Source organism: Merops nubicus, unplaced genomic scaffold (genome assembly GCF_000691845.1).
Source record: "Merops nubicus isolate BGI_N331 unplaced genomic scaffold, ASM69184v1 scaffold4990, whole genome shotgun sequence".
NCBI classification, from domain to species: Eukaryota; Metazoa; Chordata; class Aves; order Coraciiformes; family Meropidae; genus Merops; species Merops nubicus.
In genome coordinates, this window is record NW_008582027.1 from 42,038 (window position 1) to 114,126 (window position 72,089).

At 39.1% G+C, this 72,089-nt stretch overlaps 1 long non-coding RNA gene across 1 annotated transcript; it reads left to right on the top strand.

Moving 5' to 3' along the window:
- Window positions 1-1,712: 1,712 nt before the first annotated feature.
- Window positions 1,713-35,883, top strand: LOC103769164. The gene is made up of 4 exons (XR_608137.1): window positions 1,713-1,837; window positions 33,233-33,375; window positions 33,493-33,597; window positions 35,871-35,883. It is a non-coding gene; the product is annotated as an uncharacterized LOC103769164 (long non-coding RNA).
- The last annotated feature ends 36,206 nt before the right edge of the window (window positions 35,884-72,089 follow it).

Here is a 72,089-nt window from a genome sequence, read left to right on the forward strand (position 1 = left end):
TGCAACTACAGTTATTTCTCTCTTTTTATAATTGCCTAGGAAAAATTTTATAGGAAGCTTTCGCTTCACAGTGACAGATTTAGATTCATCTATTGCTATTGCATGCAGTGCATAAAAGCAAGAAAAATAAAGTCATTAAAGCTTCCGTTCACCCAATTTAGTTGTCAAAATGCATCTGTGAGTTAGAATAAAAGAAGAGGACCTTCAGAAGAACAATAAGATACTAATTATGCTAAAGGGCAGACTGAAAATTTTCACCTTTTTTGTGGACAAGCAAGATTCATTAAAATGATGAATTTTAAGGTATTAGTCTGAAGCCTTAGCATAATGGGGTGAATACGACAAGATTTCCTTTGTAACTTTGAGCAATTTATTTTGGGTGTTTCTATATCAAGTCTGTGCTGTGACCAGGAAGTTAGAATCAACCTGACTATGAATGGAAAATTGCTATTGACTAGTTTTTTTTCTCAGACCAGAACTCACCGTGATTAGCTTTTCAAGTCTGATTTGAAATTGCCCTAGGACTGAACCAAAAAATCAGGATTTTCATCTGGTGGATGAGAACATAAGCAAGGAGAAAAACGGATGTTGCTTAGCTGTGTCCCAGTTCAGCACAGTTGGAGCTTTTTCATATGGCAACCTTTCTTCTCTCTGATTGACCCAACTGACTCATAGCACAAGTAACATGAGTCCTCACTTCTGCTCTGTAATACTGTGCTGTGGTACTTCCTAGACCCTAACAGGGACCTGCTCAGGATGGAGGTGGCTGGTTTGCTAAGGCTGCCTCTTAAGTAAACTACTTCTTGGGAAGTAGAGTGACCAGTGTTTGCTTTTGGCAAGGGTCTATATATTGCAGTTCCTAACTGGGTGCTGTAAATACTGAGGGGAAATGAACTGCCTGAGCTTCTCCTTACCAGTGTTTGTGACACTCTTCATGCTTCCGTATGTGTGCCACAGGCACAGATTTAGCAGGACAAGGAGCTACAAAGTTCTCCTCCTCCTTGTAGCTTCTATGTCCCTTAGTGCTGGACCTACCTGAATTCCCAGTAGCAGTTCAGTTCAGTTCAGTGTTTTTCACCCATTCTACCTAATCAGTACTGGACTGACCTAAAAGTGAATCAGATCTGTTTCAGTCACAGCAATACTGAGATACTGATTGCACTAAACATGTACTGATTTGAGTTCCTGCCTCTGACTGTGACTATCCATCTACGTTGGAAACCTGGCCTGACCAAGGTACAAGATCACATACCAAGGTGGCTCACAAGTCATCCACAACGATCTTTCTAAAAGCTGTCAAAGCTAGCTTGGGTAACATCTGTAGAAGTCAAAGTCACATTATTGGCTGGAGTTGAACACACTCAGGATTTTCAAAGGAGCCTGAAGCAGTAAGTGTCCAAATTGTGTCCAAGAGTAGTTGGAGCAGCTGAGTGTTAGCTCCTTTGTGTCTTGGAGAGTCTCCATTTTTGATGGTGTCCCTAGGCATGAAACTTCTGCTGTTAATATCGGTACTATGGTTATATAAGGCTGAAGTCTTCGGAGACTGTGAGCTTGCCCTTTACAATAAGTGCTTAATTAATGAAAATAACGTACCAAAGAACGTCATATAGCAAAAATAATAGCTGATGTACTTTTCACTTTAGTCCTCTTGCTTTCAGGTATTAAGTTTTGCTATGGGCTGAGTTTATGTAACACCTTAATTTTGTATTTTTCACAGAAATGTAACCTGGAATAATTTAGCTATCCCAGACACCCACTGTTCCAGAGAGCTAGAAGAAGGTTACCAGTGCCCACCTGGATTTAAATGCATGAACCTTGAAGATCTGGGACTAAGCAGGCAAGAGCTGGGCTACAGTGGCTTTAATGAGATAGGTCTGTCCTACTGGTAAAATCCATTTCAGTATCCATTTAAAAATGTTTATGAAATTCATAGAACAGATAGCTCATGTCTGTGCTGAAAAGATATCAAATGCAATCAGCATTCTGCTCAAGTAGAACACATGTCAGAAAGAGAAGCTGTGCTATTTGCTTTGGAGTAATGAAGTTATAATCTATTTTAATATTGCCTGGGATCCCAGGATTTAAATAGCTTTGAAACAATGTCTTTATTTAAGAAAAGTCAACTGTTGATTATCACCAGTATGCAAGTGCGATGAATAATTTGTGGTTTATTTATGATTCATTTTAGAGTATATAATTCATACCATATGTCTAATTTTAGTCGTAATTCCCATGCAAAAATCCCACCCAGGTTCCTTTGATAATCACCTTGATACTAAAGAAAAAGGGGAAAGAAAGGGAGACCGTGTGTAAATCTGTCAGTCTTGATCCAAACTGTGTAAGTCAGAACAGCATCCAGAGAAATGATCTGGAGTCAAGCAGATTTTGCAGTCCAGGTGCAGTCTGTATTCTGTGAAGAGCACTGCAGAGTGCCCAGGAGAATACATTCTCTGCTAGCTGCAGTGTGTCCTGCCATCCCCACGGGGAAACACGCCTAGAGCAATAATTCGGGAAGGTGACAAGAGCATGGGCAGCAGTGGCAAGAGCCATATCCAAATGGAAAATATACAGTCACCCTGTCAGAACATTGTGGCTACCTCACATTTATTTAACAGACAAAGGTCCAGCTGGAGCCTGCAGTTATAAATTTTTGTTTCAGCACAGGTAGGGAAGTCCCTTCAAATGATAAAGCACATCTGCAGGCCATATTCTTTCTGCTGCATCTCTCTGACTCTGATAAGCTTTATTTTTCATTTTTCCTGTCTTGAACTCCAGACTTTTATCCCGGCCCCAGCTGAACTTGAAGGTAATAAAAAGGTTTAATGATTGAATAACTGCAATCCAAAAAGGGTTTTTTTTTGACTGTTGAAAGCCTTTGCAGCTGAAATCACTTCAGTTGGTTCCCAGGCTGCTGAATATACACAATGAGCCAGAGAGTTACAAGAAATAGTCCCAAAGTCCTGTTAAAACAAGTATTCTATGATACCAAATATGTCCAGACAAAAGCTGTCACTTGTTTCCTTTCTTTTTTCTCATGAGAAAGGGAGGAAAATCCTGATTTCAACCAAGCTCCATTCTGTTTCCTCTGGGAGTCAGAGTGTACCAGTTATACCAGTACTGCCAGCTGAATAGCACTGCTGATCCTTTTTTTTTAGAAAAAAAATTCAGTAGATCTCAAAGGATAACCCTGTCTGATCTCAAGAGAGCCTTTAGATCCTAAGTTAGTGGCATCCTGCCATGCCTGGGTGAAGATGAGCTGAGTTCCCACCAGAAGGTGCAGACATCCATGCACAAGTTCTCTACTTTGAGATGGTTTGGCAGGGCAGCATGCCATAGGTGTATCAGTGGAAGAGTTATGCCTCAGATTGAAATCACCCTTCTCACTTTGATATGCAGAATTATTTGTGGCATTGAAGGCAGCTGTGTATTCTAACTGCTTACCTGGTCACCAGGGAAAAGTCTTTGCAACGCCTTAGACAAGCTTAGGTGGGTAGGAGATTTGAACAGGGCTCAGAGTTCTTAACAAAGACAGCTAGTATGTTTTTAATGATGGAGGCAGGTTGGCAAAGACAGGTGAAATACTTTGTCCAAGGGTGCCTGCAAAGCTGGTTGATAAAACAGGGCTCAAACTCTGCTCTCCTGAATTGCTGTCCTGTGCTTTATGAACAGGTCATTCTGAGTGCTGCATTTTAAAGATCGAAGATGGCTAATGGACCTAGGAGTCTTGGCATTGATAGATTGATTTTGTCTGGAAATTGATAACCAGGATAATAACATCTCTTGGTAGAGCAGCCAGAAGCTAAGTTGAATATCAGTTGAAAAGTGATTACTAAACTTTAAAATACTGGGTAGGACACAGTAGCTCTGCCACAAAATGTTAAATAAGCTTCCTCAAATTAGGAGTGTTATAAGCAGGGTTATAACTGGCAAGTTTATCAGTATTTTATAAAGCTTCATTTTGTGATGTACCTTTGTATGTAGTTACAGGTAAGTAAAGCAGTAGATCTTTTCTGTGTGATTACACTGTTTTATTGTATATATTCACTGATATTTTACTTGCAGATATTATTATGCAGCCTGTCCACTTGGTTCCTGAAATCTATCATTACAAAAATCACAAGAGCATAGCAGTTTGGCAGCTACTGTATAATTAGTAGCACTTAATTTGTGGTACACAAGTACTAGCTATGCATATTTGAATTTGGTCATTTTTGTTATTTTTATGTCTCTTGAAAAAAAAAGGGAGGGTTTTTTTACAATTTTATTACTGGGTGAAGACCAAGCTGTCCTAATCAGCTAAAAGTTACTGGAGTTTTTTATACCATGACAGCTATGCCAAGTATGTAGTTTCCTATTTGGAAAGTCCCTTAATTTTGGCCGTACTCTGCTCCTGCTTTTATAAATGGCTTTGGCTGCAAAGGAATGAAAATTGGAAAGATGATAGTATAAGTTTAGGTACTTGGCAATATATTTATTTCTGAAGTTGTCTATTTTTAGTTTTGAAGTGTTCTGTTTATCTGTTTTATGGATGGTTCTATGAAATTATGTACATATATTTTAAGGAAGAACCTAGTTATAGACTACTGATAAACATGACTTGAAGTAGTCAAGATAATCTAGGCCATCCCCTTCCAATGTGAAGCAGACTTCACAGTTTCCCAGGCAATCTATTGCACTGCTGCATTGTCTGTGCTTTTTGGAAGATTTTCCTAAAGTATAACCTGAATATTTCTTTTCTGCAATTTAAGATTATAATTTCACACCTTACTCACTAATGACATAGAGAAAATTTTTGAAAAGCTTTTCTACATCTTTATGACTGTCATTATGCCTCTTCTACCCTCTGTGGCCTGGTGGCCATATAGCTCCAAATATTTCAGTCTTTTTCTATAGGACTTATGTTTTATACCTTAAATCATTCTTATTGTCCATCTCTAGACTTTCTCCAGCTGATTCACCTCTTTGTTGAAGTACAGTACTGGCAGAATAGCCCAGAAGTGCCATTACTTTATGTGGCTTTAGGCTCTATTAACATTTTCTACATCCCAGTGAAATCTTTTTCATTTTCAGAACAGCATGTTATGGGTGATTCATGTGTTTTTCTGATTTGTTACAGCCCTTTTGTCCTCCTGAAAGAGCTGCCATCACTGTTTCCCATCCTATATTTGTTTACTTGATTATTTCTTTTTAAATGTAGATCCTTAAATTTGTCTCTGTTGAATACCATACTTTCTTTTTGCTTCTTCCAACTATTTCGTCATTTTACAAAGATCTGGAATTTTAATTCTTTCCTCCTGAATACTTTCAATGCCTCCAAGCTTACTTTTATCTGAAATTTCATGAATATAATTTATTTTCTATCAACCTGGTCAAGAGTGAAAAAGAAATGAAAAAAGAACCAGTCCAAGATGAGAGTCTCCTGGAACCTCATCTGACAGTCCTCCTTTCTGACAAGGTTGCCAACTGCTCATGAGGACACTTATAAAATGGTTTTGCACCCAGCACAGAGTAGTCTCACCTAGCCATATTTTGGTATGTTGTCATGCTGAGACAATGTTAAAAGCCTTTTAAATTCAAGACATAGACCATAGACAAAAACTGCTTCCATTCAGCATTTGTACAGCAATAATCCAATGAGATTTGTGCCATAGGTTCTTCAGTGCCTGCACCCTCTCAGTATGTACTAGTGATATAATGCTTACACCTGATATCAGTGAAGGCAGTTTTTCAAACATGGGTGACATCACCACATATCTACAGCTAATGCCTCTGCTCTTCATTGTACATATTTCTAAACTGGATATAGAATGAAATTAACACCAACTGGTTTTGCCTGGTTTTGCCAACTTTATCAGTGTAACCTCTAAAGTAGTCAGCTGAAGGCCTGGGCAGTTCTGTCTGTACCTCTAGGAAAGCTGGGAGCAATAGTAACGGAGGTCTGCCTTGGAACTGTTTGTGAAACTGGAGAATAAATGAAACACTGAGTGGAGAACCAATTAGCTAAGACCTCAGTACATCAAATCTCTTTCTCTTTGAAGTTCTGAAATGGGAGGAAGGAATAATCTGCCCTCCTTGCTGAGGTGTCTTCAGATGTTTCAGGTTCCAGCTGATGGGAGGCTACAGGAAGTTACTGCTTTCTTCTAGTAAGTTGCTCATGAACTTGGTGGAAACTCAAGTACAATTCCCAACAGTCTGACACAGAACTTGACTTTTAAAGTAGGTGTTGTTCTTATACAGGGGGGGGGTCTTCATCTTAAATGGAGGCTTTTATACTTCAGGATGCCTGAGATTTTTTTTTTGAATACTACCTGTGAGGCTGAGTGGGAGTAAGAGAAAGGATATGAATGAAAGGCTTGGTTGGCTGTGTGGATGTGGGTGGCAAAACTCCTTACTATTGACTATACCAGTATCGTACTGTCAAGCTCTTCTCTTTCTCAGACTTTTTAGCTGATTTTCATTCAGGTGTCTATAAAAAGCTTGATGTTTCCTTCATAGTAGAACAGCCTTCAGCCTTGTCTCCCACTGAGAGCATCAGGTACATTCACAGCTGGCTTGTTTTTTCTTTCTGATTTTATTCTCTTCTCTGTGATTTTCCTAGCTGTGTTTAATTCCCTAGGGTGTAGCTGATAGCATGACAGTATCATAAAGTGTGCGAAAAAAGTTGAGCTAAATATGGAGAAAAATGACCTTTGTTTTGTGAATAAACCCCAGTAACTGTACAACTCATTAGGCATGTGATTGTATTTGCATAAGTATTTGCATCTGAAGCATAAATATAATTGTTGAATTAAATAAGAGTGTGCAAGACTTGGCAATTGGAGAACTATGACAAGTACTTGTGCCTTCCATGTCATTGTTTATCTGGATATGTGTCTACCTTTAGTCAATATTTAACATGGCAGTAGTTACTATCAGGGCCACACTAAGGATGTTGGTAAAGCTGCCTATGTGGGTGCTGCTGGAAAGGGTGCCACATAGACACAAGTGTGCCAGAACCTTCTCTGTTGCTGGATCCTGGGCAGTTTTCCTCTTTACCTGTGCTTTCCACACAGTACATATCCTTTTGCATTTGGATTTTTGTACCATCTGGTTAGTAATCATTCCATGTGCCTCATGGGTGCAATCATTTGTAATCATCTACAGATGCACACTTGCAGCTACGTTCTGATTTTACTCTTCATGTAATCCTAGAGAAAGTTTTTTTGTGATTTAAAGTGCTACACATTGCTTCAGATATTCTCAAAAGGAAAAGTAAGTCCTGAATGAAAGATACCTGAAAGTTAAAATATATCCTACAAAGTAAGTGAGAGAAGTTTTACTTGAAAGGTCATTCTGAAGGAAGATCTTACGCTATGCTGTATCAACCTGTCAATCACTAGGGCCAGTACCCTATTATAACATCTCATACCTGCAAAGTGCATTTGACAAAGACTGTCAGATTGATGTCCCTTTTACATGTAGGAGGTAAGCACACACATGTTGTAGCTTGGAGATACATAATGAAATTTCCATGAGGAGTGTCCCAAAGCACATACACCTTACTTGCCTTACAGTGGAAGTGGAGATCCTCCAATGACACAATGAACCAGCAAGATCATCTCGTTTAATGGGCTGTAAAACAGCAACAGAGCTTTATATCTCAGATAGCTCTCACTTTTATTATAAGTAGTTTTCCCTTATAATAGGTGACCCGTAATTTAAATATTCTTGGCCATGCCTACAGCTGAAACCCTTTTTTAAAGTTGGTAGTTAGAGGAAAAGGTTTTTGTCACTCTGAAAAATGTCTGCCATGATTAGATTAAAAGTGGACATAATTGAATGTTTGTGAAAGGAATAATCACAGTGGGGCCAAGGAGAACTTCCACAATTCACTTATAGGTATTGTTTTAAGGAATGACTTGTAGAGGGCTCAAAATAGCCCCTTTGTTTACCCATAAATTACAATTTTATTTATCAAGCATAGCAGTTACACTGGTTCTCTTAGGAGTTCCTTTATGATGGAGAAAATACTTTTGAGTGTGCAACTAGTTTTAATTGCAAAGGTGCTGCTCTGAAACTGAAAGAAGATTGGGGTGGCATTAGGTCTCTTTTTCAGAAGGAAGGAGTTAAGGTTAAGATATTATGCCATGAGTCTCCATTTTGTGCTTCACTGCCACAATCTGTTATGTACATTTTCCTTGAGAGATTTAATGTTGTCTAGAGGTTGAGTTCCTGTCTCTAAGATTCGAATTCACAATGACTGAGTAGTGTGTTGAGTCGTGAGGTGTGATGGACAAATGAAATCCAAACAACTGGAAAGGGAAGAAGGATGTTCACGCCAGTCTTGAATAAAAGCTGAAAAATAAGCCTAAATCAGATCCCAAATTAAATACTCCTAGAAACAGGAAGCATTCAGAGCTGCAAGTCCATTTGTTAGTTTGGACACCTGTATCATGAATTTGGCTTCAGGAATCATGGAATGGTTTGGTTTGGAAGGGACCTTAGAGTTCATCTAGTTCCAAGCTGGACACCTTCCACCAGATCAGTTTCCTGAAAGTCTCATCCAGTCTGGCCTTGAACATTTCCAGGGATGGGACATCCACAGCTTCTCTGTGCAATCTGTTCCAGTGTCTCAGCACCCTCATAGTGAAGAACTTTTTCCTTACATCTAATCTAAATCTACCCTCTTTCAGTTTGAAGCCATTACCCCTTGTCCTATTACTACATGCTCTTATAAAAAGTTCCTCCCCAGCTTTCTTGTAGGACCCCTTGAGGTACTGGAAGGCTGCTATAAGGTCACTTCAAAGCCTTCTCTTCTCCAGGATGAACAACCCCAACTCTCTCAGCCTGTCTTCGTAGCAGAGGTGCTACAGCCCTCTGGTCATCTTCATGGCCCTCCTCTGGACCTGCTCCAACAGGTCCATGTCATTCTTAACATTGGGTACCCCATAGCTAACACAGTACTCCAGGTGGGGTCTCAATGTGAGCAGAGTAGAGAGAGAGAATCATCTCCCTTGACCTAGTGGCCATGCTTCTTTTGATGCAGCCCAGGATACGGTTGGCCTTCTGGGCTGCAAGCACACATTGCCAGGTCATGTTGAGCTTCTCCTCAACCACCACTCCCAGATCTTTCTCCATAGTGCTGCCCTCATTCCATTCTCTGCAAAGCCTGTATTTGTGCTTGGGATTGCCCTAACCCAGGTGCAGGACCTTGCACTTGGCCTTGTTGAACTTCATGAGGTTTTTGTGGGCCTATTTGTCAAGCCTGCAGATGGCATCCACTTCCACCAGCGTGTGAACCAGACCTCACTGCATGGTGTCATCAGCAAACTTCCTGAGGGTGCACTCAATCCCACTGTCCACGTTGCCAGCAAAGACGTTAAACGGCACTAGTCCCAACACTGATCTGTGAGGACCACCACTCACCTCACTGGTTTGCACTTGGGCATCAAGCTGCTGACTGCAGCCTTTTGAGTGCCACCATCCAGACAATTCCTTATCCACCAAGTACTCCATCAGATCTAGGTTTCTCCAATTTAAAGACAAGGATGTCATGCAGGACTAGTGTCAAATGCTTTGCACAAGCTAGGTAGATGATGTCAGTTGCCCTTCACTTATCCACAAATGCTATAACCTTGTTGTAAAAGGCCACCAAATTTGCCAGGCACAAGACACTGATACCAGTAGCTTTTAATTTCTCTGGCACTCCACCTGATATAACCTGTTTGTCTCTTGGTGGCAATATTAGTAGCCAGTTGGTCTTTCCAGGGCCCTGGCATTGGCAAGAGAGGTGGGTGGATTATGACTGATTAGTTGTCCTAGGCAACTGCCTACTTTGCCAGCTCTGAGACTTCAGGGTCCATGAGGAACAGTGACTTATGAGTTGATGAACAGAATAAAAATTCTATTTGCAGGTTATTTGTTCAAAGGAGGAGGTACAGTTGATAGTGAAAAGGATTGCAAGGGTATTTTCAGCCTCCTAATATGCCTCCTTCCTCCCCACCACTGCCCTTTCACACTATCATCTCCACCTGAATGAAGCTGGTGTCATTTTGCACAGACATAGATGGCCAGAAATGCAGATCAGCGTCACCACCACAGACTGAATCCCTTGGCTCTGAGTCATTCGGTATCTGGGATAATAGGGAGTGATGCAATTGTAGCTGTTAAAGGCTGAGAGATCGACCTCTTATGAAAGTGTTGGTTCAGTAATGACTGCATCAAAATTTGCGGTCAGACCCTTTTAAATTCCAGAGATGATATGTGTGCTTGATATATGTATTGAATCTTAATGCTCTGTTGATCCTTGCAAGTGCATCACAATATTAAATACTTTGATGAACAGGTCTAACCTTATTCCACTTTTGTAGCTCTTTGATTCAGGCACTTGTATGGAAAGTGCCTAGTAAGGAGGCCTTCTTCCATGATCACAGCCTGTGGAGGTATCATGTGGTAACATGATGTCCTAGTTCCATGTAAAAAGGGGTTCAGGGCAGGACCCACATGGAACAGAACTATGTACTTGCCTCTCCTCCCCCCCCCGAGAGAGAGAGAGAGACACTTTGGGAAAAAAAATGAAGTATATTGTTCAACAAGGAACAGAAAACGAAAAAGGGAGGTAAGGAAAATAATATATACAAAGATTAGGGGAAAAAATAAAAAAAAAAAATATATATACAAAACCCTCAGAAATTGTTGCAGGGTCCCACGGAGTGAAAGGAGAACTTTCCTCTCCGAGCTCCAAGGCAGGAGTGAATCCGTGCCTCTTCCCAGAGTGTGTGTGGGAAGTGGAGGGAATACAATGGTTCACCCCCACCCGGGGTCCTCCCAGTTGCGGGAAGGTCACGCCCTCATTCCAAGCCTCAAACCACAACACATGACAAGTAATAACAAAGTTAATGTGTGAAGGTGTCAGAATGTAATTAGGGAAGCCATTCAGACTGTCTAACGATGAAACTAATTTTCTAAATGTGAGCCAGAATGACTTAAAGCATGCCCCATTAGTCCACTGATTGAGAAACCAGGGAAAATCCTTCTTTCAAAAATGGTGACAGATTTTTGGTTTTCTCACTGGAATTCCTTCCTAGGCCTTGCAGACAGAGAGCAATTATAGGGCCCTGATCCCAGCAGAGGCAGTCGTGGCCAAAAGGGTATCCACTCAGGGAATTTAATTTCCGTGGGTTGCTGCCAATTAACATAGACATACAATCACTCATTCAGTTATTAAGAAGCAAAGGAGGCAAACAGTTACAGAGACACTTAAGGAAAACACCTTTCCTCCTTTGTCTGTCTCAACTTCAGTCCACACACCTCTCCTACCCATCTCCTATTCCCCACTCCTCTGCTTTTGCAGCACTGGAGGTGGGGGTGGCACAGGAAGGTTGCTGCCAATTAACATAGACGTACAATCACTCATTCAGTTATTAAGAAGCAAAGGAGGCAAACAGTTACAGAGACACTTAAGGAAAACACCTTTCCTCCTTTGTCTGTCTCAACTTCAGTCCACACACCTCTCCTACCCATCTCCTATTCCCCACTCCTCTGCTTTTGCAGCACTGGAGGTGGGGGTGGCACAGGAAGCTGGAGTTGGTGCATCTTGATTTTGGTTTTTGCTACTCCTTGTTTCTTACCCTTCTGCTGCTGCTTCTTCCTTCTTAATCATCTCCTTTGCTCCAGAATGGACTTAGCCATGGGCTGTGGTCCCTCCACAGGTATCCCTGCTCTGGTGTGCCCCCTGCCACCAAAAATCTGCCAGTTGTCTTCTTCAGGCACCTAAATAAACCTAGGCATGATGAGAGCTTAGCCCACCTTTACTTAGGCACCTTCAGAAGGTTACACACATTTTTAGTGAGTGCAGGGAAGTAAATAAAATCATTCATATGACCTATGCTGGTGAGAAAGGTTTGCAATCCTCATTGTGTTGTTCCTCCTGGGAAATAATTGTAGTTACAAAGGATGTTGTGTGCTGCAAGGAGTGAAGCATGGCTATGTGAATAAGGTGAACAAGTTCACTTTGTTCCTTAGATACAACAAACAGGTTGAAAGGGAATCAACTAATAAATCCCTGTTTAGGCTTGAGGCACAATACTTTTTTCGCTGGTTACAGTTTCTTAAGGACCTGCTTACAAGGCCATCTTTAGTTTTTCATCAGAATGTTTAATAACAACACGCTGGGAATTTCGTTTTTTTCTTTAGGGTTTCTTTTTTATTTGTCAAGAGAAGTACTAATGAAATTTGGTTGTTGAAAGTTGAATGTAGACAAATGTATTTAGGAAAGCATGAACATATTGTGTCAGTAATTGTCACTACCTATAAAAATAACTACCAGGAAGTGAAAACACATTACATCACTCCTAAAACCATGCTACAGTCCATGCAGAAGTTAATGGATTTGGCACAGGAAACACTTGATGAAAATCTCATCTTTTTTCTCTATACAATAAATTCATCTTCTTTAATGCTGGATTCAGTAATCCTAGAGGTTCCTGTGGGCCTTAGGACTGATCTGTATATTATTTGTTCTTTAGCTTGACAGTTTTTGTCTCAGTCTTGTATGTGGCTGAGAAGTGAATGACCTGCAGTCATAGCAGAGGAGAAGCAGTCTTCATCTTTTGCTTTCTGTTTTTCTATGATTCTGATACTTTGATATTTACACAAAAGATAAGAGAAATTAAGTAATGCCAGCTTACCATAGACAGTGAGTTAGTATTTTCTTTCATTTTCTTTCAAATATATGTCCTGTATTTTAGCATTTGTATTAAGTGTTGTTTGACTTGACTCCTGGTTTTACATTTTCTTGTTCTTCAGACATTTCTTAATGCGTCTAAAAGCTTCTGTTCTTCTACACTCTAGTGGAAAAAATGCAGCTTTACAGTAAGTTGAGTTTTCACTCAATACAAAAAAAGCATTTTTGATACGATACCCCTCTCACTTGTTTAGCCACTAAAAAACTCTTTCCTTTGAGGTTCCACATGTCAGTTTGTGCAAAGCCTAGCTTCAGAAAGCACAATACTGACCATCTTTCTACAGGAGTTTTACCTACCAACACCCTTTTCTGTTAGGCTCTTCAGCAGATATTTGCCATCATGTGAATCTGAAAATAGTGGAAGCTCTGTTCATCTTACATTATGCTTCCTTGTGTTCTTATTAGTATTATATCTCATACAGAATACAGGATAATATCTTTTAGATTCAATATTCTTGATATATCAAGTAGAAACAACATTTTAGGGAGTCTTGTCATGATCCAAAACAGTAAAGGTAGCTTTGCCTTGATGATTATTTTCCTCCAAAATTCCGGATTTTTATTTTTTTGGCCAGGCCATGTCTTTTTTGATGTCTTGTTCACATGCTGCCTCTCATGCTTTTATGTCACCTAGGTGGCTGAGTTACCACCTTTTTCAAAAGCAAGATTGTAAGACAGTGCTTCTGATTTTAATCAACTGAGTAAGTGTCCTGAGTTTGAAAAACAAAACCACAAACACACAACCCCCCCCCCAAACAAAACCAAACAAAAAAAAAACACAAAAATGCCAGTTCAGTCCCTTAGCTATTTGATGTTTCTGTGTGCTTGCCACTTTCCTCATTGAGGCCATTTTTGTTGCCTAGGTAATTAAGAATCTTTTTAAGCAATGGCTTAGAGATACTAAAAAAAATCTCAAAAATAATGACCGTTGAATTAGCTCTGTTACATTAACAAATGGTATGTGGGAAGTTGTAGAGGTTTGGAAACTTAGAGTAATTTGAACACCCCTCCAGAATTTTAATTTATTGCTGTGCTAATCCCAAAGTAATTGAGCCTTGCATTAAACCAGGCAGTCAGGTGAAACTAATGTGAATAGATTAGTACAGTTGTCTTGTACTGACAGTCAAAGAAAACTTTACTGCTGCTGAGAGAATTGAGTGGAACATACTTTCCCAGCCATTTCAGTCTGTTTTGTGTTTGTTTTCAGCAGGTAAATAGTTGGATCTGTGATGGCATAGAAGAACCTTCCAGAGAACTTTACTTTTTCTTTTATTCTCAGATTTGTTTGTAATTATGTATGTTTCCTGGTGGCCATCTTTTTCTGCTATGTATCGTTTGATATATCATTCATGTCATTGCAGTATGCTGCACAGAATTTAATGCCTTGTCTGACTCCTGTGCTGGGTGCTTCCTCCTATCTCTCTTTCATTCACATTTGCTCCTGGGAACACAGAAAGAAGGGTTTGAACAGTGAACCAAGATGTTTTGGTTAGATTTCGTTTTGAAAGTAAGCATTTTGAGGTTTTCCTTCTAGTACACCTTCTGACTTGTGTGATAAGGGTGGCAATGTTAAAAAAAAAAAAATTAAAAAAATTATTACTTGCTGATGTTAAGTGAAAGGCCTATAAACTGTCACTGATCATAAGCTGATGAGAAGTGATGGAAGAGCAAAGTGTGACAGAAAGGCAGTCTTTTCAGAAGGGTGTAAGAAAATTAAAGTTGAGGCAGGTCAAATGCAAGTTTTAATTGCATCTCATTGTGCTTTTTTGTACTGCAAGCTATATCACCTCAGACATATTGATCCCTTATTGACATAAAACTTCATGTACTGTTTCTTAATTTATCTTAAGTAGCATAGTGTTAAATTTTATGTAACTTTTCCCCTGTGATTAGCAGGAGATCACAAGCATAATAACAAAAAAAGATGAGAATCCAGTAGAGTTCATTGGCACCAGCACAGCTGTTAGGTTCTTACTGAACTACTTAAATATCCCCACCCCTTGCTTCCTACTCCTTTGTGTCTCCAGGGCTTATTTGCCCCAGCATAAGTGTTTAAGGGATCCTGGAATGGACCTTGCTGGGAAATGTAGTGCTGGAGACCTTGCAACTGGCTCTGCAGGACCCAGGCACCTCCTTGGAAGCCTTTGCACTGCATCCCCCGGGAGTCTGCAGGGTGTCAGTGCCACTGCTGCGGGCTGGGAGTTCAGTGGAGTGTAAGTGCTATTTCCACGGATGACCTTCTCATGCCCAGCGTCTGCTGCCCCTGCCCCAGCATGGCAAGGCCTCCTGGCATGATTTTGAGACAATATGTGCTCTGTGGAGGCAGAGGGGGAAAGTTGCTTTTGTACTGCTGCTACTGTTTACTTATAATTCCTCTGGGAAGTGTGAGTAAAAACATTCAGGTCTATCATCTACCCTGATAGTTCTTTTTCCTCAAATGCAGAATGCTAACCAAAGGGTCTGAAAACTTTGGGAGGCTAGCTAAAGGAATTGGAATGCATGCGTGCTTGGGAATGCCATGGTCAAAGGGAAATAAATGCACATTAAGACCATCTCCTTAATGAGGATTTACTAAGAAAATAAACAGAGAGAGCTGCTTTGAGCAACAACAACATCCCAGCCCACCAGTTTGTGCTTTGCATGAGAATTGAAGAAAGGCTTATGTCAAAGACAGTACCTATTTGTGTGGATAGCTATTCAACAACTCACAGTCTGACAAGGAAAATGTGAAAAAATAGAAAGAGGAATTAAAGGTGTGACAGTAGTGTGGGAACAGCCCTGAAACAAAAAAGCATGACTAATTTCAGCCACATTAAGGAGCAAGAAACTCTTAGCCAATAGGCAAAGTGTGAACTTAGGCAATTAGAAACCTGTCATTCCATACCAAGAAAATTAGATCCTATCAGTTTAATTATCACTCAGTGCCATTAAGACAATATAGCTCTGCATAATGAAAGCTGCATTTACTGAGTAATAGAGGTAATTGTTTTCGCAGTGGAAGATTTTCACTTTCAGACAAGAGCTTCTGTATGTGACCAATTTACAGGCTTTGACCTTCAACACTTGCATAATGCAAGGGACACATTATTTTTCCCTTGCCTCCTGAGATTTAATTATTTTGTCATAAACAGCATTTTCATAAAGTTGGTGCAAATTAGCAAAACCACCCACTACAAATACAATCTACAATAGTCATGCAACATGCCCTCTGTTACTGTAATTAGAGCAGCTTACCAAATCATCTTTAAGACCTTTGATTTGATAACACAGGGCCAGCTTGCAGCTTGGCTTTCCCACTTCTGCTGGGGATTAAGGAGGAATAATGCTATTCCAGAAAATCCAGATCACAGATGGTCACTCTAGAGGGGGTAGCACACACGGAGCAGAAGCTTAGGCATGACTCTCCAGCACATCAGCTCATCTGTGGTAGCTGACTTCACACATGCTGCTACCCTTGCAGTACCCTGTAGCAAATGTGTAATGGCTTGCTCTTTCATTAAATAGTACACAGTCTCACTTTATTACTCTGTTACTCAAATATTTAAATACTGAATGTTTCTTTTCCTAAGTGTCTTTTCCCTACTGTACTCAGGGACTACTGTATATTACTCCAGGGTCAAAGTCATGACATTGCTACTTGAAGAAATCCTTACACAATATCTAGTGCTCACTGAGTGGTATTGGAAAAGACCTAGGTTACAAGCTAAAGGAATAGTAAAATAGTTTGGGTCTCCCGTGGACTCCTGAAATATGTCTTCCAAAAAACACAAGACCATTCACTTCTGGTTAGTGCCTTTCTCTTAGCAACTGAGAAAAAGCAGAAATCACTTGAAAGATGTTGTCTAAGAACATAAGATACCTTATATATTCTTTATGTTATAGTTATATTTAATATATAATATTTATACTATATATTCTTTACACTCACCATAGATTTTGTTTGTGATCAAACTGGTGGCGAGGTCTTGCAGTGTCTAGTGGATGATCTGAATAAAAGTTTAACACATCTAACAAATAGTTACCACTCTTGTATTTTTCTATTACTTAAGACACGGTGTTGGGAAATACAACTTTATTTCTTTGCCACAGGGGCATTTTTCTTGTATGGATCATTTCAATATGCAAATAATTACTGTCTTTCCTAAAATCTCTATGGGTATTTTTAGTGGACAGACTCTTTAATGGTACAAGCTGCTTTGGAGGTTCTCCTTAATACTCAACAGAGTTTAAGACTTTTTGAAGACGTGTTATTCCATCTCCAGGGAAAGTGTGACTGGTCATCTTGGGAAGTGTCAAGATACATGACATACTGCAGTCAGCATTTTCCACTCTCATCAAAATACTCCTTTAGAAGGTTATCCTCTACTTTTCTGACAAATCTATACTACTGTCACCTTATAGTAAAGAGTACCATTACGATCAGTACTTTGCCTCGTTTCAGTAAGAGTTTTTGACCACAGTTTGTGCTTCCTAAGATTAGGTAGCTGGCATGAAGCCTCAACTGAAAAGTCTTTGTTCACAGCTGAAAAGGAATAACCCACACAATGGTATCACCTTTTTTCTTTTCTTCCACTGTGAAGAAGATTGCAGTAGCTAAGCTCCCAATTTTGGCACTTAAATATTTACAGTGAGATTGGATGGTGTTGGGCCCCTATATGCAGCTAAGCTGTATGTTTTTTAAATTCACAATACTAAAAGAATTAAAATTTAATTTTATGGCATAAAAGTCAAAAGAAGTGAAACCAGCAGATTTTGTGTGAGAAGACCTCATCAGTCACCTGTGGAGCGGGGGCATCTAACTGTTTGTAGAGCATGGATGCTCTGTGGTAATGTGTACGAGATAAAAACTTCAGAAATCTGTTCTGTTTCTCAAGGAGCTGATGCTGTACACAGCTGATTCATCTCGACAGAAGTTACCTGGGGGCTGACAAACAGATTAGTCACAACAGGACTTCTGTGTGTCTCTTCTGATAAACTGTGGTGGTATTTTCTTCTAATTACCTGCCTGTGGCAGGTTTTGCATAGTTTTTGTACCCGTGTGTGTACTACTTACATATCCTTCTCTATTTGACAAGTTTGCCATATACTGCATAAAAATATTTTTCTCATATTTGCTCTTCATTGGCTGGGTTTAGGCATTTTACTTAGAATTCTGAGGTTAAGTGATGAATTAATTAAATCCATCTACTATCATCTCTCAACCAAAAAAGCTTCAATTGTACTACTGTATAATCCTCTTCTCCAGAACAAACTGTTTTCTTTTTTCTGTTTTCTTTTGGTTTTTTTGCATTTCATATAGAATCATAATTCTGACAGTACCTGGATGTTTTGTTTTTGTCCTTGGTATCTGATACAGAACTGTGGAGGATTAATGGTGATCCATGGAGAGGCAGTGGCAGTGAATGGAAATTGCATACTGCAAAAGCCTTTTTAAAATGTCAGCATCCTCCCATTATTAAACCATAGCCATGGATATGTATTTCACTGATATTAATGTATGAAGATGGTAAAAGCCCTGGAAACAGCTAAGGATATTGACTGGGGTCATTGGGGTGAGAAATTCTCAGAGACTTTGAAAAGAGAAATTATGAAGAGACTTTGGTGTATCAGGGTTTTATCCTGGCTTTGAATAGTTGCCCTAGGAAACCTGTAGGTTTAATTTAATAGATGTCTGTGTGGTTATTTCACAATCAGTTCAGTCTTTGCAGTCTTTTACCTGGTTATTTTATCCAGTGAAGAATAATGATTCTACTACACATTTACTCAACCTGTGGTTAACCTGCTTTCTACAGCAATTTCACAGGAGTCTTGACTTAATCAAAATAGACAGTGTTAGTTGCTTTGCACCTGCTGTCTGCTCTCTTCTCATATTTTGCCAAATTTGTCGGATATGATGCTTTATGTTATACCAAGCTAGCTAGTCCCCATCAGCTTGTCTTTCTCCAGATGCTGATTTCATGCATTCCTTAGAAGTGCTGTAAAATCAGTAACACACATGCTTTCATGAATCTGCTGACGCAGTATTTCTAAGAGCTATAACTTCTGTTTTCTAAACACTTACTTCTGATCCTTACGCAGTCCATCATTTCAGTTAGATATTAGGGTCATCAATAGGTGACTCACTATGCTGAGAGCAGGTTTTAGAGTGTTTGACTGGTTAGATCTTCTGTAGTGAACATTTTTGACCAAAGTAAGCAGATTTTGTTAGTTTTGTACACAATTCATTTATCACAAGGACATGCAGGATTGCAGCTGTGTCCACAGCATCCTCGGGCACAATGGGGAAGGTGCAACTTAGGAAGAGTTTTCAGTGGAGAATTTCAGTGCAGTTCAGAGTAGAGAAATATTTTGTAAGAAACCCAGGCCCTGTACCAAGGAATGACCTTTCCCATCTGTTGTGCAGTACTTCATTAAATCAGCCACATTTCTGAGAACTTCCAGAACAGAGCACAGTGTTAATCCTTCCTGCATAACTTCATCAGAAGCATTCTTAGAAATTTCCTCTGTCAGAAAGCCAATGAAAATGAAATCATTAACATTTTTGTATTGTTTGCTGATTGAGGATTAAACCTGTGTAATGTCAAACAACTGGATTCTATTTGACGTAGTGGGGTTTTCTTTGGGGCCTGTATCATCCCACTTATAGGTGAAACCTTGTTTTTCAGCTGGAAGGAACCTTAGTGATGCTGTAGTCCACTCCTTCCTGTGACCACTGTTTGTAAAAGTATGAAGTCCTAATTTAGATAACTTAGGAATGGAGGAGCCAAAACAAGATGAAAAACTCTTTCAGGACTTCTTTCTCTGATGATTAGAAAACACTTAAAATCAGCTTACCTCTTCTTTGTGGCCACTTGTTTCAATGCCAGTATGAGTTTTTCTCTGTCTTTATGGTCAGAGACAAGTGCTTAGTGATATTTAACTTCTGTATTATTTTTTTTTTTCAACCTGAACTTGGGAATTTCCTGCTCCCAGAGGTTGTACTTGCATGTAGGTGTTTGGCCGTGTATCTTTCTGATGTGTAGCAGCACTCAGCCATATACTGTGAGAGCATGTGTGAACTATGGAATTTAGTCAGAGGTGGGGTTTGCACTGATAATACAATCTACTTGGCATTGATGTTTGCTCTACAAACAATGTGATATAGACTCATACTGCTCAAGCCTGGTCCTTTTTACAGCAGAATGGTTGTGTATCTGTAGGTACAGTGGCTGGTTTTCTTCTCCACTGGACCCAATGAGTTACTCCTCAAAATATAACTCGAAAATATTGTGGGATTTTTCAGACCCAAATTCCCATGAGCGTTGTGTCATATCCCTGATGTCACAGCCCAGCAGGGATGTGATTTTAGAACCCAGTATTGGAGGTGTGTACTGCACGAGGGCGTGTCAGCCTGTGGAAGATGTTGAGGTTGTGAGCCTGTTTGGAATAGTACTGGAGGTGTGCATGGGCTGGAGGGAGCTGCACTTGCTACAGGCACATGCAGGGGAACAGAAGCTACAGTACCTGACTATGTGAGTGCTTGTAGGAGTGCTGCTTTACAATAGTCTCAGGCTGTGGCCTGACATGTGTTAAGATCCACAATAGTGACATGGCTCAGGATGAGGCAGCATGAATGTGACATGAATGTGTCATTGTTGGAGTCACTGAAGGAGGCACACAATTCTGAATTTATAGCAGCTTAATGCCTTTGGGGCAGCTTTATGCTGGGGGTAGGCAACCAGACAATACCTACTGTAGCACAAGTTGGGGTGCACATGGACAATACATGTTGCAGTGTGCGACCTTTCAATGAAACCCTAAAGGAAAGGGTATTTTTAAAGTGGCAGAGTCAGTTTATAGCAAATCTCTACTTTGTGTCATGTGGCTGTGATGCTTTTACCATAGTATTCGGAGTCTTAGAGATGGAATGATCATCAAATCATGTCCTGCGTGACATTTTACTTATTCACAGTGTTACTTTACAACTCTTACTTTACAGAATTTAGATCTACAGCCCATGACTCGCGAATTCTTCCTTCAGGAAGGAAAAAGAAAAAAGGACTTTTTGCTGAAGAGTATGAGTTAGCCTTTTCAGAAGCAGTGGAAGTTGCCTCTGCACCTCCTACAACAGTTTTCCAGGCAAAACCCTAACACAGGGTGCTTTTTGCACTTTGAACTCAGTGTTATATTTGCATCATATGGAAAAGGTAGTGTCTATGTACAACTTAAATGCACAGAGATTACTTTATGCATGGTTATACCATTATTTTTATAACCAGCGAGGATGAGACACTGTACTGGCTTTACATGACTATGAGACAGTTAAGAGGATTTCCTCTCACCTCCTATCCCAGCTTTAATTTCCATAGTGTGCTTTTCATTTGTGATAGACCAGCACAAGATGGCCTTGCAAAGCTTCCTTTGCTCTTTGCACAATAAATAAAGGGATGCTAGACAAGAAAGCCATCTGGTTGCCAGACCAAATAATTTGCATCATCAGTACTATAGAAAGAAGCTGGGTGGTTGTTTGAAGCTTGGTGGATAATCCTAGCTGTAATATATAGGGGGAAAAAAAATCTTTGGATGTTTTTAGTCGGTGAAGTTCTTTATCACTAGATGTCCCTACAAATGCAGGTTTCATCACATACCTTGTCCACCTAATATTGTTACTTCATTTTCTCCTTTTGTGATTTGCTATTCGTGTTTTTTCACATTGCTGTGATTGTTTTGTCTTTTTTTTTTGTCTTTTAACATTATCAGTGATATATTGTTAGGATTAATTTCCCCAAAACTTGGTTGTTTACCCTTCTGTTCATTATGCAGATGGTAACTCAGAATAGTATCTGGTGACTGGAGGTAAATAAGTATTTCTTCCTATTTTTGAATGTTACTGTTAGGATTGAATATATTTGTCTAGGATTAAATAAGGTCATTTAGACAGTTATATAAAGGAAAACAGGACTTCCAGGTAAAGCATCTCAATCCCAGAGGTTCTTTCTGACACAGAATTCTTTAATGCTGTAAAATGGGAGAAAAACAGTAACTTTTCACAGGTTCAGCTCAACTGCCTGGTCACTCCCAAGACTGAGTCACACCTACGTCATTCCTTGTAGATGCATGCCTGATGTTTTCTTAAAGAGCTCAGAGGAGACAAATTCTACAGTCCTCTCAGTTATTCCAGTGTTTGTTATTGCTTGCTAGCAGTTGTTTACCTTCTATTTAAATTGTTTCTGACCTGAACACATGCATCCTGCTAAAAGTACTTAGTTGGTACTTTTACAAGTTCCTTAGGAGAGTCACTGAAAAGAGTTTTAATGCCAGGGAACCACAGATCTGCCTCCCAGTCAGTTTTGAAAGCGGACATTATTTGAGGTTCTCTGTTGCATTTGCCTTCATTTCGGAGGCCAGTCTCCCAGATGCTGTAAAGTGAATGGGTCTGAAAACAGTTGTGCTTTCTTCACTGTATCTTACAAAATCAATCTCTAGCTTTGTTAAGGCAGGAAGTTTACTAAGTGTTTTGAAAACAACATATAGATCAAATATACTGTTTTTGCAGTATTTTTTATGTTTAGTGGGGACTTCTGTGGTAGAATCTCAGAACCATAGGTCTAACTCTGTTTCTAATAAAGGAATGATAAAATGCCCTTTGGCTTCAAGCAGTAGTACTGGATTAGCCAGGATTGAAAATTTAAAACTTGCCTCCTTCAGCATCTCAAAGAATTAGACTACATCCAGCTATCTGAACATCAGCTCATGTGCCTGACTTTGGGCAGTGAGATTTAAAAATTGTGAAGATAATTTTCTCTTCAAAAATATTATATAAATGTGCTGGCAAAGCTTCCAAGGTAGGATCAGGATTTGCTTCCTGTTCTGAAAAACATGGGGATATAGAAACAATATAAACCTCTACCCAAGCCATAGCAGGACCTGCAGACATGTTATTGAGGATAACAGGATGTGGTTTTGAAGTCCAGCAGTAACTGTCTTTATATATGCTTTTATTCTTGAGTAAGTGAGAGATAATTACAGGTGCCTTTGACTTCAGTGAAGGGAGTGGATAGACTTCCAAAGGTCTTTTGTAAGGTGAAGAGCAGTCAAAGAAGTAGTCACTGCGAAGTAAATGGCACGCAGAAAGTCATCCCCGAATTCATGCATGTCACCCTTTGCAACTGCAGATTGAAAAGTTCTGATTTCATTTCACCAACTGAAAAACATTTTCTTTTGGAAAATGAGGTCTGTTTAGCTCATCTTTTGATAAAAATATGTTGAGGGTAGGTCTGATTTGTATTTCTTGGGAAACTGCTTCACTGAGCAATGCCAAAATTTTTTTTTTTTTTTTTACATACAAGGCCCTTTTTTTCCAAACCACATGTTCATTTTGCTCAGTACAAAATGCCACATTTTCCACTTTAGCAAAAAGCTTAGAAGAAAAATACGTTAAATATCATAGGTCCATAAGAGATTAAAGCAGCTTTGAGTCAAAACACACAGCTGACACACACCCACACAAAGAATAAACATCTTTGCAGGTAAACTTGATGCTGAGAAAAAAGAGAGAAGGCATATCTGAGAAAACAAAAAAAAAAATCATTGCTTTGACTGTGAGAAATCCAGGAAATTTCTGTGCTGGCTATATGGAACTATTTTTCAGTAGAACGTAAAGGTCAGAAAGGATTTATGCAGAAGTAGATAATACTGAAAGCAAGGTTTAAACAGAGTGTATTAAAACTTTGAACATTCTCTCTCCTCAAAAATACCTGGCAGTTTATACAGCTTCTCTTGCCAAAGGTTTTGATTTTTGCCTCCAAATAAACCTGCCAGCTGCTTAGTCTATTAGTGCTCGTCTTCCAAGAATTCTTCTGATAACCAGTAGATCTCTAGTACTGCAAACACCTTCTACAAGTCAGTCAAGAATAAAAGAAGTCTGATGTTACAAGAACTGGTTTTCAACTCAACCTTCTATTTTCTGAAGGAGATAAAAAAAATATTGTTGTCTATTCTCACTGACATACGTATATACATTTATTAAAAAAAAATCAGATTCTTTCTCTTTTGACACGCAGCTCTTGTAAAATCAGAAATCTTTAGGATAGCCTCACCTTAGACATTGATTGTATTGGTGTTTGAGGAAAGTGTAAAACTCTACTTATCCCACAAAGGTGCTCTGGGGTTTAGTGATCTATCTGCACTCTAAACCACTTCTCCCTGTCTCCATCTGCTCCCTAACTGCACATATCAGGCTAGTGGGCAAACCTGTCCCTCACATCAACAAAATAGGTAAATTATTTTACTTCTAGTGTCGTGAAGCAGGTGCCAGGAAGTACTTAACACATTAATAGCTGAGCAGGTCATTGAGTGAGTGTCATTTGGGTTTTTTTGTAACAGTTGATCATAGAGCTCCTCCCATTTAGGAAAGGACGATGTTGTCTCTTCAGTTATAGTCTTTTAAGATGCATTTGACAGTGTACATTTGCTTCTTTTGTTCATATTTGTGCAGGCTAATGAGATTTCTAACGTGTATGTTTTATAATGTCTCCTTGGCCAGCTTTACTGTTTGGTTTTATTTTTTTTTTTTGTTAGTTTTTTTGTTGTTGTTGTGTGTTTTTTTTTTCTTTCAGAAATGCATTGAGCTAAGTGCTGCTGCTGTCTTATTTTTGGTCACTGAATACTCAGCAGGTCTTGCTAGTTGGGATTTTCTACTGTTTATAAAAGAAAATAATAATACTGTCTTGCTCAGACATACACTACAGCCAGAGCAAATGAAATTAGGATGCTTTGGGGAGGGATATTTAAAAACATTTATCATGACAGTTGTTTCACTACTGATTGTGGGAGGGATAAAATTTCATGAAACTACTTTTGAAAATGTTGTCCCTGCAAGGGGCAGGGGCTGATCTCTGTTTTAGGAGAGAGGTTACATCCTCAGAGAAGTGCTTACAGTTCACAAGTGATGCCCAGAGGAACTGAATGAAACTGAAATTGAGCTTTAGGGCAGAGCAGCAACTTTATTGACTAGGTTCCCTTAAGATGTTGTTTCTGCTAATCTACAGTAAAAAAAAAAAAAAACAAAAATTATAGCCTTCATTAGCTATTGCACTGATATATTGTGGAATTTCCTTCTTCACTGCTTTCCTGTCTACCAGCATACCTAGCCTGCTGTTATTCATCATCAGACTGGCCAACTACTTCTCCCACACGGTCACTCTTTGGTCCTCTTCTGTCTCTTAAACCTCTGCCAGGGGTGAGGAAGTTCTTCTCTTAGTTATATTTTTGTGCTGTTGGGTTTTTAATTGCTGGTTGGTTGAACTATGTGGAACCTTAGGTAGGATGAAAGGATTGCACTGCAACTGGAAATAAGGAAATGCATTGTCATGGAGATCTATTAAAATATGCTGCTGTAGATTTGAAAATCTCTTGCAAGATATTTTTTAGCATTTTCTGGACATAATCTTTTTTACTTTATAGGCTGTGCTAGCCTTTTTTTTCCTGTAAGGCTTTTTGCCTTGAACTTCTCTGATTGTTCAGTTCTGGCTAATATAAGTATCACATTGAAAATGCTCCATTTAGGTCATGCAATTTCTTGTAATCCATATTGCCTAAATATGCATATAGGTCTCTGTGCATCTCCAGCTCCCTCAGTTATTCTTCTGTTCAGCTGAATCACTGATGTATGTTCTGATTAGCTCTTATAACTTTTAATGCATTTTTATTGCTTCCACACCTTTTCATGCTCTTGAGACAGTTGCTGCTAGCTGACCAGATTCAAGACTTGATGAAATGAGCCCTCACGGTAAAGCTTACAGACATGCTACTTATTTAATTCTGCTTTTGGGTACATCATGGTCCCTCTAGATACACAAATGCATGATACCTGTATGAATATGTTCTGTGGTTTCACTTGTCCACACTTCGTTCATCATACGAAGCACATATACTTTTTATTAATTAGGCAAATTAGCTGATGCCATGATGCATGTGCTAGCTTTGATTCTTCATGGTTGCACATAAACTTAATTAGAAAGATCTGTCTGATTATTGGGAAAGTTGATGCAACAAGTGAATAGTTTTGATTGACAGTGTATAAAAGTCAATGCTGAATTTACGTGCCTTGTGTGAAGGAAGATTTGCATACTTTGTTTTCTCTCTAACAAAGGGATCCATCAGTGTCTTGATTTTAGTAGTCACTCCTAATGTTTAATATAGTCTGAATGACAATCCAGATACGTAACAGCTGTACTAAGAACCTGCCTTAAATTTATCTTTTTAATACGACAACCCTTAAAGTGTTCATTAAATTTTAAATGTAACAATTTGTGTGAAATTTTGTTTGGTTTCTGGACTGTCACTTTTACTGTATGGTTTTAAAGGCATCTACATACATAATGTATTTCAAAAGAAGAAGTAACAGTCCTTTAAAAAGATGGCTCGTTTTCAAAGGAATAAGTTAATATAAATTATAGACTTTCTTCTGTTTAATTTTTTTTTATGTTAACACAGTTTTGTCATAACATTTATTGTAGCAGTCATTTACTATGACTGTACTTTGCATCAGAGACATTTCATTGGAAAGACTGAGGTGGTGGCAGACCCACCTTCACAGCATTTGTCACGCTTAAAACCAAGGCCTAGAGATTTCTGTATTCTTGATTCCTAGGTCTGAAAAGTGAGTTTGATTCTCTGATAGAGGAGAGCACAGCTATGGCAGCATCCTACTGCCAGGCTCCAGCCTGAAGCTCTGCCCGTTCTGTTGAGGGTGGGAGCCCAGAGACCCAAGACAAGTTGCGTTCTTAAAAGCAGGGAGAAGGAGAGGTAGGAGCTGCTGGCTGTGCTGCAGAGCTTCCAGGTAGTGGTGTGTGAGGTGTCAACAGAGTCACAGCTCAGCACTTCCTTGATTCTCATCAGCTGCCAGTAGATTTTGTGAAGTTGCCACACACAAAAAAAGCAGCGATTATAAGAGAGTGTGTATTAGCACTACAGCTGTGTAATTGCCAAAAGGAAAAAGCAGACAGTATTTATGCACATAAAGCCAGCTTACGAGCTCTGCTGACATTTTGGATCCCCGTTTGCTAGGTTATTTGTGCACGTGTAGCTGAGGAGCATTTTAATCAAAAAAGTATTAAAGAAAAGCAAATAGAAATACTCGTCTGGCTAAATATTCATAAACGTGCACACCTAAAGTTATTTTGAAGAATGCTTGTCTCTCTTTACACCATGGACTTGCTGACAAATGTAAACCAGATTTCTCCTTTTAAAGCATAAACCATTACATCAGGGAGCACAAGTGCTGTCTCGTGCAGGACACTAATGGTGTCACCAAGAATGAATTGCCATGCTTCTGGTTAGCCTGTGCAGCCAGTACACGTGCCAAGCCATTTGTATTGTCGCCTGGGTCAATGTATATATTGTCATATGCCCGAGTCACTTGTGCCAGCCAGAATGCAAGTCTTATAAGGAGCAGCTGAGGGAACTGAGTTAGTTTAGTCTCAAGAAGAGGAGGCTGAGATGAGACTTTATTGCTTTCTACAGCTACCTGAAAGGAGGTTGTAAGGAGATGGGTGTTGGTCTCTTCTCACAAGTAACAAGCTATAGGATAAAAGGAAAAGGCCTCACGTGGCACCAGGGGAGGTTTAGATTGGATATTTAGAAAAATTTCTTCACAGAAAGGGTTGTCAAGCACTAGAACTGGCTGCCCAGGGAAGCTGTTGAATCGCCATCCCTAGATGTGTTAAAAGTCATGTAGATGTGGTACTTAGGGACATGGTTTAGCTGTGGACATGGTAAAGTTAGGTTGATGGTTGGACTTGATGATCTTAAAGGTCTTTTCCAACCTAAACGATTCTATGATTCTGTGCCAACATTCGTACATTCAGATTAGTAAGCTAACACTTATAACAGTGGAACAAATTTCTAAACCACTTGCAAATAGTGAAACAAAGTCCATCAGCATTTTTTATGAAATTTGGCTGGCTTTTTGTTGTTGCATTACTAAACCTATAGAACAAATTGCATTGATCCTAGCACTGACATTTGCAATGTTTATCTCCTTACTGGTGGTTTTATGTGTACGATTGCTGTATATAGTCTGTCGTCAGATGCGAAAGATTCATCTTCTCCTAAGGAAAGCCATTCAAAATGAGGAATCAGTTCCACATCACTGGTGTTTCACTACACTTAACAAGGGTTAAAATACTGTTTTCAGACTGGCAGTGGTTTTTTTTCTGCTGTTGTAAGTTGGCACTCTGCAAGGTTTCTGTTTTGCCATCTTTTCCACAGCTCATTCACAGGGAAATGGCAGTAGTAGGGTTTGAGGTTTCAAAGGAGGAGCAGAGCATTGGCAGGTTTCATTTTTCTTTTCCTTCTTATTTGTGCTGGCTGGCAAACTGGCTGTTATGAGTTGGTTTGGAAGAGTACAATGGGCTGGATCATTCATTTGGAGGCCAGTAAGAAACCCCATGAAGCCACTGAGGACTTGATCTTTTTGTTGATTTCAGTCCTATTTACCAGCTGCTTCCCAGAAATGCCAACAACTTTGTCCTTTAGTTTCTGGGTGATTTTTATTCCCTTGTAGTTTCACCATAGCAATAGTGTAATACAGCTGGAAAATCCCGAGTGCACCCAATGCTTTACAAATACCTTGACAGTGAAAGTTAAGACACAGATGAAAAGCTGACTGCTCAGTGGGAATATCCATGCCTTGCAGGAACTTTCAGCTTCATGGTTTTGTCAGGGAAAGCGAGCAGGGATAGGAACAGGGTCAATAGCATTTCTATAGCCTAAATGAGAGGTCGTTTCTTCATGGACTTAACTTCCACAAAGCCCATCTTAAAGGAAGGCTACCTTTCAGTGTTCAGCACAGCCACTGGGGTCAGATGAGGCAGCAGCACCCGCTAGAAGGCTGCTTCGTTCTGCCAGGAAGCAGGAAAACCCATCCTTCTGCCCGCGGAGCGGCAGCCAACAGCCTCGCTGCCTGATGTTCCAGATGTGCCCGAGGTGCACGCTCACCATCTAGTGGCTGCTGCGACGTATGGAAAAGAAGCCTCTGTGGCTGGCATCTGAGGCATTTTGTGGGTGACAGCACCTCGCATTTTAAGCTTTTAATAACGCATACATTTTTTACTTGCCTGAGTAATTCCTAATTCAAAAGAAAAAACGACAAAATCAAACTTCTGTAATTCTATTTATTTTTTTTTACATAAAGTGGCCCTCCTGTAGGTTTTCTTTCTCAGCAGCTTCACAGCAGGCACAAGAAAACTGAGAGAACCCTGATGTGGTAAGCCCAAATAGTCGATAAACATGGATTACAGATGCAGAAAATGCTGGAGTTAATGGCATACCTAAGCTTAGTTTTCATTTTTCATTTCTCACGTGGAGTAGCAACAAATCACAGCACAAAGATATTAATAAAAGACAACACCTGATACTGTGCATTCTTCTCCTCTCATAATGAGGGATTTTGAACCAAGAATCAAGAACATAGAGTTGGGAGGAAAGGGTTCTCTTTTCAGATTTAGTGAATTTTCCATGTGACCTTTTCACTTGGCTCCTTTAATTCTGCAGTTATAAAATTATGGTGTTATTCCTTGCACTCACTTTTTCATGATGTCCATTCATAGCACCAGCACATTAGGACACATCACAGAACATGGTATTGTCACAGAGCACAGAAAATCCTGTGTGGGTGGGTACAAAATATGCATAAATATGAAATACTGCTTAAAGATATTATTGTTCTTCTGTCAACTATCAGTCCTTTTTCTTAAAATAAATACCTTCTGTATTCCTTAGGCATTCAAGAGATAGTGTTTTGGCAGGATAGGTTTCTTCAGTGACATATGGAAAATCATCACTTATGTGCTCTGGCTCTTTTAACTGTTTTTTCCCTGGTACTTTATTCATTTGTATAACGTGGAAGAGCCAGGTGACCTTGCTCCCTGCTTAGGTATGAGAACCAGTAGAATTTTCTTGTATTAACTATTTAGGTGTTAAGCAACTACTTCCTCCATGCCCCTTCAGGCTAATGCTCCCAGCTGGTAGATCTGAAAGAAGCATATTGAAGAAGACATAAGGTCCCTGAATTTCAGTGTTGAACACTCATAAACCTAATCATTCATTATTAGTAGGGATACAGTTTGTCTCTGATTGCTATCTTTTCTTCCATACGATATAAACCAAACAAAAATATTGTGTAAATTGAGCAAGATTCAATCTCTTTTTCCATACTTCACTAAATCTTTCATTTTCTGGATTTTTTTTCCCTGTTGTTTTTGATGACCACGTGCAGTTGTAAAGCACTTCCAAAGGTAGAAGTGTTTATTGGTTGCATAAAAGCAGTCTTTTGAGACTGATACAGATTATGATGTTGATTTGTGTAGTTTTAAAGTCTATATTGAGAGATGTTTTCCTTCCCTGTTTTGATTAACCATCCACATGATTAAAGGAATCGTTTTATTGTAACATCGTAATGTGGAATTTATTAGACAAGCTCAAGCAACAGTACTGAAACAAAACATTTCAAAGGTATATTCCTTTATGTTAGCTCTGTGGTCATCAGAATGTTCCTGCTAAATTACTTTCATTTTTCTTGCCACCAAGGTTTAGCTGCCTACTGAAACAAATAGGAAGATGATCATAAATATTTTCTTGATATTTTTATTTACTAAGATGTAACAGTATTCTAGATGCAGATGTTGAAATCCTACTCCCATATCCATCAAGTTACCTGTGCCACTATGGCTAAACTGATGATCAGTGTCCTTATAGTCATGTGTTTAACCCTCTTCACAGTTCAAAGCTTTTTCATGACTCAGATTTCTCACTGATGCTTGTGGTTAGAGCGCATGAACCTTAATCTAAATGTTCAAGACACTGGCAAGAAATGTCTACATTTTTAAGGATATGGGGCCTGTTGTGCGTCTGAATAGGCAGGCTCTGCAGGTTTTCAAGCCCTTCTTCCCCTTGCCACCAATATTCCTGCTTTTCTTACACAAACTGCAGGAGGTTTTGTGCTCTCACGTGCCCTAACTGTGGGACTCCTAGCACTCTGTGGTCCTGACTTCAGCCCTCTGAACTAGTAGAAGACAACACTATGCCACTGGTAGACAGAATATGGACACGTGTGGAAGAGGAGGATTTTGCCATTTGATCTTAGGGCAGTAAGTTAGGTATCATATCTGTTTCTTTGTTTTGTGATGGATCCCACCATCGCTTAAAATTCTGATACTTTCTCTTCCTCCATATGGCTTTGAACATGGTATGAAAAACAGAGCATGCCACTGTGAAAGGATGTTTTAATAATTTCCGCATTGACTTCTGGAAGATGTAACCAGATACTGAAGAAATACTAAGAAAAAAACAGAATTGGTTGCTGTTTCTCTTTAAATGTAACTTTTAGAAGACCGAAACCATGCAGATGTTAACTAAGAATTACTCTTCTTTTTGAAAACAAAACATTTCATGGTGTTGGATCCCTTACTGCCATGCCTTTATTCTGTATCCAGTCGGAACAGCATTTTCAGCAGTCATTAACAGCAGGGTTCCTGGCAGCAGCATTGAAAGCTTTATTGCTTTCTAGTCACACATGTTAAGTAAGAATATATGTTCTTAGTGGTGATTGCTTTCTAACAACCTTAAGAACACCTGTACCAATTATGTACAAGACAAATTTTTACTGTCATGTCACAGATGAACACTTATTATTTTAATTGGGTTAATTGTGCTTTTTTGTCCATTCACAGTACTGCTTTACTGTGGCAGATGGCCCAGTGTTATAAATACTTTTCATGACATCCCCTCTATTTTACTAATCTTCATTGTGAATTTCCCATTGGTAATGACTAATGACAGTTTCCTAGCCAGCAACTTTTAATAGATTCCTTTTTTTTTCTTAATCTCTGCCTGTCCTCAGCAGCACTGTTTTGTTCAATAATTTAATCAGTTCAGCAACAGTATAATATTAGATAATTGAACCATTGCTTTATGAATTTTTGAAATGCAAAACACCCATGAAGTAATCACTGATTAATATTTCAGTATTGATAGAGATCACTCTCTTTTCTGAAGAAATGGGAAAGGTTTTACTATCTGTGCTTGAATGCTTTTTCTTTCCTTTTATTTCTGTCCTTTGGTCCTGAGAATCACATGTAGTAAACAGGAAGGAATCCAATAACCAGAAAAATTAGCAGAAAGGATTAACATTTTTGCCTACCCACTATGACCATCTTAACCATTCAACACCTATGTATCAAAGAAGTGAAAAAATTCCATTCATCCCCCTCTTATAAGTGAATATTTATCTGCAAAAGGGACTCCCTAAGGGAAAAACGCCTCCAGGTTCATCCCACCTCTGTTAGCAGGCAAAAGGATTTAGCTGCTGCAAATTAAGTGGCAAAATATCAGCATAGAGCTCCTTAAAAGCTGGTGTGATTTTTTTGAAAACTCCTGGACTCAGGAATTTCTGACTAGACCCTCTCCTTCCTCTGTGTACTGGGTCAGACAGGCATCGGGTTCATGCCTACTACCTGTACGTTGCTGGCAGCTGCTGTGTTTTGCTCAGGGCAGTATTCCTCAGGCTCCCTGTCTTTTATCCAGGATGTTTCATGCCACAAAGCAGTAGTGGAGCAGAGTAAGGAGGTGGCTGTAGGACAATTCCCCGATTTCACAGCAGTTTGTGAGATTTCACAGTTTAATTTCCCAGTTTAATTGTGTTCCTTCTCAGAACAAAAAACTACTTCAAGCAAGAATGTTGTACAACCCTAACCACAGCCTGTATTTTGAGGCTTTCTTTGCAGAGATAAAGAGGAAGAGGGAGCTAGCTGAAACCTTTTATCAGTCTGACATTAGGATGAGTTTGGGTCTTCAGTTTAAAATTAGTAACTTCATAGCTTTTATTCAAAAAGGGTTTCTTCACATATAAACCCCTCATTACTTTTCTCTTCTCTTTTCCTCCCCTTCCCAGAGTGACAAATAAAGTTCAACTTAAAAATGCTTTAATGTTTTTTCAGACAACACATGTATGTTAATGTAGCTGCTCTGGCTACCTGCCTGAACTTCAAAACTGTCAGTAGTCTGCTGTAGACACTTAGCTGTGTGTGCCTGTGTTGGGCACCTTCTCGGTGTACTGCTTACTACTCAAGCATTGCTGATGCAGATATTAATTTCTTTCATCTGAAGAATGTTGATCCTGATAGTTTTAATTACATCTGCCTTTCTTCACGGATGCTGCTGAAGTCACATGATGGGACAGATTTTGCCTTTGGAGATGTTTGCATACTGCCAGTGAACCCATCTAAGGGATTATGCATGTGTGTCCAGAGAGGGAAGGGAGTCAGTCTGGTCTGATAAAAAAAAAACCAATTCATATTCAATTGCAAAAGGAAATGCACCCGAAAAAAACTTCTCTTTGAAGGATGAGAGGAGAGCAGATACCCTTTAGAGAAAAGGAAAATAGAATAGATAAAAGATGATTGTTTGCTGATACTGAAAACTTTCAGGGGGGCTTAATGCCAACCATTTTCCTTTTTCCCCTGACAGGCACGAGCATATTTACTGTTTACGAAGCTGCTTCTCAGGAAGGCTGGGTGTTCCTCATGTACCGAGCAATCGACAGCTTCCCCCGGTGGCGCTCATATTTCTATTTCATCACCTTAATTTTCTTCCTGGCCTGGCTTGTTAAGGTACTGAAAAATGTGCTCTTTAACACCTGTCTGAAATGTGAATCGTGTTAAAATTGATTTCTTCTCTTTTCTGCTTGCAAGCTTTGAGTCAGCCATTCTTTCTTGTTCTCTTTTCAGAACGTTTTCATCGCAGTCATCATTGAAACGTTTGCAGAAATTAGAGTGCAGTTCCAACAGATGTGGGGGTCCAGGAGCAGTACTACTTCAACTGCCACCACCCAGGTGAAGCACCTGAGAGGCTAAGATTCTTTGGGGACGTGATTTGGTTTAGTTCATGAATTAATAATAAGCCAAAAATTCCTGCTAATTGTGATTTTATCTGATTTATTTGACTGATTATATATATTTAAGGTTAATATATGACTTTTTTATATAAAATTAAGTTCTAGGTTATATTATCCAGATAGGCTTTCTTAATAAAAAATAATAAAGAAGACTGCCATATGTCTGTCTATATGGCTGGGTATGTTATCACTATGTTTTTATTTCTTTTTAATGAAGTAGGATAATGCTTTTTTATGATGCCATTGGTGGGTTTGGAGTTAGGATTGCTATTGAATATCGCTTTCTGCGCTAAGGAAGAAGGGCTGAAATTGCAAGCAATGAAGAAAATTTTTTCTAGTAGCTAGAGATTAATTATTTTCTTGAGCCAGAGGATTTAAGCATTTCAAAATTATTTATGAAATATTTTCTGATATTCCTTTGGATATTACTGTGATCCCTATGTACATCTAGTCCTTTTGTGCCTGCTGCTACATTTTTTTCCTCAAATAGACTGGCAATAATTTCTATGCCATATATGTCTTTGTCAAAGCAGACTTGGTGATCCCAATTTCAAATCTAACCCAAAAAAAGACTTTTCCACATGGCACATACTTAATCTGAGAATTGTAATGTTCCTTTCATCTCTGATGGAACAAATTCCTGAGCCATACAGACTTAACTGACATACTCTGAACTAGAAGCTGGAACAGAGAGATCAATGTAAGGAAACTCAAGAAGCAGCAAACATTAAGAAATTTCAAAGATAAAAGAAATTCCCAAAATAATGTCATCATGCTAAAGAATATCAAAATGTTGAATATAAATTGCATCATACAAAACAAAAATAGCTATAGACAAATCAATGGTTACTTTGCTCCTGGAGTCACTGGCATAAGGGGACTCTACCTAACTGAACTACAAAAATGATTTATCCTTTTATGTATTAAGTGTGCAGAACATTTCTTGCAGGTTTTCATGTTCAAAGCACCAGATGAGAGTTTAAAACCTTGGTTGTTTTGTGCATGAAATAACCTTGAGAAGTAATCATTAAACTGGTCCCAAAACTTAGTCCTGTAGAAAATAAAATGAGTGTCTGAGAGTCAAAGTGAAGGAAGGGGTCTCTAGGGAAGGATAAAAGAAGGTTCTTGTAAAACACTTTCTGCACATTAAAGCACAGTACAAAGAGGAGCAACTCAGTGCTGATCTGAGTTGGCAACTCTTCCTAGTGCAGAGATGCTACATGAGAACTCGGCAGCATTGAGCCATATTTGTGTGACGCTGTCCTCAGTCTAATGAGCACCTCTCTCTGGATGGCTTTTAAGCTTCAACCCCACTGCTGTGACTGAGTTCTCCAGGTGACTCGTTTGGCTGCTGGGTGCCAAGGGGTAGGTGGGAGTGAGGTGGGAATCTCATCGTATAGTATTTGCAGACTCTGAGGTGGCAATTCAAAATGCCAGAGCCATTGATAGTCTTTCAAGGACATTTTCAAGGACAGTGTTAATCACTTCCAGGCATGGTTTCTCACTGTTCCTGTGTCCAGCAGTCTGCATCTTTTTATGTCCCCATTTCTGAGGGAGAAGGATAGAAAAAATAAAAAAGACAGACAAAACACCTACACCTGTGCTTAAAGGGGTTATTGATAAAACGTGGATACCACCGTGGTCAAGAGAATCTGTTCCACTGACATCATTAGAGCCTGGATGTCATTCCGCTGTTTGCAGAATTATAAGCTCTGGGTAACAGTACAGAAAGACTGTACAGCTACTCCTGATATGCATCAGTGTGGAAAAATAAAGTCTGATGGTTTGAGTTAAATAATTTTGCCAGGAAAAAAAAAAAAAAGGAGGTTGTCTTATCTCCAAATGCACCATGAAACTTCTATCTCAGTCACAATGCATTTGTGTTTTTCAGGATAAGCTCTACGTTAGTAAGGAATTTATTCTGAACAGGAACCACTGTCTAATCCTACTGATCAGAGATTAATTGAATTGGTTTCTACATTAGGATTAATAGAGACACATTGAGTTTGTTGTTATCTGGGTAAAATTCAGAATCTATTAGTCTTGAAAAAAAGAGCATGTTTATTTTTTTTCTGTAGCAGTAAGAACCATTTCCCTCATTTTAAACAAGGTATCATCAACATGTATGCAGGTCCTTAAGGGGAATGTATTAGATTTCATTTGTATTTATTGGCATGTAAAACATTTCTGACAACAATTTTCCCTTCCAAGATGTTTCATGAAGATGCTGCTGGAGGCTGGCAGCTTGTGGCTGTTGACGTGAATAAACCCCAGGGCAGAGCTCCTGCTTGTCTACAGGTACAACATTGGTTTTTAATAAATTGGTGTATGTAACCAGCACCACTCAAATGCTGGCATAAGGGGATTGTGATGAGAAATACCTGGAGCTGTTTTACTCATAAATTTCTTTAAATCCAGTGCTTTCTGCAGGGTAGGCTTGTTCTTCAAAACCACAGATCAACAAAAAAAGGCAACACACCCAAAGATTAGAAGACTCCATTCCTTATAAAGGCTCTGTTTTCTTTGCTCAAGAGAGATATTTTAGATTTTTTAAATATAAAATAATATAAATAATCATCCTTTATCTCTCGGACTTCATGTGCAAACTGATTCCACTCTGAAGGTATTCACAACAGAAATGCAAAATACAACAATGTATGCCAAGAAACATATCTGATCATAACAAACACAGAAGTACCTCATTTCTCATGAAAATGGGCTCACAGAAAAGGGGGAGGAAAGGCATGTAGATAGCAAGCCATACAGTGTTTGAAACTTCCAGATTTAATATTCCGCTTGGGTATAGGTGAGTTTATAAAACTCTATCCTTATGTTTAAACAAATCCAGACTAAGAGAAGTAATATTTTTATAAATTCCTTTTATTAAAGCACTTTGTGCAGCAATTGAAATTTTCATTTTAAGTTAAATAATGTCACTTCTGGATGAAACAAACTTGCTTCAGAGTAGAAAGCCAAATCTGCTGTAGAAATCTGATGGCATGATGTTTGCTGGCAGTTTTGGTTATGTTTGGTTTAATATGTAAGCTAAAATACACAGACTTGTTGGCAGCATCTACATTGCTGAACACCAAGCTGGCAAGCGCCTTTCATCCCCTCCACAAGCTGTTCATTCTCAAATATCTGCTGTGTCAAACCACTACCATATAACTGATTATAGTATATGTCTTAAATGGTCCTTCTCTTCCCAAATTTAATTCTTGACTTCAAGCAGCAGGAACATCATTTGTGATGTTCTCAAGTAACAACCTCAGGTATGTGGATAAAATGTGGCTGAACTCCCAATTACCTCCAAATTAACTTTATCCTCCAGCTGAAGTTAAGATAACATCTGACTTACCTGGTCTGCCTTGGGCTGTAGTATTGCATTCTTGTCCCTTGTAGGAGCCATGTGAACATACGCTAAATTGTGCTCCAGGGAACATAAACCTCGTGCATCAGTGGGTGCTGCAACTTTTTATAAAATTGTAACTCAACTGGCAGTTTTCTTCTCAGTCTTCATCCCTTTGTGCAGCATCTGCAGGGTTTCCAGTAACCGATGACCTTGCTGGATGTAAATCCAAGGAAAGCAATCCAAAGGAAAACAACTTGTTAAAATATTATTTTATTAGGATAGTGGCCCAAATAGGCTTTATTCTTATGAAAGACACACTAAAATACAGCCCAAAGAAAGCAAAATCTAAAAGTCTGGATAAACACACACACTTCTATTCATCTCACCATGCATTATTTTTTCAGTTCTATCCAAAGTAAAAAGATAATAGACTTCCTAAAAAATTAATGTATTTAAAGCCTTTGCAATATATTAAAGGCATTCTTTATGCATTAAATCTCTAGTGAGAAATGTGGTAGCTATTTTCTAAGGGCTTGGGTGGGTTTTCTTCCTTAAGAGGAACATAGTGCATGAATCTGAATCTTGGAAAGAGTTATATATGTCCTGCCTTTAGGACACTTTCAAATAAGATGCATTCTTCTGACCTTTATTAGCTAAGTATATTTTTATTCAATATCCTGTGGAAGGATGGAGTTTTTAGAAAAAGGTAGTGAAGACTCTCCACTGCCCTGTATAATTTTAATAAAATTTTGCAGTAAGCTTGGTTTTATTAATTCCTGTCTGGGCTCTGCAAATATTACTGCTCCAAATACAAAATGGAACATTACTGAAAGTTCTGTTTCAACAGGTACCTGGGTGTGGGTCTATGCTTTGGTGAAACTCCACTTCCTCAGTGTACTGAGTTTAGAATTTACTTCCACAATGAACTGATGGCTAAGGGAATGGAGAGGGACTCTGGAAACTTGGGTTCAATTTATTGCCCAACCACAAATTTCCTGTAGAACTTCAGAAAGCTACTTAATAGAAATCTTTGCTTTAGTTCGCATTGCTTATGGGGGAAGAGTATCCCTCACAGATTTGGCTGCTCTGGTGTTTACACTCACTACCTAGTTGGGGGGCACTCCTGTAAGATGGGCTGGTGCTGTCTAAATTGGCAGATATGTACATACATCTGTAAAGCAGGGAGTGATGGGGGAAAGAATTATGTGATTTATGTCTGGGTGTGTAACATAAAAGCCTCTCTCATACAGATTTTGGAAGACACTTCACATGGACTAGCTGGATCTGCTGGGGTTTTCTAGTTACCAGCTCACTTTGTCTCGTGCAAACATTGCACCGAACTGCTCAATTAGGTAAAACAAATAAGCAGCCTAACCATGTCTTTACACTTCTGTCCCAGCTGATCTACAAAAAGGGGATTACAAAGGAGTGTCAGAATCCCATCTGTTGAGTAGTGTGCCTTGGTATGTCTAAACTGATGGACATCTGAGGGCCACTGTGCTTGCCAGGGTCTCTTGTCTCTCCTGAGAACCCACCTGCCTTTCCAGTGGGCACGTGGCATATGATGGAGTAGAACCAGCATGTGCATACACATCTGGGATCTGCAAGGAGCTCTTGTGTAAAAAAGACTAAACCAGGAGTGATGGACAAGAAAGGTGGGCGTTGATCTGGTGGTTTTGAAGAACTTTAATTCAGACACGTAACTAAGTTTTCTTTAGTTTTTTAGAAATGGCTGGAAGTGGCAACATGAAAAATGAGCATGAATATGGTTTCTCATTTTGACTTGCAAATCTATCCTAATGAGGGGCAAAGAGGCTTTTATTTCGGTATAATGGTTTTATATTTGCTGCATTTTCTTTTCCAATGGTTTGTGGTCTTTTGTTACTTATTCTTACTGTTCCCCAAGACTGGCATTGATTTTAAATATTGATTTTTCTTTTGTCACTGAAAAATAATCTTTGTATTTTCCATTTCAACATGAAGCATTTGGCATGAATGCATGCTGGGGCTCCCACATTGCCACATTATTTTGCTGTTGTTGATATTACTTTAACACATTGTAGTGTGTTAGAACTTCCTGCTTACCGTGATTTACTCCTACAGGCACAGTAGGAAGCTCTCAGTTCACAAATAGAGAAAAACTGAACACCAGGTTCCAAAAAAAAATCCTTTAAAAAACTCTTTGAGCATGTATTTACCCCTTTAATCCCATGTTCAAGGTATATGGTATTTCTTATTATTCCTTTCCTTAATTTTAGTGGTTGTTGATGTCTTTATCACTTGTTTCTTCTCTTTGTCTTCCTGTCCACAAAGACTCGTAAAATACACATACTCACTTAAAGATGAACTAGAAAGATTGAACTCGTGTCTTCTGTGAAACTGTAGTTGGCATTACTAACACTAAGTAGTGACATCTTCAGCCTTCTCAATACATAGTTTTGTAAAGAAGAGAGAAGGTCTGAACTGGTGGCTCCTGTGGGAAACAATAAGCCAGGCAGCAATTCCTGTTCATGCTAATATTTTGGGGTCGTATGTCCAGCAGAATGAACTATGCAGCTGGAGATGGAATGGTGCTTAGAAAAAGCTTGGAAGCACTATGTGTGATATATCAGCATGAATGGAAGCGGCCACTTAGTCACAACCTGTACGGGCACTCATACTCTGATAGTAAAATCTTCAATAGATTAAAAGGACTATATTCACTTTTAATCATAAGTGCTTCATCTAGGGAAGAACTAGAAGGTCATGAAGTTGTGAACTGAGCAAGCAAGTGGCATGATTACAGCTTTCTTGAACATATGATTAGTGTCAGAAATTTAGTTATGTCTTTTTGCCTCAGAAAAAAAAGTTAGTCCTTCATGATACATATTATTATCTGAATATGTTACAGAGCTCAGTGCAATTACAGAATTTTAGAGAACTTTGAAGGAGAGATAAAAAGATCAGAAGTAACATCAAAAGATATAAAACTTATGGAAGGTGGAGGAGACATGGACAGAGAAGCAGAAATTGAGTGTTTTAGCAGTTGCCTGATGTATATATTGAATGAGAGGGGGAGAAATGAGACAAAACAGTACTTAGGGATTTTCACTGCAGAAGTAAGAGAAGAGAGCACAAGTGGATTTTCTCCTCTTTCATAGGAAGTAATTACTTGTGAACCAGAAAAATGTGGTGGCCTATATATATATTAATTTTCCCCTCAGTGTAAATTTGGAATTATCACCTACAATGGCTTTCATTAAAGTAAATACATATATAATACATGACTTCCAATTAACTGAAATCCTTTCTTACAGTGAAAGAAAACTTTTCTCTTTCAATTGGCTAAAGTTCAGTTTTGATTTCAATGAGATAGGTGCTTAGGGACATGGTTTAACATGACCTTGCAGTGACCTTGCAGTGTTGGGTTCATGGTTGGACTCAATGATCCTAAACGTCTCTTCCAACCAAAACGATTTTCTATGACTCTCTATGAGTTTATTCAGAAGCAGATTAAATTGATTCAGATCCTAAACTTCTGAGGCTGTCATTAAAAAAAAAAACAACTCTACTTTTTCAATGCCCTGTTCTCATTTAGAAAGCCTAGAAGTTACATCAGTTAACAGAAGCTGGGATGGTTCAGTACTTGGCACTGAAACTGTACTGAAAACCAACTAGATGAGTTTTCCTGAAGAGACTCAGGAACAGAGTATGCAAAGAGTAATGTAAAGCAAAGCTATTAGTTTTGGTGAGGTAGAAATGGTAGAAAATGGTAGAAAAAAAAATAGAATCATAGAATCATTAAGGTTGGAAAAGACCTCTAAGAACATCAAGTCCAACCATCATCCAATACTATCATGACCATTAAACCACATCCCCGAGTGCCACATCTAGATGTTTTTTTGAACACCTCCAGGGATGGTGACACCACCACCTCCTTGGGCAGCCTGTTCCAGTGTCCAACCACTCTCTCAGTAAATTAAGTGGAATAGAAGATTTAATTTCCTCCGTTAAGAAACTCAACGTGTTGGTGACAACAGAACATGCACAATAAAGTTGATCCCCAACCAGCCTCAATTGTATGTAGGAAGATAGGAAATGTTGGGCATTATGAAAAGAAAAAAAAACCAAATGATACTTCCATTTTTTTCCACCTGTACACAGGGTGTGGAAAGAAATGGGGAAGTGTGGTGATTATGCAGTAACGGGCTAGAAACTCCAGCATCTGACTAAGTCTTGGACTCTGGCTGGGGATCCACAAAATGAGCTGTCACTAAATGTGTGCTCAGTTTCAGCTTTCTGCCTCTGCCAATGGGGAGGGTGAAGCTGTCACCACCCTCTGCTGCCTGCTTGCCTCCTGTTTGCAGGGGCTTTAGCTGCAGGAACAATGGCAACTGAAGAGGCACTGACTTTACTCCTGGGACACCTCAGCTCACTGGCTCATCTGGTGGTGTAAACTGGTGCTCACTTCTTTTGATATTATTAAAAGAAGTCAGGAATTCAGACAGCTGAAATGATCAGAGGCTGTTTAACTGCAGGAAGGAGGGGACAGAGCAACAATACTGTGAATGAGCTGTTGCTGCAGGTGTTGAGAATCACCTTTTTTTTCTGATATGAATTTAAAAAATAAGACCATAAAACTGGAGAACCAAACATATTTTGCCCATATATATTTTTTGTGTACTTAAATTCACCATTTTTTACTAAAAGGGGCCTGAAAAATAGTGAGCCCTATGATGTAGATAGCAGAGAATGCATGAATCTAGCAGACAAACTGCATTTGCTGTGGCTCCAAGATCAGCCAGTACCAGAAATAGGCTTATATATATCATCCTTCTCTGAGCTTCTGGATATCCATTTATGCCCTCATTCCCTATCTTGGACTCTAGCAATAATTCATTTAGGGACTTATTGAAGTAGATGTTAAATTTAGGCCCTTATATTTAGTATCCATTGATGGATTTATCACCTATCAATTTGTCTAGCCTTTTTTTGAATCCATTTATCGTTTTGGCTTCCAGAAGGATCTTGAAGGAACAAATTACATAAAGTAACTATGAAGCATTTTAATTGATTACAACCAAGGGATTAACTTGCTGATTTTCCTGAGATTGCTCAGAAATTACAAAAAAAAAGGTAGTGCAAAGGTTATAGGTTATAAATTGGAGATGAATGCCCCTTTTCAATTAAAGAATTTGAAACAACGGAATTTGACAATGACAGAATCACAAGCTGTTGCAACATGCATTCAGTAACAAGAGGAGGGGAGACATCAATGTCTGAGGATGATAAACACCAAGTGTGGGGGATGGTTGGTTTATGTTTGCACTTGCATATGCAAATAGAATTACCAGTGGTAAGGAAGCTTCTGAAAGGGAAATAGACTTTGAGGATCAGGAGGGACTGTTAAAAAAGGCCATTAGTGTATTTGGTGACAAGGCTGTCATTTGTAAGACAACTTTCACATCTCCCATAGGTAACATTCTGGCATTAACAAACATTAATTAACTTAAGGACTATTAGAATCCTATTGTCATTTTGTCTATGCTTTTTATTGCTCTACTGTCATATACATGTATCTAAAAGTAATTTCAAGGGAGTGGAGAACTGCATGTGTATTTCCACTCTGCTAGTCAATCAACCAGCTCCCTTCCCTGCCTTTCCCTGCCCTTCCCTGCCCTTTCTTCTTTTCCTTTATAACCATTATACCAAAGCACATACATTAACAAGTTAGAGAGATAGTTCTTTTATGTTCATAGTTTCTTCTCTGTAGTTTTTCCATCTACTTGCTGAACTGTGTTGTTCATGACAGTCAAAGTAAATTACTAGCCACAATTTTTAGCAATCTAACCACAGAAACTAAGCAAAAGAGAAAGAAAACATGTTATTGATTTCACTGTTTTGCATCTGAAGTAGCTTTCATGAACATGACTTCCTCAGCTTCAACATGTAATTTTCCTGCAGACTTAAAAGTATCAGAATCGTGTCACAAAGACAAAATGGAGAGGTGTTAAACTGTGGTTAAGCTTATAAAAGACAAATGGTTTTCCTTGGCAACATTCTTTTTTAGAGGAGGGTCTGCTGCAGCAGAAAACATGGAAAACTTCTAAAACAAGTAACATGTTTGGCAGAAGGAATTTTTTATAAATCTTGACCCTTTTTCACACAAACCTGTAAAGTTCACCAATAAATGGCATTAAGTAGTGACATTCAGTTCTTCTAACATGGAGAAATTAATGAACTAAAATTCTCCCATGATAAAAATATGCAAATTGTTACATTTTTAAAGGACTGCTTCAGCTATATGGATTTTTTTTTACCCTCAGTCTTTTTGCTCTGATCTGAACAGAGTGGACCATTTTTTTAGCATTCTTTTCAGCAGTGGATTTCAATGCAGCTTGTACTTCTAATTTTCATTTAGAAATTTTGGGGCACATCAGTGTCAGTGGATTATAGAAACTATTCAGTAGTGCTACTGAATTTAAAGTTTAGCTGAGTTTCCTTTAGAAAATTTTATTTCTGGGGTTAAATATGTCCAGTGTTTCAAATCCCATCAAATGGAAAACAGGTATTTAAATTGTCATGTAGGTCTTTTGTATTTAGCACAATTACAGCAATCAAAGCATTGGAAGCAGCAGCAGTAGCAGCATGACTTCCTTTAGAGCTGTAACTTGGATGACAAATCTGAGCCAAGTGGAAGACTGCAGAGTCTTAGATTAAAACTAGCAGGGATTTTTCTTTTCTTCATATGGGTTGTTTTCCCTCCAATATTTTCCATGTTTCTAATGTTTCTCAAGTAAAAGTCTCTTTTCACTAGGACTATGAAAAACATCATGTACAACAGTTCTGGAAGCTCTTAGATTGTTCTTTAGAGATGTTCTTTTTAGATTTTTGAAACTTAGAAAAGAGAATCACTTTGCAGAATCTTTTTGCTACTATTGGGGTCTCTAATCCTTTGGGTTCCTCAGGAGTCAGTGGAGAGATTGATCCCCATCATGAATCTGAAGACAATTCAGATGTTGGAGATGCTGAATTTGGTCTCACATTGTATTTCTTCATTGTCATGGGGAGACTACATAAACTGTGTGGCCTTCTTAGCACCTCAGTGAAATTCCAAACAGTTAGTGGGATGAGTCTGAGCCAATAGGCATTTAAACAAACAGCTCTTACTAAATTCTGAGAATTTTAAGTGGCTGTTTCATATTCAGATTAAAATTTCTATTTCAGTTATTCATAAAAATACAAAAGAAAATCTATGCAAATAAAAGTCTTTGCCTTTTCTTAACATATTCTTGGTATTCTGAACACAAACTCTAGTTCTTTTTAGAGTCAGTGGGGTCCTGATTCATCTCACATGTCTTTAAGCCCTTAGCAGATGTCAGAGGTAGAATGGTAGGGGCACAGAGCCAATACAAAGAGATCAGCATTGCCAGAGGGCTGCCGAGGGTTGGGGGCTGGTGTCGCCCATCACCACAGACCGTGTCAGAGTGCAGGGTGTTTATTTCCCTGTTTCAGGTGTGCCAGTTCTTTGAGGTGAATCTCTAAAGCCAAAGTCTTTACCTCCTGTTTCTCCAGGAGCCCATAATAATATATGATATATTTCTGATGTATGGGTCTAAAGCAAAATTAAGTCCTGCTCCAGCAAGCATGTATACGGAATTTTCTTAAGTATTTTGCATTTATTAAACCCTACTGAAATCAATAGAAGGTACCTAGAGCTTTGAGAATCATGGTTTTATATGAGTGATTTCATTTACATAAATGCAGTTGTTATACAGAGAAGTATTTACACTGTCCTGTCAAAGTCTACATCCTTTATGCTTTGTGAGTTTTGCAAGTGCCAGCTAAAGAGAAGTGTCTTCAACCAATCTGTGCATTTTAATAAGTTGAAGGCTGCAGTGCAGTACATTAAATGCAAATCTTCAAGCTGCTTCCCTTCACAATTTTGGTTCCCCTTCCTAGGATTCCCTTCCTTTCCTAAGTTTGCCTCAGACTCGTGAGAAGAAGGTCTTTGAAGCCTGACAGGAGTGAAGAAGAAAGCTAGCAATGTGGCATGTGGAGATAGGACACCGAGTTTCTTCATGTTTAATGTATATGAACTGACAGGATGTTTGCATCCCCGCTTTGCCGTAGATGTACTTTGATTTCTGGCCTGAGATTTAGTTTGATATTCAGGGTGAGTATTTTTCAGTTTGAGGTCTTTTTTTTTTTCTGTTATTCTAACTCTTCCATTAAAAAAAAATCATTTAATGATCTTGTTTCAGAGCTTTCAGTTAATGTGCAAAACTGAACTGTCACAGTAAGAGCATGTTAATTTCTTTTATAAACTCTCATTATCTATTTTTATAGTTAAAGAGGTCCAGGATGGATACCTAGCCCAGAGGTCATCTGACATGGACTGCAGCCTTCCATACTTCCTTCTCCAGAACAGATCAGTTGTGCCCACTTTACACAGTGCTTGGCCCCATGTCTCCTCTGGGCCTCTGTGGCATCCCTGTGTCCTTCAGGCACAATTATTTCTCTGTAATTTTTTTCATTTCTGAGTATCCAAAATGATGTGATTCTTGGACTGCAGCTTGATGAACAGTTAAATGATAGTTTTGTGGTCTGATGCTGAGATCATGCAATGCATGATTTTATTTTATCATGCAACACGTGATCTCGGGTTTGATATCAGGGCAGGTGAGGTTGTTCAAGAGTGCAAAGACTTTTGTGATGTTAGAGGATTGTACAGAACCCATGCTTGGTTTTTTTTTTAAGGAGAACTAACTGAAGAGGTCCAAACCAGAGCCATGCAGCCAGCTAGCAATCTGCTGACTGGATATGGCAATCAGGTTTTGTAGTTGCTTCTTGCCTTTCTTCCTCTAACAGAGTGAAACTACCAGATGGTACCAGAGAATGAGTTTTCCTCAGGTGAAAAATTTTTAACAGATTCTTTCATAACATGGGGGCAAAAAGGATATGGTACAATACTTAGACACAGAACACAAACATTCCTGGTTGTTAATGCTAAGTATTTTAAAGGGCTGAGTAGAAAGGACAGATAACTAGGCGAGGGTAGAGCAGGAGATACATATGGCACAAACAAGTATGACTAAGACTAATGGGATGAAATTAAGAAAATGAGAATTTATGGCCACCAGTGAATGTTGTAGATTCTGTGGGCGAGTTTTTGTGGGAGCAGAGAAATGTCCTCCAATGGCTGCAGCCATTGTCAAGCCAGGATGGACAAATAGCTAGAAAATACTTCTGGATTGCTAGGGATAAGGGTGTGGTGAAGAAGATGCTTCTTTTACTCTCTTGTAAGATGGTAATGAAAAAAATTAATCACAACTGAAAAAATGACATTCAGCTACGCTGGTTTCTTTCCCCAACTTTGCTTTTTGTCTGCACAAGGAGTCTTGATCTTTCCACTTGAGCTCAGTGCAGAACTGTTACATGGGACTCCTTTTCTCAGGACAGTTGTCAAAAGACTGGCATGTTCTTTCCTAGTACACAGTAACCAGTTGTTCCTATGGGTGGGAATGGGCATTTAACTTACTTTAGATATTTAAAATTTGGTTATCCAGCTGAGGCACAGAAGGTTATTCTTAGTGGAGAGAAGCGGGCACCTTTAGCAGATACTTTCTTTGCTAGTTGTGGCATAGAGCTTTTTGTATTTTTGTAGACCTAGAACTACAACATGCCATTTCATATTTAAATTGCAGTGTTTCAGGTTTTTTTGTAATTGCTTTCCACAACTGGTCATTCATTAAATCTTCATCTCATCCTTGGAATAGCTTGAGACATCATACTTTAGGTGCCATACGTTATTTTGCCATTAATGCCACCTGGTGCATATAATCTGCGTGGTGACATTTAGTTAACTGCAGAGTACCCAGAGTGTATATAAATAATTTCCTCTTCTCTATCATAAACATTTCAGAAAAGTTCAGCTAAGGAAGGAAGATGCATACACGACTGGACTTGATTTCAGGAGGTGTTTTACTACAGACACTGCTAATGCAGCAGAGTTGGCAGTACATGTGCTGTGCTCCTTCCTTCATTTCTGGGCTCCACTTCCCTCTGTATGATCCTAGATAACTCAGAGGAGGAACTGGAACACTAATTAGTGGAAGCTGACTGCACACCCTCGTGCTCTCTTTATCTGAAGTTTTGCTATCCAGTCTGTTACTCTGTTGGCTCAGAAAAATCATCTTGGGTATCTTCTCAGTTTTTTTCGTTATCTTCAAAGCTATTTCTCTTTCACTGAGAAACTGCCTCCCACTGACTATTCGTGGTTGTTTGCAAGAGGAGTCTTACTATTTTTACCCTCAGTTACTCCATTTCATCCCCTGTCCAAAGTAAAATTTCCCAATACTTCATAGCTTAGAAGGTACCACCAATAGATCCATTCACAAATCCTTAAATTCCTCTTCATTTCTTCTCTAGCCAGGGTTCTGCAACGTTTGGTTTGTGTTTGCTGTCCTTAGCCAAGGCTCATAAACCTTCACTGTTCAGACTTACTCTCCTGGATCCATTACCTGCTGCCACTCAATCAGAACTCAGAGATAAACATGATTCTTCACTCATATGCATACTCATATAGGTAGGTGCCTTTATGCGTGTCAGTCACTGAAACAGGGCAGAGACAAAGCAAACAGCTATAAGAACGCTCTGAGAAAGTTTATTTATGGGTGAACAATCTCATGGTCTGTCTCTGGAAGATAATCTGAACCATTTCTTCTGGTTGGAGTCTTGATTTTCTGCTGAGTGCACTCCTGTTGTATGCTCTGTGGAGCCAGAATAGCTCCTGTACTGCTCTTTTTGCATAAGTTAAATCTATTCTTGTTAAAGCAAATAGCGGTTTGTGCACTGCTAGGTATCAGGTGGACTTTAGCCATACCTGCCCACACTATAAGTGTTCTGCTGAGATCAGGGTATAGCTGTCTGGTTAGTACTGTTCCACCACAGCCTCATAAGTAGTGATTCTATTAAGCACACTCAAAGATAAGCTTGTTTGAAAGGCAAAATTTTAGTAACATTTGGCAAAATTTGGTTAACTTTTCAAAATCTGGTAAAATATGGTAAATTCTACAAACCAACTTGTTTTTCTTGTATTTCTATATTAATACTTTAAAGCGATATTCCTGTTTTTTGTGTATGTTGCACACTTCCTTTACAGTGACAATGCTGAATACTGAACAAGTGAATGTGCTATGGCAATAGTAAAGCATACCTGTAAAGCACACCCATCTAGAACTCAGTACTCAGCTACACCTTTGAAAAGCATGGCAGGACATGGCAGGCAACATACTGGAAACTCACATTTTCACCCTGAAGTCATATACCTTCAAAATGAGGAACACTGTAGTGATGAGTGGCCAGGAAAAGTTTCAGAAAGCTTAGTTAGCATCACCAAGTTTTCTTCAGAGGCAGAATGCAGCTCTCCAGGGAAGTCTTTGGCTGCCTTAGCTGTGAAGCCATCCTTGTCTGTATGCCATTCTCTGCCTTACATACACCACATGTTGCTGGATATTTTGTCTGCTGATGTGGATCTTGCAGCCTCTTGTAGTTCACTGAAGAGTTCAGGGTTTTGGTGACCATGTCATTAAAGGCTGTGTTACAGCTTGCACGTGCCAGATGACCTTGATTCCAGCAGTTCTATTCGTAATTCATTGTAATTCTACAATTCCATTTGTACTTCACATCTTTGCAGATTTAACAACTTTGTTTTTACTAGATTCACTTTAAAAAAACCCAAACAGTTTAGCAAGCATAGGTATATATGTGAATCTCATTAAAGTCATTGCAATATGTAAGGATTTTGTGCCCTAGTCCTCTTACTGATGCTGTAGGTATTGTTTGTGGAAAGCTGAGCGTGCAGGTGTGGATGGAGGCACTTGTTTTATTTGTGTGCTCTCAGTCAGAAGGATTCCCATGAGAGAGAGGAATGTGTTTTTCAAGGATACTACTGAGCATACTTCACGTGGAGATAGTTGCAAAGGATGTAGATGTAGTCAGGCAAGGTGTAGCTATGTTACAGCATTAGGATATTGCAGCTTGTGCCAGGAGACTTCAAGGTGACAGTGAGTAGGCATCCTTCCAGAGGTGACAGGAATAACTTCCTGATAGGACAGACAGAGCAGAGTTTATTGCAGCTGAGAATGATGTTAACTGAAAACAAACCTGGAGCAATGATCTGCCTGCTTGGACAAAGAGCTGTGTATGATACAGAAATACCAGCTTTGGCTTGCCAGTCTATCAGTTGACTGCTCAGAGGCAGGTTGTCATTCACTGATTGAGCTGCAAAGGAGGATGATTCACTGCTCTCAGATTTGGTTTCTGAAAGAAAATTGGTGGGGGATTCTCAGTGTTGTACAGAGCTAAGTAGAGCAAGCACCAATGGTTGGAGACCCTCTTCTACATATCCCACAGAGAGGAGGTGAGGAGGAAAAGGCATGTGACAAGCACATTTTTATTCACCCTCTATTCCTCCAGATATATTCTCTGTTTGGAGGAAATGCAAAAGGAAAAGAGTAGAACCCTGGCACCATCAAAGTCAGCAAGTGTTTTGCTGCTGGTGGTACTGGAGAAAGATTTCCTCTCTAATGTTGTGAATATGCATTGGTTTTTTCAATCATTAAAAATGGCAGGTTGGAAAAAAAAAACCAAACCCCTAAATGTTAAAATGTCTTAAACCAAATAAAAATACCATAAACCCATGAGGCAGTAAGGACATGCTCTTGCTAAGTGTCCCTCTTTAAAAATATGGAAGATTTAGGGGTGTATGGGAGAAACTAGCTGTTTATTTCTCCCAACTATAAACATAACGAAAAAAGAGAGTTCCCTAAATTTACCCTAGCTGTAAGAAATGTACTTTACTGATAATGTTTAACATTGAGCACATTTCTGTAGTACTGCTTGGTTCTCAGAATCAATGATGTACTGTGTTTCAGCAGTTCCAAGAAGTGTATGTATTTTGTTCCTTGAAAGGAACTTGCATGTCTAAATCCACCTGACTGCTTGGAAAATCTTGATCTGTTGACTGTTCCATGTGTGAGTGTGCTGTGTTTCCACAAACCAGTCAAGAGGTTATATTGAGACAGATAAGTGTGTGTACAAGATGTAGTGAATGCTACAAATGTACTCATTTTTGTGCATTGTGATTTTTGCAAATGTATTCAACTGAAACCATTAATAACTGGTATTATCATTTAAATGAAAGGACAGTAATACTAGTGGGTATATATGAGCCACTGCAGTTATTACTGCAGATAGTTTGGAAAACTGTCTGTAGTAATGCTGGCACTGAAGTTCCTTTTTCACATAAAACATACACGTTGTAAATCAATGTACAAGTTCTGCTGTACACCATTCATGCCATTTCAGTTCAGCATTAATCATGAATATATAACCAGCAAGGTATGATTCTACGAAGAATAAGTTATAGTGTGGAAAGGGTGAATAATTGAATATAGCTGTGGCTTAGAAGGGGATGTGTGGCAGTGATGGATGCAGCTTTAATTTAAATGTTGTTACTCTTTGCACTGGTGGCTTAGCAACATTAACTGGAAATTAATTTTAGAATCACTTAACAGCCTTAGGGGTGGGAATGAGGGTGAAAATAGATATTTATGTGTAGATGTGGCTTTACAGACTTAGAAGAAATTTAATTTATTTTGTTTGGTTTTTAATTTGGCTGTCTTAGGAGTCTAGCAATTAAACATGCTGATAGGAGTTGATCACCATAAGTACTTCATATTCAGAAGAAAGAGACATCAACAGATGATTCATATAATTTTAAGAAAGACATTGATGATAGAGCGAAACCTTTGTCATATAAACATCCAGGAGTCCTGATGAATTCACAGTGCAGGTACTGAATCACATGTTGTGGTAATGCATTTTCAGTAGGCCCTGCTCTTCAAGTAGGTATCAAAACCCATCATGACAATAATGAGAAGCATTTGGGGGGCACATTCTACTTTACAGACATGTTGATTTTCATCTGCTAAAATTAAAACTCCAGTTAGCCAAAATTGGACATACAGGTCTATAGAGTTTCTACTTCACTGGTATTTAGAATAGTGTATTAATTCAATATACTGCAGCCTGTCAGTGACAGCAGTTCCCTTTAAGGAATGTATACAGGATAAAACTACACTGGGAGTGTAGTTTTCTTCAATTTTGAATGTATTTCAGTGGCCATAATTAAAAGGATGGCTGTCAGTAAAGACAATTTTTTTTATAAGTACTTGGTATAATCAAAACCATATAAACATAGCCTTTATAAAATAGGTGGAATTTCTCTATTTTCCTAATTTTCAGGGATGACTGTATAAATAGAAAGGTTACTTCATAGGATGTATTAATGTGACCACTGTAGATCTTCCTTGGAAAAAAATAAAATCAGCTGGATTATTGTCAAAGGAGAAAACATCTAATTTTTCAGAACTTGCATCAATATTGTCAGACTTATGTTATTAGTTTGTTTTATCATTTAATTACAGCATCCTTCTTCTTTCTTCCAGTCTTATAAAATACCTTATAATTCCATCGAGGATTATCATATAAGAATTATATATTACAAATATAGGACAACAGCTTTCCCCATCAAAGGATATTCCTTTGTTGTTCAAAAAATGTTTGATGCTCATATTTTTAAAGAAATCCTTTGAAGTTAACTTCAATAGAAACTCTCACCATACAAACCAGAAGAGATTTAGTTTACTAATTAGCTGCTTCATTTTGATTTAGTATATATCAAAATAAATTCACAATTATAGATTTTTTTATTAATTAAACTTTTAAAACCATCTGTGTATGTGCAGAAAGAAAACTTGTAACCTGACTTCTTTGATTTAATTTTCTTTTTCCTCACTTCCCAGCTTGATCTAATGTTCTATGTTTTTAGGCAAGCAATGCATTCACCAGCTGAAGAGCAGAAACTGGAAGTGAGGCTCCTATAATTCCTTATCCTAGAGTGAGTTTCACAGTCCATGAATGGCCGTTCCCTTGTCATTGCCACCCATGCTTCTGTCACTTACTCTCATGAGCTCACTGTGGTGCTAAACCTTTTCTGCCTTGGGTGGCACATCAGTGTTTGTGGGCTGGTGTGCTAATGAGGTCCTTAAGTCTACCATCCCAATAGCTATAGGGGACAGAGTGTCATCTGATAGCAAAAACATAAGGGATATTGATGGGCTAGAAATCATGGAAGTGCCTAAGAATGGTCAGGTAGGAATTAGACCTCCCCTTGGAAAGGTGATGGGCTCAATAGCTCCACTGAAGTGTATCTGCACCAATACGTGAAGCATGGGCAACAAACAGTAGGAGCACAAAAACTGTGATGTAGTTGCCATGATGGAAATATGGTGGGATGATTTGCACAACTGGATTGCTGAATAGAATGACTATAAACTCTTCAGAAGGGACAGGCCAGGTAGGCAAGGCGATGGAGTGGCCCTGTTTGTGTTTTGAGAGTGTTTTGATTGTCTTGAGCATAGTGGTGGTGATGATAGGGTTGGGTGCCTATGGGTAAGGATCAGGGGGAAGGCCAACAAGGCAGATAGCATGGTAGGAGTCTGTTACACACCACCCAAACAGGATCAAGAAGCAGATGAAGTATTCTGTAAGCAGCTGGGAGAAGTTGTGATGGGGGACTTCAACTTACCAGATGTCTGCTGGAAATACAATAGAGAAGAGAGGAAACAGTCTAGGAGGTTGCTGGAGTGTGTGAAAGGCCTTCTGCTAGACTTGTTGTTCATGAACAGAGCAGGACTTGTGGATGATGTGGTGGCTGGAGGCTGTCTTGGGCGTAGTGATCATGAAATGATGAGAGTTCTCAATTTTTAGGGAAGCAAGGAAGGAGGTCAGTAGAATTGCCACCTTCAATTTTCAGAGGGTAGACTTTGACCTGTTTAGGAGCCTGGTTGACAGAGTCCCTTGGGAGGCAGTCCTGAAGGGCAAAGGAGTCCAGGAATTCTGGGCATTCCTCAAGAGGGAAGTCTTCAAGGCACAGGAGCAGGCCATCTCGGTGTGCCGTAAGACAAATGAGGGAGAAGACTGGCTTGGCTGAACAGTGAGCTTTGGCTGAAACTCAGGAAAAGGAAAGACTATGGCCTATGGAAGAAGGGGCAGACAGCTCAGGAAGACTACAAGGAGTCCATGAGGCTATGCAGGAAGAAAATGAGAGAGGCCAAAGCCCAATTAGAACTTATTGTGGGTACTACCATAAAAGACAATGAGAAGTGTTTCTATAAATACATTAACAGCAAAAGGAGGGCTAAGGAGAATCTCCATTTTCTATTAGATGCAGGGGGAAACAATGACGAAGGTTGAGGAAAGGCTGAGGTACTGAGTGCTGCCTTTGCCTCAGTCTTTAATATTAAGACCAGTTGTTCTCTGAGTGCCCAGCCCCCTGGGCTAGCAGACAGGGATGATGAGGAGAATGAAACCCCCACATTCCAAGAGGAAATGGTCAGTGACATGCTACACCACTTAGATACACACAAGTCCATGGGGCTGGATGGGATCCATCCAAGAGTACTAAGGGAGCTGGTGGAAGTGCTCAACAAGCTGCTTTCCATCATTATACCTGCTGTCCTGGCTAACTGAGGAGGTTCCAGTAGACTGGTGGTTAGTGAATGTGACACCCATCTACAAGAAGGTCCAGAGGGAAGATCTGCAGAACTACAGACCTGTCAGTCTGACCTCAGTCCCAGGGAATGTTATGGAGCAGATCATCTCGAGCTTCATCACATGGCATATAAAGTACAGCTAGGTGACCAGGCCAAATCAGCATGGGTTTGTGAAAGGCTGGTCCTGCTTGACTAACCTGATCTTCTATGGCAAGGTGACCTGCTTCATGGATGAGGGAAAGGTTGTGGATATTATTTACCTGGATTTTAGTAAAGCTTCTGTTAGTGTTTCCTATATCATTCTCCTGGAAAATCTGACTGCTCTTGGCTTTGATGGGCATGTGCTTGGCTGGATAAAAAATTGGCTGGATGGCCAGGCCAAGAGAGTGGTGGTGAATGGAGTTAAATTCAGTTGGCCGCTGGTCACAAGTGGTGTTACCCAGGGCTAACCAATGGGGCCTGTTGTCTTTAGTATCTTCATCAATGATCTGGACAAGGGGATCGGCGGCATCCTCAGTAAGATTGTAGTAAGATACCTAGTATAGGTGGGTATGTTGATCTGCTTGAAGGTGGGGAGGCTGTACAGAGGGACCTGGTCAGGCTGGGTAAATAGGCCAATGCCAACAGTAAGATGGTCAATAAAGGCCAAGTGCCACGTCCTACACTTGGGTCACAACAACCCCATGCAGTGCTACGGACTTGAGGAAGAGTAGCTGGAGAGCTGCCTGGTGGACAAGGCCCTGGGGGTGTTGGCAGACAGCTGCCTGACCAGGAGCCAGCAGTGTGCCCAGGTGGCCAAGAAGGCCAACAGCATCCTGGCCTGGATCAGAAACGGTGTGGCCAGCAGGGGTAGGGAAGGGGTCATCGCCCTGTGCCCTTTAGTTTTGGGCCCCTCACTGCAGGAAGGACATGGAGGTGCTGGAGCGTGTCCAGAGAAGGGCAGCGAAGCTGATGAAGGGTCTAGAGCACAAGTGTTATGAGGAGCAGCTGGGGGAACTGGGGCTGTTTAGCCTGTGGAAAAGGAGTCTCAGGGGAGATCTTACTGCTCTCCACAACTCCCTGAAAGGAAGCTGGAGTGAGGTGGGGGTCAGTCTCCAAAGGAACAAGCCATTGGATGAGTGGAAACAGCCTCAAGTTGCAGCAGGTGAGGTTTTGATTGGACACTAGGGAAAACATCTTCATGGGGAGGGTTGTGAAGGCCTGGAACAGGCTGCCCAGGGAAGTGGTAGAGTTGCCATCCTTGGGGGTATTTAAAAGACATGTAGGTGTGGTGCTGAGGATGTGGTTTAGTGGTGACAGTTGGACTTAAAGGCCTTTTCCAACCTAAATGTTTCTGATTTTCTTTTGCTCCTGTTCTGACTTTCTGTCCTCCTCCTGCTGTGAAGATAGGATTTCTTAATTCCCACCCTGTGTGCTTTCACATCAGACAAGTATTTCTGAATTTAAAATTCATAAGGGACATCCAGGGATAATTTTTGAAAGGGTGATTTGTAGGGAGAAGAGGATCATAACAGTTCAAGAGCTTGTGGGAAGGGGAAGTTCCATATTTTCTTTCCTCTCCCTTACTTAATCAACTTTTTCTACCCATGTTGCTTCTCACTATTTATTTAATGCTCCAAAATTTATCATGTTAATCCAAAATCACACATTACTCTGTGTGTATTTGCTGCTTCCTCAATCCCATTTATTTTGCTGTAATCCCATCTGTTTCTAGCAGCATTTAGCAAAGCAATTCTTAAAGAGGTGGTTTTAAAACAATTTGTGTTGCAATTCACCTCTAGCGGCAGCTAATCTGCTCTTCTAGTTTTCTGGATATAGATGTGAAGAGGCTGGCAAGTCGTGGTGGTGAAAGGAGTCAAAAAAATGCAGTTGGATGCCCCTACACACCATCTCCCAGCCTTTGACAGAAGACTCACTGATATCTATTTGGTGCATTTGTTGATGCACCTTTTGAAGGACTTGTTAGGTTTTATACACTAAGTATGCCATAGTTATGAATTCTATGTGTTAAGATCATGTCTTTTTATATGTTGCCTACATTTTTCTCTCTTCATAATTCTATTTGGGAAAACAATCAAAAGACTGGAAAAGGGTCACAGGTTTCTACAAGATTCTTTGTGCTTTGATTTGCTTTTTTTGTTGTTGTTTTGTTAGTTTGTTTTTTTCTTGAGGGGCATTAAAATTCTTTTCAGAGGACTGAAATTGGATTAATGATTCATATGCTAGGCTTGATACAGTTTCTCTGTCCTAGGTTAAGTAAATTTCTTAAAATAACACCTTTTAAAAGATAGCTGGAGAAGCTGGACTGTGTAGTTGCTGAAAATTACCATTACGAGTCACCTCTGTGTGTGGTTCTGAAACTGGAGAGTTACTGTGTTGCTCTTTCAATTACCCAACTAAGTCACAGTGCAACTAAATTTGGAAAGCTGACCTTCAAAATAACCAGAATGTTGCAGTTTCCTGTAGCCTATGGCTGCAGCCTGTCCAGGAGATTTACACAACAGGATTCTTGTGTGGTCCCGTCCAAAACCAAGCTTAATTTCATGACCTTTTTAGTAAGTAGGGAAATATATATATTTTTTTTGTGCTTAAAAATGGACATACCTTTGACCTTAGAATCGACTTATTTTTGTTCTGAAATGCTACTATACTGCATCCAAACCACATCAGTTTGAATTGTCTTTCCATATCCCTTTGTGTAGACAGGTCTACACTGCTGGTTCTACCTTAGTGAAGGGAAGAGGGATATCACAGCTTGACTGCACTAAAAGTTGTCTAGCTGGTGAAGTTGGAGAACAGGTGCTTTTAAAAGAAAAATAAAAGTGAATAGGCAATCACTGCCCATTGCCCTCCGAATTAATAGAATTAATCAGAATCTTTGTTTGGCTCTGCTATCACCCTGCACAAAGCAAGAGCCCATAAGTTTGTCAGCAGTTTCAAGTACTGTTTCAGTTAGGAGGAAATACTCTGATGTTTCCCTTCATGTGTTTTGTTTGAATGAAAATTGCTGTACTAGATGGTAGGTTTTGAGTCCAAGTGCAAAAAGTCTCTTTTTTAATTTTTTTTTTCCTTCTAATTATTAATCAGATCACTTCTTTATTGGGGTATTTGATTTATTTCAAAGTAATCTCTGCTTTTATGTGTACATCACAAGTTTGAGTGTGTGGTAATTATATAAAGACAATGTAAGGAAAAATTGTTCTAATCAAAAGGTGGAAATTCCCTTAACACGTTTGATATTTATTTACATAGCCAAGTAACTCATTTTAGAAACACTTATTTTCCCCCTAAAAGTTAGTTTTTCTGTAGTGTACCACTATGAGCATGTACTTATGTTTCCTATCACAATACCTAGTCTAGATATTTTCTAGACTAGAAAATATCTAGAAAAATTCAGACTAGATATTTCTGAATGGTGTAAGCCTTTTAGTAGGATGTGAAATTTTTGTTGCCATGGTCATATTTTTGTTTCTGTGTTCACATTTTTGTTTCCTTTTTGCACTCAAAAGTGTAAAAGTAATAAAGATCAGCAGCAAAAGTATCTTAAGGGAGGTAGCTATTGCCAGTCTGAACTGTATTATACACCGTGTTCCCAAGGCAAGTACAGGACATATTGTAACCAGGAAGATGAATGTACTTTGCTAGGCAAGGCTTTGCAATCAGACACCAATAATCAATAAAACTAGCCAATCTGACCCAAGGATAGATTATCGTTAACTCTGAGCAGTTGTCTTAATTGCCTAAATCACACATTTGACAGTTTTTAGTTCAGAAGGGAAGTTATCAGAGAACTGAGGTATTCTGCTGCTTCTAATGTTGATCAAGTACTTTTGTAAATTTTAACCAGCCCAAAAATACTAGAGCTGTGAAAAAGCAGTGAAAATGAGCTCAGCTTTCTGAAGAACTCCAAAGCGCACAACATGCTATAATAATCACTGTACTCAGATTAAAAGCAATAAGAACTAAGAGAAGGTAAGGAACCCTAGCTGAGTATAAAGCGTTTCCATGAAGACTTTTTTTTCGTACTGTCTTTGGCTGGGAAATACAAAAATAATAATAATAAAAAGAAAATCCACTAAAGAAAAAGTTTCCTTCCTTGAAGAATTGCTTTCTTAGAAACTCATTTTCTAATTTTCCATGCTGTTTGGAAATACTGACAGCAAGATGCCCAAAGAGAGAACAGAATGCTTCAACATGTATATTTTGCTATTGGGAAAGAAAACATATAGAGGAACATATTTGTTGCTATTTCCACGTCAGGGTGTGTTGGATTCCTCATGTTATAGTCTGTTGCCCTTTCAGCTCATGAGCTACTCATTCTAATAAGAGCAGTGCTTTCCTTCGTATTTATAAAGCCGCTAGTAAGTCTACACTACTGCAATAACATAAAAATAAAAAGTACACATTTCTAGTGGATCAAGAAATAAAAGGTCAAAGAAAACAAAGGCAGTGAAAATGGCTGATTCACGTCTATATATTTCACATCTTATATCTTTGATGTTATAATTTGATTTATAAATTTTTTTTATAAACATTTATATCTTTGAAACTATATTTCAAAGATATAGTTCCTGAATTGAAATGTAAGTGAAAAAGTAGCCTTCAAGGAGACATAACATGTGTGGTCTTCAAAGGCATATCATTCAAGGTACCAGTGTTAATGGAAAATTATTGGAAGTGAGGCTCCTAAAGTTGTAAAATGTAAAAGTTATGAAAATTTTGAAGGCATGGAAGAAACGATTCAGCACAGGTAGATTCCAAATTCCTTCTCACTCATCTTCCCTGAAATTTGGGGGAAAGCTGAAGCACATGCCATAATCAATTACTTGTCGGAATTGTATTTAATGTGTTTCTGGAGGAATGAGCAATATATTATTTACCACAGCATTGGAGTAGTGGCAAACAGATTTAGTATTAGAGATGGAGCTGTCCTGCTGCACAGTGAGCACAACATTACTGTGGTTTTTTTTGCTTTTGTGGTTAACATATTTTCAAAATAAGAATATGTAAACTTCAGAAATGACAACATTGTAGACATACATAACATAGAAGATTACGTTTAGAGGATACAGGAAAAAAATATGTAAATACAGACAAAGTAATGCAGATACTGAAGCAACTTCAGTCTTCAGAAAAAAAGCTCAGAAAGTGTAGGTTAAAAAAGTCATATGCATCCATTATAACATGACTGACAGAGTGCAAAATTACAAATCAGCTATGAATTGGGCCTACTCTGTAAGTGTGTGCATATATACAAGGCCAAGTGCCAGATCCTACACTTGGGTCACAACAACCCCATGCAGTGCTACGGGCTTGAGGAAGAGTAGCTGGAGAGCTGCCTGGTGGACAAGGCCCTGGGGGTGTTGGCAGACAGCTGCCTGACCAGGAGCCAGCAGTGTGCCCAGGTGGCCAAGAAGGCCAACAGCATCCTGGCCTGGATCAGAAACGGTGTGGCCAGCAGGAGAAGGGAAGGGATCATCGCCCTGTGCTCAGCACTGGAGAGGCTACATCTCAAATACTGTGTTTAGTTTTGGGCCCCTCACTGCAGGAAGGACATGGAGGTGCTGGAGCGTGTCTAGAGAAGGGCAGCAAAGCTGGTGAAGGGTCTAGAGCACAAGTGTTATGAGGAGCAGCTGGGGGAACGGGGGCTGTTTAGCCTGTGGAAAAGGAGTCTCAGGGGAGATCTTACTGCTCTCCACAACTCCCTGAAAGGAAGCTGGAGTGAGGTGAGGGTCAGTCTCTTCTTGCAAGTAGCAAGTGATAGGATGAGTGGAAACAGCCTCAAGTTGCAGCAGGTGAGGTTTTGATTGGACATTAGGAAAAACGTCTTCATGGGGAGGGTTGTGAAGGCCTGGAACAGGCTGCCCAGGGAAGTGGTAGAGTTGCCATCCTTGGGGGTATTTAAAAGACATGTATGTGTGGTGCTGAGGGACATGGTTTAGCGATGGACTTGGCCATGCTGAGTTAACAGTTTAGACTTGATGATCTGAAAGGTTCTTTCCAAACCAAATAGTTCTATGATTTTATATATGCACATAAATGTATGTGCATACATGCATGTACAAATGTTTTGGAGGTAACCTAAGTCAGGTTATTTAGGAATTCGAGAAGCTTCCACTAGTGAAAGGTGTCCCTCCCTGTGGCAGGGGCGTTTGATGAGAAGGCACTAGAGATGTGCCTTCTGATCCAAACCATTTTATGATTCTATTCTCTAGGAGTTTTATATATTTATGTATATATGGAATGTATAATATGACCAGATGGAAGTGTTAAATTGGGTCTATTCTACTTCCTCTACCTGAGATTAAATGTATTGATTAGTGTGCTTTGGAACTAGATACAGATACATGGAACTAGAACAAATACATGGATTGCTGCTAAGAGAACAGAGACAATTTGCAAATTTAGAATATTTTTTATTGTGAAAGGAAAAGAACTTATTCATTTTGAGAGTTCTACAGTGTAAGGGAGTGTACTAATTCACATAGGACAGATAAGTGATTAATTACGCCTTAGTAAAGTGCAGGGTCCACATCAATCCTACAGCTTACATGAAGTCCCTAGATATAAACTAAAAATTAGTATGGCCTTTTTCATTTTAGGTTTTATACAATAATTATTTTGTCTCGTATTTTCCAAATTGAACAGCCTTGCAATGTTTAGGGAAAAGAGATAAATCTGTATTCATATTACCTGGAACCTGTTTTTCATTTCATAGCATGTAGCTTTAAGAAAATGACTGCTGAGGTGATGATATACTTCCTAACAGTTTTAAAATCTGAAGAGAAGGTAACAATCTCTTTGCATTATTGTTATCATGAACAATTTAAGTCGTATTTTTAGGTTTCTTTTATGTTGCAGCTGCTGCTCTCCATTTCTCTAAGTCAGATTGCAGTCACTGAAAGGCTGCTTACTTCCTCTGTCTTTCTGCAAAGAAAATGACGTATCTATGCTAGCTGATTTATAAACTGGTGAGGAGAAGGTTCATCTAGTTTCAAAGAAGCCATTATTTCATGGAATTTTAGGGCAGAGGAGTCAACATTTCTCCTTTTGACTGTTCTCTTAGAAGTTTGTGGGGGGAGAAACGTGAGTACTCTTAGTAAGCGTACTGGTACTACGGCTTTATTCTGTTATTGCAGGATTTAATATTAACAGGATGCAGCTTGTCTGAAGGAGGCAGGTGCAAGACTTATTCTTTAGCCCTATAGCAGAAATAGGACTTTGGCTATCAAATCTAAAAAAAGTATATAATTTCTGACAGAAACTTTTGCCTTGAAAGTTTGGTTGCTCCAGGAAGTTGTATCTTACAGTTTTTAATTTCTCATGAGTAAGCTTTCTATCATATTTTCATGCATTTACTTCCTAAGTTTGTATTTTCTCATTCTTCCTGCGTTGCTGACACTACTTCATTCTTTTGACCCAAATTCAGGTTGCCTTTTGTAAGTAGCTTTTATTTTTAAATCCAAATTTGCTACGCAAAAAGGCAGGAGGGTCTGGTACAATATGATAGGTTCATTAATTGCTTGTATTTTCAAATATCACAGAGACATTCAGCCTACTGGAAGATACTCCTGGCCAATAGCTGATTTCTGAATGGCTTTAGCTGTAGATAATCTGAAAATGACATTTGCTTTAAAAAACATATTGTGATGGCACAGAAAGCAGGACCCTGCTGACATGTTGCAGCACATATTTGCATGTCCTGAAATGTTGGCGTTATTCAGTAACAGTCCCATTTCCAGTAGGAGGCCCTAGAAAAACACATACTTCAGTACAATGTCTACCTTGAGTTTTACATACTAATCAGGTGAGGTAGAAGTTGGAAACAGAAACACAGTAAAGTGAAATACGTAGAATATTTTTCAAGCCAGGAGAGCAGACTATGCTGCTCTTTCTGCCAGCCCAGTGTCACCTCTGCTGTAGCCATATAGCATTTCTAGGAAGGTTTCCAAGTGCACATTCTAGAACTTGTGAAAGTCATGACCTTCCTGAATTTTGAGAAGCTTCGTGCTTCCTTGAATACTACCATACCTTCTGTATTACCTCCTGCAGCTGGTAACAAAGGTTCTCTACGAACGTGATCTTAAAGTAACTACTTTATAAGGAGATTTTTCATTGGTCTGTGGATCTTAAAGAATCTTTACATTCATCTCTACTACTTTACTACTCTGAGAAGTTCCTCTGCCATCATAAAGAATGTTAAAGCAAGTTTCTACAGCCTAAACTGTTGAAGAGTCACTCTATTCTCCTTGCACTGGGACCAGCAGCCTGTATGGGAAGGCCCTACCAGTACCAAAGTTAATATCACCTGAGCTGAGATTCTTTGCAGTGTCTAAAAGCTTTTTGCTTCTTTAATTAAAAACTCTCCCTTCACCTTTTTTTCCTCAGTGAAATTGTGTTACTTTTATTCGTCCAGCTTCTGAAAGTTCCTCTCAATTACAGTAGATGATGGCTCATATTTAAAATGTTTTTTGGTGTCCCACACTGATATATAACTGCGTCAATGTAAGATATTAAAAAGCCTGTTCCCTTAAAATGTGTGGTTAATGCTTAATAATTTTCAGAAATGTTCAGATTGCAGAGCCTGTGAATAATTTGCTAAATTCTCCTTACAAGCATATCTTTGTCAGGCAATCATAAAGTAAGTTGAAAGCAAAATGGTTTATAGAAAATTAGTTACACAGCTTGTAAAATGCTCTACTATGTTCTGCAAACAAAGGGGAAAATTTCCTGCAATTTCACAATTTTTCACTTGCTCAGATGGCCATTAACCAACAAGATGAAAATCAAATTTATCCTATTCATGCTATGAATTATCTATGATTAGCAGTGTATAGAATGTGATTTTCTAAAGCTCCTTTCATAGGCAAGGTATCTTCAAGCACTTTGTAACAAAAAAAAAAAAAAAGGACAAAATAAACACCACAAGTATCCTAAACCTGTACAGGATAAAAAACCTTGCCCTTTCCTTTACACCAAGACTGAATCCTTGCTTTGGGGCTCTTCTATCCTGATGCACAGAACACTAAAAGGCATGTTTTCTTTGATATTTCTAGTCTTCTTCCAGGACCAGTACCTTATAATAATTTCTAAGGCATTTTATCTCTCCTGCTTTCAGTATCAAAGCTGTATCAGCTAATCTCTTTGACTGACTGTTTCTTCAGTAGTGAGTTGTATGCATATAACTTAAACTGACCCTGTTCTGTAAAATCTGTGATGTCTGTATGTATATGGAAGTTGTGGTCCAAGCTCTGAAGAAATTGTCTCCCCCCAAGAAAAAAACAAACAAAAAAGAGAAGATAATTTACGCTCAACACATTTCCATTTTTTATTTAACTTACTGTTTTCTGTGGTTCTGTAGTGAACTTGAATCATGCTTTGTTATGTCTTCAGAACTAGGGTTCTGTATTCTGTGATACTCATATGACAGCAGCTGACAAGGCTTTAAGAAATCACTGAGACTTGCAGGACAGTTACAGAGCATCCCATCACCACAAGTCATGGTAGTGCTGTGTGCTGGAATAATCTGGGATTCCTTTTTCTCTTCATGCCTCTGCAGTGGTATGATCTTTTTTAGTAAAAAACACTGAGACAACACAAATGTAACCTTTTCAGTTGTGGTAGCTATTTTCAGATCTCACCCAACTCTTTTGTACACATCTAAGCAACAACTTTAACAAATCAAAATCTGTTCTCACTACCAGAGAGGAAGGTCTTCCTGTAGGCATGCATAGACATGAGGATAAATAACCCACAACATCATTATAGAGATATGTACAGAATTAATCACAATAATCAGCCACTATAAGAGCCATCATATTAAAACATGGAGGCAGAGATGGATTGTTTTATGAATGGTTAAAGTGTATATAAAATATCAAGAGATACAGGTACAACTGTACTTTTCCTATAGTTGTGTGTTGATAAATACACAATTCAAATGCATGAAAATTGGGGGAAAAGCTGCTTACCCATATAGCAGTTATCAAAGTCTTTTAGTTAAATGATGCTTACACTGTTCATTAATTGGTTTGGTACTTTTGAGAGCTACCCTGCCAGTTTGACAATTATGCACTCTAAGCTTTTCACACACTAAACAGCCAAAATAATAAGCAGAGCTTTTCTGCATATAAGATCCTCACCATTTCTTGCTCAGTACTAATAAGCTTGAGGGCTTTGTCAGTAATTTTTTATTCTTCATGCCAATTTGTCCTGTTTTATTTTTTTTTCTTAGACCATCACCAAGAGTGTTAAGTACTGTCAAATGCAGTCTGAATTTCTGTTAGTCTGAACTAAAACCACTGAGCCCTGTGAAGACACCTCTTTCAAGGTTTCACAGAATACCATGAACGCTACCAGCTTGGTCAGTTTTGAGCTAGTAATATGAGGGTAACATGGCCCACGTGTTCTTTTACTATTAATTCTGTCAGACCCTAGAGGTTTGCAACACTTACCATCTTCCTTAGTCACTAAGATCTACTGTGGACTTGAAACTAAAATCCCATATGAAGGATGGTGGTACAAGAAGTGACCTGATGTACATATCAAGTCCTCAAAAGGGGCTTAGCATCAGGAAAATGTAATTTCATCTTCAGTTGTTTTAGTTTGCTCATTGACTGTGTTTCACATGGACTGCTGCAATCTGGAGTCCGGGTCTATGTGGCTCTGGCTGTGTAAGGTGGCAGCTGCTGTGGATTTTCTCCAGGGCAGTGAGCTGGCGGAGGCCAATTTATGTCACTCATCCTCCCCCTGCCATGCAGGAAGATGGAAGGAGTATTAAAGCGATCTACCCCATTCTTATACTCCTGGAGTGACAACAAACTGCTTAAGGCCAGGCATAGAAATGCTCTGTAAGACTAAGTGACCCAGATTGTCTCCACCTGTCAGCAACTGCAGTGTCATTGCTTACTTGAGCTTTTGGGTGAATCCAGGGTATTACGTATCATTTTTCATTTAGAGTTCCTCAGCTGTGCCAAGCTTGTTCTTCATGTTAAATAAATGAGTAATACTTCAGAAGTCTTTTTTGTTCTCATTAAATTCCTGTCTGAGCACAGAGCAAACGCTCATCTCCTTTGTGCTTTTCCAAACACTGAAGAACTTGGATCGTTGAGGGTTTGTCACATATTGGTTTTTATGGCTATTGCATCTTTAATGCACTGTGCCATCAACGTTCTTCACAGTCACTTGGACACAGAATCATCATCCTGAATGAACCAAGATGTCAGCATTAGAGGTGATTCATAGCAAATGTAGGAAATTCTTCACTGTTGCCGTTGATTGATAGCAGCAAGAGGGCATTTCACTTGAGACTGCTTCAACACAGCTAATCTTAAGTCAAATTTAATATGAGACACAATTTTCCCATCCCGTGACTGTATGATGGCAACATCAGAACACTTCTTTCATCTTATTCCTGTATAGTTTAAGAAACACATATCCAAAGGCTGAAAAAGGTCAGTAAATTAAACAAGAACAAAACCCGGCATTATGTCTCTTCTTTCAAGTTTGCATGGAGGTTTTCCATGGCTGTGTGCTCTGAAAAGGGCTGTAATCCAAATGGCACACTGCTGATCGGGGGAACCAAAATGGTATTTAAGGCTTGGGCAAGTGCTGTGGGCTAAATTCAGAAATGTGTGAAGAGATGGTGAACTCCCACGGTCAGACATTACAGCAGAGGTGCAGCTGAACTATTTCAAGGGTATAAATCCAAATTAAATTTCTGTGATGCAGAAAGAACAAAATAAGACAGATTAAAGTAGGGGGAAAGTTGGGCACAGTATGTGTGTGGACTGGAGCGCTGTGATTGATCTCCTAAGGATACTGCAGTCTGTCTGAGAGGCCAACAGGAAAGCTGCTTATCACATGTAGCATTCATGACAAGTGAGCAGCTAGATTCTGACAGGCTGTAGAAAAAAAAATAAGAACACAGATGCCAGTCTGGCCCCTGTGAGCAAGCCAGTCCTGGGATTTAAAAGTAATTAATTTCTTTTTTGGGTCTCCTCAGCAGTGTCTTTGCTGTGTCTATCTGCTCAAATACCTCCACCTTGCTGGCCCCGTGGGCTCTCTGTCTTCCTGACAGCATCTAGGTGCTTTTCACACTGCTTGCTACAGCCGTCTCCTAATTTGCTGCCTCAGCCAGCAGTTTCTGCTTTTATGTAGCCCATGCCTCGCTTGTGGCCTGTCTGAACCCCCTTCCTCATTATCTTGGTGCTGAACTGTGTTATGCCAACATAGTACTTTCTAGTAGCTAAAGGGTTTCCTTTCAGTTTAGTTGGGAAGGTGACCTTTAGTCGCTGACAAGAAGCTTTATTGAATTTTACTGAACTGTACTATGATTAGAATATTATTTATGTTATTCTAATTAATTTTCCAGCATTCAATATACCACTAGAATATATTTTTTTTTCTGAGTGTCCAAAGGTATGGACTGTATGAGAAAGTATGCGTGGAGGTCTATGCATATCAAGGCAGTTTATGCACTTTTATTCTTCCCCATATTACCATTTTATTTCCCTGTTGGATTTTGTGAAGGGAGAAAAAAGTGCATTTTACAGCCTCATTTACTAGTTACTTTTAGCAAGTCCTTTCACAACTGAGGCAGAATACTTCATTTGTCTGAAGGAAATTTTGACAGTATCAAACATACAGTGTAAAATATGCAGAGAGACCACCTATCTGTTTAGAGCTTGTGTGAGATAGAAACACAACAGATACGATGCTGCTTGTTTCGAATCACAGCACTGACAAAAATGCATGATTGATGCCAGTCACCCTCTCTTTAATAACTGTACTCTTACAGCTTGCTCTAGGGATTAAAAATAAACACAAGACCTCATTTAGCCACTCTGTTTTGGTGACTTCACTAGGCTTTAAGCATTGTTATTAACCCAGGCTTGTTCTGTATGTTCCTGATTGTCAGGCTTTATCTCCTAATCCTCCCTTTCCAGATGGGAATATACAACCATTTTATGCCACTAGGGTCAAAAGGAAGCCAACTTGCATGAGGAGCATTGAGTTGTCTTCTGTCTGCAACTCTTGCTGTTAGTAGATGTCAAGAAGCAAGAGGCAATCCTGTTACCTGAATTCTTGTAAATATGAGCTTAGTATCCACTCAACTGCAATTTAAGCAAACTATCTTAAAACATCAGTGGAATTCAACAAGGGATGAATTCTTCTGTCTTTGCTGAAAGCCTGAACAAGTGCTAGTCCTTGCAGCCTCCCAGACATACCATATTATGTTCTAGTTTGATAATTTAAAAGGTCTTTTTTTTTTTTATTCTTCTATAACATCTTTGCATTCACAGGCCCTGCTTCTCCTGGGGCAATGTTACCACTCTTGATACCTGCTAGCTGGGCAACACAGCAGGTGACAGTCCAGATTTTGGGATTGTAGTGATGGTAACTTCCTAACACATTTGAGCTGAGGGCAGGTGCTCTGACTGGACCTCATACTTACAAGTGAGGAAGGACTGGTCAGGTTGTGAGGTTCAGGAGCAGTCTTGGTTCCAGTGATCACGAGACTGTGGAGTTCAGGATCCTTCAAGGAGGGAACAAAGTATAAAGACAGGACCAAAACTCTGGTGTTCAGAAAAGCAGATGTTTTCATATTCAGGTGTCTGCTCAGAAAAATCCCATGAGATACAGTCCTAGAGGTAAGAGGACATAAAACTGGACATACAGATGTCTGTTGAATCTGATGGGGTGAACCTATGATTGCTAAAGGAGCTGGCCAGTGTTATTGCCACTCTTGATGCATCAACGCCCTCTTTAATAATCTGAATGATGACACAGAGTGCACCTTCAACAAGTTTGCAAAGGACAGAAAACTGGGAGTAATGGCTGTTACGCCAGATGGCTGTGCTGCCACTCAGAGGGACCTTGGCAGGCTAGGAACTGACCTCACAAGAACACAACCACACAAGATTCTGTGAATATAGAGGCACACAGGTACACAAAGTCTTTAGGAAGAAGTTGAGCAGAGGCAGAGTTCTTCTGTATTTTGAGTTTTATTTTTCCTGAAATTTTGTCAGGCACTTTTACAAACTCAGGACCAAATAAAAATGGCCTTTTCCAATGTATGTATGAAATTACACACAAACACAAGGAACCATAATGGTGCATAATTTATGTTGTGTTTGCAAATAAGAGTTAAGGGCATAAACAGTATTGCTTGTGAAAGATTTTTAAAAATGCCTATTTTAGCAACCATTTGTTCAAAGCTGGTTTAATGTAAACTAACACTACATTCTGCCTGTTTGACTCTAGCTTCTACTGGAACAGCTGTGGCTGGCAGTGGTTAAGTTTTCAGGGTAAATCACAAAGTCCATACTCTTTGTGGTGGGGGCCTAGAAGTTAGTTTTTCTGGCATACCTCTTATCACTACTGTTTTGGCAAGTCATGGATGTAAACTCCTGGCCAGTGCTGCTGCCTCCACTTCTGTTTTCTCTCATGGGACTGGAGCATCAGTGATACAAAGCATTAAGTGCACAGATACATGAATTACATGTGAAGTACTTCACAGTTCATTGGCCCAGATACACTTATCTCCTGTATGTAGATAAGTTTTATACTTTTAGGCAATAGTTTGACATCCCATATTACTTGTCCTTCTCGAGCAAATGCAATGTACAAGATGGAATTGATGTAACTTGTTCCTGAACAATGAAGTCATTAAGGTCTGCATGAATAAATTGTAATGGAGGAGTATTAACCAAGGGCAACTGAGTAGATAGAAGAACAGTTTGTGCTTTAAAAACATGCTAAAGCTGTGGGTATGATATTAAATGATCAGCCATCAGTAAGAAGTCGATTGGCAAATAAAAAAATGAAAAGAAAAAAAAAAACAACTTGCACTTGTAAATCAGTTGAATTAATATATTAGAATATATTTTAAAGAGAAATGAATTAGAATCATGTAAAGAAGCTTTATAAAAACGTATTATAGCTAATTATGTTTTGACAGTGTAATAAAACTTTATAATGCGTATGATTTGACTCATTTTGGTGGTAAAATTTTCTTTTCCTTTTACAGAAAATGATGAGGTCATCCGTGTTTCATATGTTCATACTAAGCATGGTGGCTGTAGATGTGATTGTTGCTGCTAGTAACTACTACAAAGGAGAAAATTTCAAGAGGCAGTACGATGAATTTTACCTAGCTGAGGTGAGTGTGCTGAAACGACTATCTGGATATTTTTGAAGATAAGCTAAAGCAGAAAATGTGAATGTCAAGCACATTTTAATGCATAATTTTTTAATTCCCTTACGCATTCTGAGAATTCTTTGCTAACTTGTTCAAGTTCCTCTGTCTGACAATGGCTGACAGCCCTATCTTACAACCTTTTGAAAGGTAATTTCCTCAAACAAAATGTCAGTGGTAATGAGCTGAGGCTTAAGTATAACATCTGCAGGCAGTGCATGGCTGCTGAGCTGCTATCTTTCTCTAGCAGGAGTGTAACATCCAGAAGATTTTCACTTTAAAAAAATGACAAAATGCAGTCCTTGAAGAATATAGTATTTCTTCCTAAATCATCTTTATCTGACATATACTTAGCTGCAAGAAGGTCCTTAGCCATAACCAAAACACTGTTGCAAATAGCTTAGCTTCAGTAACCTCAAGAGCACACTGCAAAAAAACCCCATTTATCCTGTCATGAATTTGGTGAAGGAGAAGGCTGTGCTCCTGAACCAGTGAAGTGGAGGTAAAAAGTTTCTTTACAAGTGACATTCTGACAGGGATCCTGCTTGAGTCATTAGCTGGTTCAGGATTTTACTGTAGAGCATGCACAGGAGATCCTAGAACCTTGCCTACGTGTCTTTTTTAGTACTGTTTAGATTAAATTAGCTTAAACTTTAATTGCTATTAGTTTAAAGAAAATTAAATTGAAAAAGGCATTTAAGTTTTTGGTATTAATGTACAGGCATAGCTTCAAATAGATATTTGTTTTTCCTGAAGTGAGTGAAATCAGTGTGGTTGCATTCTTTATTAAAAACACTTCCTTCCACGGGTACTGTGAATTGTCACTTTGCGTCAGTACAAAGCCACCAGTGCTGAAATCCACCGAGATCAGTTCTCTGACCTGATGAATGCAAACAAATTGAAAGCAAAGAAAAGTAAAGTTAACACCACAGTCCAGGCTCTCAAAAAAGTGCAGATGGAAGAGAGATCTGTGCTGCATCATGCTCGGTTGTCTCTCATGCTGCTGGAGATCACTGTTGTTTGTATGAACATTGAGGAAATGTTGGCTCAGCCAACAATTGCAAGAGTAATTGTGAAATATGTTATTTTATCTTAAGTTCTAAGCATATTTGACAAACAACATGAATGTGAAAAATGATTCTGGTAATAAGATATCAAAATAAAACAAATGAACACTGGATTCTCATGTGACACCCCATCCGATTTGGGGATAGAAGTGAAGACAGAGAAACTCATTTTAATCTGTTGTTGTTTAAACGTGGCAGGCAGCTCAGCCCTACACAGCCACTCACTCACACTCCCTCAGGGAGCTGGGGAGATACTCAGCAGGGGAAAAGTGAGACAGCTCGTGGGGTGAGATAAAGGCAGTTTAATAGGTAAAGCAAATGCTGCACGTGCAAGCAAAGCAAAAGAAGGGATTCATACACCACTTCCCATTGGCAGGCAGGTGTTTGGACATCTCCAGGAAAGATGGGCTCCATCACCTGGAACAGTTACTTGGGAAGACAAATGCCATCCTTCTGAACACCTCCTCCCCAACCCTTCCCCCTTCCTTCGTCCTCCCCACAGCTGTTAGTGCTGAGCACACGACACAGTATGGTGTGTACCCCTGGTCAGCTGGGGTCACCTCCCCCAGCTGTGTCCCCTCCTAACTCCTTGTACCCCCCCCAGCTTACTCGCTGGTAGGGCATTGAGAGAAACAGAAAAGGCCTTGATCAGTAACAGCTAAAACATCCCTCTGTTATCAACACTGTTTTCAGCACAAATCCCAAACCACCACACCACAAACTACGATGAAGAAAATTAACTCCATCCCAGCTATAACCAGTACAATATCCTAGGCCGGAAACAAATAGTTAAATCAGCACTAAAGCTTGAGACCATGAGTATTTCACAGTAGGAATTTTTACTTTATGCTTAGGATACAACTACTGAGGCTTGGATTCTTAACAATATAATATTAATGCTATTTATATTCAAAACAGGAAATGCTGTATGTGCTACTTCTATTTTTGTGCTGAATATATAGTATAATTATGCTTTTATTAATCAGTGCTAGAAACACTCTCTTCAACATCTGTTTCAAGTGTACAGATCGTTGGGTTTTTTTGCATCAGAAATACTTGCCAAGGTTTAATAATTTGATTATGTCACGTATGCTAGTGTATTACAATTCTGTCCTATAGGCTATGTCAAATTTTATTTAAAGATAGGTTTTTCTGTTTCTGCATAGCTTAGGTTATTGATTTAGTGGGAAGGTTGTCAGAAAACTCATTTGTTTACATTCTATGTGTTAACATTTCTAGTTATATAAGGTAAATCATTCTGGAATAGAGAAAGTTATTTTGTTTATTTGTAAGGCTTACTCTCTTCACATCCATTATCTGCTTTTCTTTATTAGTTTTTTATCTGTGTTGCTTTTACTATAGACACTACAAAAAATCAAACAAGAACAAACCCCTGGTATCTTATAGAAGGAGGTATAAAATACAGTATAAGAAGAGCAGAAGAGTAAAAAAAAATTCCTGAGAGGGAGGAGCAATTGCTAAGCTGGTGTCATTTCCTGCATGGTTATTGTGAAACTTGTTCTTTGCCACACAGGACATACAAAGAAATAATTTTAAGAGCCTTGAAGATGCTGAATACTCAAGCAATGAGGATTATTCCACCGTGGCTGGTCTGTTTCCTTGGTGAGGAAGACAGGCCGGAGCAGGATACACTGCTGTTGCTCTGTTTTCCATTAGACTAGGCTGCATAAAGCTTTCCCTTCAGAGGGAGCTGACTTCAGCAGCCAGCAGCAGTGGGGATTCCCTTTCCTAAAGGAAATGGCCAGGTTACAGCAAACAAATTTGACTTTCTGATACATTTTCTAGAAGTCATCTTGGAAGGTGCTGGCTTTAGGAGCAGACATGTCTAATAAAATAGCTCTTTTGGTCCATTTTATGGACCACAACCTATGGTGGCCTGGAACTGTAGAAAACATGCACTTAAATTCATTAGACACATCTAAGTGAAGTTATTGAGAAACGCAGTACCCAGGAAAAAAAAAAAAAGTTCATTAGTTGGAAAGACAAGACAAACTCAAGAGGAAAGGAGACAAAGATTAGACAAGACAATAAAAGATAGAAATGAATTCTAACCAAGATCCTGTTGGTTGCATAATTTTGTCTACCCAGTAATAAGTAAGAGCTTCTGACAAGCATTTCAACTTTTATACATCAGCCCTGCAGATTAAGCAAAGCCCAGACCTTTAACAGGATGTCTCAAAACCCCAGTGC